The 71,360-nt window shown below is 45.4% G+C and overlaps 3 protein-coding genes and 1 pseudogene across 4 annotated transcripts; 3 read left to right on the top strand and 1 right to left on the bottom strand.

Moving 5' to 3' along the window:
• The first annotated feature begins 27,942 nt into the window (after window positions 1-27,942).
• LOC125520148 (pentatricopeptide repeat-containing protein CRP1, chloroplastic-like) lies at window positions 27,943-32,164 on the top strand. Its single transcript, XM_048684983.1, has 7 exons — window positions 27,943-29,167; window positions 29,993-30,145; window positions 30,255-30,326; window positions 30,629-30,731; window positions 30,810-30,923; window positions 31,390-31,639; window positions 31,730-32,164. The coding sequence occupies exons 1-5, from the start codon at window positions 28,040-28,042 to the stop codon at window positions 30,815-30,817; spliced, it is 1,464 nt and encodes a 487-aa protein (XP_048540940.1). The 5' UTR covers window positions 27,943-28,039; the 3' UTR covers window positions 30,818-30,923; window positions 31,390-31,639; window positions 31,730-32,164.
• A 112-nt stretch (window positions 32,165-32,276) lies between these two features.
• LOC125520149 lies at window positions 32,277-33,748 on the bottom strand (annotated as a pseudogene).
• A 3,626-nt stretch (window positions 33,749-37,374) lies between these two features.
• LOC125520238 (mitochondrial carrier protein MTM1-like) lies at window positions 37,375-43,299 on the top strand. Of its 2 annotated transcripts, none has more exons than XM_048685097.1 (10): window positions 37,375-37,778; window positions 37,856-37,930; window positions 39,087-39,215; window positions 39,312-39,371; window positions 39,982-40,152; window positions 40,638-40,731; window positions 40,928-41,022; window positions 41,112-41,261; window positions 41,459-41,517; window positions 42,783-43,299. In XM_048685097.1, exons 1-10 carry the CDS (start codon window positions 37,551-37,553, stop codon window positions 42,910-42,912), a joined length of 1,191 nt encoding a protein of 396 aa, XP_048541054.1. In that variant the 5' UTR covers window positions 37,375-37,550; the 3' UTR covers window positions 42,913-43,299. The 2 variants fall into 2 exon arrangements, with proteins under 2 accessions (XP_048541054.1, XP_048541055.1); XM_048685098.1 differs by having other exon boundaries at window positions 37,376-37,778; window positions 40,931-41,022.
• Window positions 43,300-49,856: 6,557 nt separating this feature from the next.
• Window positions 49,857-52,820, top strand: LOC125521677. The gene is made up of 6 exons (XM_048686728.1): window positions 49,857-50,402; window positions 50,574-50,765; window positions 50,887-51,039; window positions 51,281-51,418; window positions 51,540-51,671; window positions 52,602-52,820. The coding sequence occupies exons 1-5, from the start codon at window positions 50,165-50,167 to the stop codon at window positions 51,662-51,664; spliced, it is 846 nt and encodes a 281-aa protein (XP_048542685.1). The 5' UTR covers window positions 49,857-50,164; the 3' UTR covers window positions 51,665-51,671; window positions 52,602-52,820.
• Window positions 52,821-71,360: the final 18,540 nt, after the last annotated feature.

Raw genomic sequence — 71,360 nt, 5'->3', positions numbered from 1 at the left:
GTTCGAGACCCCGCCCGTATGTACACATACGTGGCCGTATTTTATTTCTTGCACCCTAGCCGCTGTACGTACATGTAAATGCTACGTGTGCGCCTCTACTACGACACGTGCGCGCCTCTACTACAACACGTGCGCGCCTCTACATCGACCAGTATATACGTACACGTTCGCGGCCAGAATGACAACGCTACGTACGCTTCGACCAGGTGGGTCCCGACTGTCAGGCACTTCCTTGCCTGCGAAGATGTAGCTGGTGGGTCCCAGCAGTCAGGGGGCGAATCATTTTTTTTGCCCGGACGCACTTCCTTGCGTGCGAAGATGTAGCTGATGGGTCCCAGCAGTCAGGGAGAAACGTTTTTTTCGCGAAATACGGTGGCCCGTCCGGTGGGTCCCGCTGTTAGGTGGAGGAATAATTATTTTGCATGTAATAAGGAGGCACTTCCTTGCTGCGGCCGTGGACCCAGCTGTCAGCCTCTCCACGTACAGTCCACGTTTGATGGAAGCCGTTCCTTGACCACGTTGACCACGCCGCGCTGAGAGCACCAGGGCGGTGGACGACGGCGAGGCCTAGGAAGCGGACGACACAGAGCCGGGGAAGACGCGGCAGTGGATGCCCACGCGTAGAGGAGTACGAGGGTTCACTGGTTCGCTGCGGTGTGAGGCTGTCGTCGCCACAGAATAATACGGGGTGTGGGTGAGTAGAGGGATGGCCTGGCCAGCGGTGGGAGTAGTAGGGGCGGTGAGGCCTCCGCCGCATCGCAGCCGGCCACAGGAGGCAGGAGCACAAGGCACGACCGGCGCTGGTTTGGGCGGCTGGAGCAAGAAGACCAGAGGTTGAAGAAGCACTACGGCCGTTGGATGGACACCGTACGGTCACTGGAGCTAGAATCGTGCATATTGACCAAGTTGACAAAGCCCTCCGTCCCCGTCAACTTAGTAGGCCCACAAGTCAGCCTCCCACCAAGGTGGCTCCCAGCTAGCAGGGGGTATTCATTTTTTTGAGCGTAATAAGGAGGCACTTCCTTGCGTGCAAAGATATAGCTGGTGGGTCCGAGCTGCCAGCGGCGGTAACGTTTTTTTCGTGAAATACAGAGGCCCTTTTGGTGGGTCCCTGATGTCAGGTGGAAGAATCATTATTTTGCGCGTAATAAGGAGGCATTTCCTTGCGTGCGGCTGTGGACCCAGCTGTCGGCCTCTCCATGTACAGTCCACTTCAGATGCTTGTCGGTCGTTGACCACGTTGACCAGGCCGCGCCGAGAGCACCAGGGCGGTGGACGACGGCGAGGCCTAGGAAGGGAACGACACGGAGGCAGGGAAGACTCGGCAGTTGTTTCCCACGCAGAGGAGAGTACGACTATACGAGGGTTTACTGGTTCGTCTGCCGTCGACGGAGAATAACAGCAGGTGTGGGTGAGTAGAGGGATGGCTAGGCCAGCGATGGGAGTACGGTGGGGCGGTGAGGCCTGCGCGGCAGCAGAGCCGGGCGCGGGGAGGAGGGAGCAGGCAGTCCCGCCGGCGTCTGTTTGAGCGGCTGGAGCAGGAAGAGAAGAGATTGAAGAAGCATGACGGCCGTTGGATGGCCATCCAGCAGTCACTGCTTGTGCGTCAACCTTTTTTAGAAAAGCCTCAAATCTGTGAAAAATAGCATACAGCCCATCTGCCATTATTTCTAATAATTTACAGCCCATTTGCTAATTATTAAGGTTTTTGGAGCCCATATTCTTTTTGTTAGCATTACAGCCCATATTGTGGCCACGGTTAAAAAAATTATATGAAATTTTGCATATTTCGGTGCGGTCCGAACTGTTTTTAATCCCGAAATTTCGACTCACATTCAAACTTGTTTTAAAAATAAATGCATATCAATATAAAATCCAACAAATTCTCCACGCATAAAAATTAATATAATTTCAAATCTCGAAATGAAGAAAAGATATTTGAAACTAATTGTCGGTTTGATGTGTTTTAAAAATGTACAGCCCATTTCTCATTACTGATGGGCCATTTTCTCGGCCAGCCGAATGAAAGCTCTCCTCGTCTTGAAAGATTTGCAGCCCAACAGGCCTGACAAAGCGACTTACTTGGCAAATCACAAAAAAAACGGGATGTGGCCGTGGACCCAGCTGTCAGCCTCTCCACGTACAGTACTCTTCTGATGGAATGTCGTTGACCACGTTGACCACGCCGCGCCGAGAGCACCAAGGCGGTGGACGACGGCGAAGCCTAGGAAGGGGACGACGTGAAGCCGGGGAAGACGCGGTAGTGGATGCCCATGCGGAGAGGAGTACGAGGGTTCACTGGTTCGGCTGCGGTGTGAGGCTGCCGTCGCCGCAGGGCCTGGCTAGCAGTGGGAGTAGTAGGGGGCGATGAGGCCTCATCGGCAGCACAGCCGGCCACTGGAGGCAGGAGCAGGTGGTCTCCCCGGCACTGGTTTGGGCGGCTGGTGCAAGAAGAGCAACGATTGAAGAAGCAGCATGACCGTTCGATTCAAATCCAACGGTTACTGCTGCTAGAATCGTTTGTTGACTAAGTTGACAAGCCCTGTGTACGCGTCAACTTAGTAGGCCCATAGGTCAGCCTCCCAACCAGTGCGCCCCAGATGTCAGTGGGAGGAATCATTTTTTCGCGTAATAAGGAGGCAGTTGATTGCGTGCGGCCAGGCCAGCGGAGGGAGTAGGGTGGGCCGGGGAAGCCTGCGCGGCATCACAGTGGGCCACAAGAGGAGGGACCAGGCAGTCTGGCCGGCGCTAGTTTAGGTGGCTGGAGCAGGAAGATCAGAGATTGAAGAAGCACGTCGGCCGTTTGATGGACATCCAACACTAACTGCTGCTAGAATCGTGTGTTCACTGATAAAACCTTGCGTAAACAAGTCAGCCTCGAAATCTGTGGCGTGTACAGCCCATTTGCTATTATTTTTATAATTTTTACTCATTTTCTAATTCATATGGAATTTATTGCAGCCCATTTTCCATTTTTAGAATTGCTGGCCATTTTCTGGTCAGTACCAGGGTCAAAAAATTAATTAAATATGTGGGAAATTTTGAAAATTCGCAAATTCTTGCTGGGGAATGAAATATTCTTAATCCAAAAATTAATAGCCATACTAAAACAAATTTAAAAATAAATTAGTACTATGTCATGTTAAATCCAATGAAATACGTATAAGATATCAGTGAAGAACAAAAACAAAAAAAACTTATATCCCATTTGCTATAATTTTTTTTGGAATTTTCAACCCCTTTTGATATTACTTTTAACAGACATTGACCATACTCTTAAGCCAGGCCGGAATGCATCCCTCCTCGTCTTGAAAGATTTGCAGCCCAGTAATTCGGAGAAAACAAACAGGCCTAGCTTGGGTATTCTTCAAAAAGAAATACTAGGCTACCTATTTTCCCAAAGAACTGGTGCATGAGCATTTAGCTTTATTTATTTATTTATTTACTTATTTATGTTTAGGGGACCATGAGCATGTACCTGGGCCGGATTCATGTGAGAGCCTCCCTTCCAGTTAATTATGGGCTTCTCTATTGGGCCTTCATCAGTGGGCTGCAATGTTATCAACAGGTGGAAAATGTGTTCTGAGTTTCAAAAAAATTGTGTTCCGTACGATAAATAGTATGCGCTACGTACGGTACAGGGCACTAAAGGATCGAACCATGCAACGACTTCCAAAACATTGTGTTTGTCGTTCTAACAACACATTTATTCAACCAACAGACGAAATATACTATTGATTGTACATTGAAAACAGCAGCAGCAACCAGGGCTGGGGGTGCAACAGAAGCAGTAAGCAGGCCAGAAGAGTGAAGACGCAGCTCTCTCTTCCAAACCAAACATCAGCCATCATTACAAAAGGGCTACCAAAAAAGAACAAGTGTATGCATCAAACTAAATAAAGATCCTACTACACCAAGTGTACGCATCTAACTAACTGGCTCAGTTAGAGGTTACTATTTATTAAGCTGCGGAGATTGGCTGATGGCTTGAACCAGATGGGTGCCTGACGGGGGAAACTCCAGCCAGCAGGTCGAAGTCTGATACTTGCGACCCCCTCTCCTACTTTGGGCTGCAGAGCGTGGCGGCACATATCAGGGTATGGTGCATGCAGAGACGCATGGTATGCTGTGTACACACAGTTTTGCCTGATGAACGAAACCGCGTTGCCATCATGATCCTTGCCGTCGGTTATCTCCTAGTTAATCGGATAATTCAGTCCGACAAACAGAGAGCATGTACCAAGGCTACTTACCAGCCTCCAGTCAAAAATTTCCGAAGGCCCAGAGAAGCTGGGATCCTGCTCAAAGACCTTGCAGTGACTGTGATTGTATTCCGCGAAACAACACGTCTGGTATGTGTGAACGATCATCAATCTTTCGCCGTCGTCTGATCGAGTCAGGAACCACCTGCAACTGCCATGCCGCTTTTCTTTGAAAGGTTCTGGGATTAGGAAGAGTAGGGACACCAGGCGGCCTACAACATCATATCAAGTTGGAGTCAAATAAAAAAGGGCTGTTGGTTTAGTCAATCTTAAGAACAGCATGTTATGAGCATGAATATTTTTTCAGCAAATGTTGACAGTAATATAAGCAAGCCATCATGATATCATAGGAAAGTAACATACTGCGGTAACAGCCGTTTGTAGCGATGACTGGAGTAGGCCAGCAATACGTCTAGCCATAGAAGGAGTCGACAGCGTAAATGAAGCCCTTGTGTTCAATGGCATCAGAGAACCATGGAGGATGTATGATCCTGTGATGGACGTGCAGATTTATCCACTTACCGCAGTGACCTGTCAGATAGGCGAGACCGCGGTTGAAGAACGCAATTAGCCTGAAGTCTTTATAATTCGCAGATCTTGTGGGCACTTGGCAGATTACAACCTTGAGCAAATCAAACTTGGTATCATGTTGGCTACTGTAAGATTCCGAGTATTCTGGGCCACGGTGCCAAAGCAGTGCAGTGTTAGTCGAAGGAAGGGGGATCAATCCCCGGGTGTAGACCTCCACGAATATCCAGCTGCCGCGACTGTCGACGAGCACCATCCAAGACGTGTTCATGCCGACCTAGTACATACCGTTAATGTAGTTGAGGCTGACGGGGATCGGATCGCAGTCAAGGGGGTTGATGCTCGCCACCCTACGATCGTTATGCTACGTGACACGCCGTTTCTGAAGATTAGGCGGCATCAGCAAGCAAGGAGCTGGCTTAAAAAGCTCCGGCCTAAGGGCTTTGAGTAAACGGTACAGCCCCGACGAGCACACGGTGAGCGGCATGGTACTGAGATTGTCCACACGCGAAACAATGAGCTTTATTACCTCTGTGGGGAGCGAATTCCAGCCACTCTTTCGATGGACGCTGCTCGGTTCTGCCATTGTTAGTGCTTGGGTTTTGGACGAGGGGGGAGGTGCCTTAGCGGGGATGGAAGATTGGACGAGATTATGTGCGGACAAAGATGGAGAAGCGAATATGTGCTGCGGGAAGTGGACAGGTGATGATGACTACAGCACGCCGCTTGACTTACGAGACACATACTAGCAGCGTAGGGTCATGTCGATGCCAGACAACTTGCTTGAGTGATCACAGTACTGGTACTCCCTACAATGCTATGCCCTAACTTGCTTGAGTAGAGTAGTAGAGTAGGACTCTGCTCTACTACTAGCACCGGAGGAGTAGTATATTCTAATCTAAAATAGTTACAAACTTCAATGCCCGAGCGTGGAACGACTACGAACCGTGCTCAAAGACCGTGTCTACGTGGTGTTTGGACATGGGCGACAACCTCAACGCCAACGGTGCAGCTCCCGTTGCACCATATGTGTTTTTGTCCTTCCTGTTCGAAATCATGGTAAAATTCATGTTTCTACTCTGTATCCTACTACTATGCTCGTCCACATGATTAGTTTCGAACGACGACTTCTTCCCCGACCTTGGCAACCTCATCCTCGACGACATGGGCGACAACGTCAACGCCGGCAACCAGTGAGATACAGGGTGTAGGAAGCGGTTTGGGAATTTGCATGCCTTTCCAACCAGTGAGATACTCCGTACAAAGTACGACAGAGAAATGACCACAGAGAAGGAAGCTAAAAGTAAACAATCAAACGAGCATTTTTGCTTTTGTTTTGCATTGAATCGTTTCATAAGCTTGACTAGTGTTGTTTTTCTACTTTTACAAAAACCGCATCGTAATGTTAAAATGTGCATTTGCACGTACATAAGTAATAGTAGTACTCCCTCTGTCTAGGTGTATAAGTCTTCCCTCCTTCTTGGTCACGGTGCACAACCGAAGATGACTTATTGACCTAGACGGAGGGAGTAGCACAGTCTGCAAGCATATATCGAGAGAGACGTGTAGTGCGATAGTGGAAAAAAATTACTCGTATATGAGACCAGGTCCCATGGTTAGCAGGTGAGACCCGTCCTGATGGATGACACGTGGCTTTTAAGTGGGGGTGGGGGATGCTTTGTGATTTGTGAATGCCATGTGTCATCCATCAGGATGGGTCTCACGTGAGACCTGGTCTCATAGAATTCTTTTCCTGTGATAGTATATAGTAAAGTTTGTGCTATATGCACTTACTTGCAAAATGCGTACGAATACACAAGGTTTCCAAACTTTCCCTTTTACATACTTAATTAAGGACGCTAAAAATTCCTGAACGTTCAGGATTTATCATTTGCGTCCCAAAACTAATGAGATCGCCTTATGAAACAAAAATTATACTCCTCCTAAAAGCCACGGCGCTCGCAGGAGCGCTTGCGGCGCGCCACGAGTGCCCTGGTGTGCGGCCGTTTCCCAGCGTGCTAACACAACGCCTCTTCCTCAGCCTCGCAACTCGCGAGGTGCTGATTGGCGGCTTGCCGGCGGGCGAGCGCGATCTCACCGGTGTGGTGATCCGGCGCCAACAGGTACTCCTCCTCGCTGGAAGCGTGCATCCGGTCCACGCACCGCCAAGCGTAGATGAGGCGCTTGGGCCCGATTGCACTCAGGGCGTCGGCACGGGCGTCCTCCGCCACCCTCACGGCCCTCGCACAAGCCTTCTGCCAAAGAGCCAATTGCCTGACTCTCTCGGACGCGACATAGGCCTCCCAGGCAGCTTGTTCCGTGGTGCGCTTCTCTTCCTCGGCCTTCTTCTCCGCCTCTATTTTGGCGCGCTCTGCTGGAGGCAAAGCCTCCCACAAGGCGACATCCATTTCTTTCCAAATCTCCTCAAGGCTAGGGGGCTCGGCGGGCGGCACGGCGTTCTCCTCGTAGCGGGGAGCCGACGCGTCCTCCGGCGCGCGTGCTGGCGAGATTGGGAACGCCGACGCGTCCACCTCGACGCTTCACGGCGAGGAGCGGAACACCGACGCGTCCTCCTCAACTAGTGGCGGCGAGGAATGGAACGGCGACGCGTCGCGTAGCGGCGAGGAGCGGAACACCGACGAGTCCTCCTCGACTAGTGGCGGCGAGGAACGGAACGGCGACGCGTGACCGTCCGCACGGTGCAGCGAGGGGCTCCTAGGGCTTGGGAGGGGCGATGCCATGGTGGTCGACGTGAGAGGGAGGGGGGGAGATAGCGATGAACGTGAACGTGAGGGGAGGAGATAGCGATGTCGTGGGAGGCGCAGTATTTATAGCGAGCAATGGCACACCTACGTAAGATATGGACTGAGCTGCACTGACTTAACTGCCGGTCCAGTTGCGTCACTGACATGTGGGCCAGACCCCTGTTGGGCCCATATGTCAGTGACCGAATGCACCTGCAGTTAAGTAACAGCTACGTGGGCATATTTGTTGGAGTAAATTACGGGGGAGCGAAGGGGTGGAAATATTGCTTGTCACAACGGATTGGACGAGCGTGGGGGAGGAGAGTCATGCATGCAGATTTTTTCACACGGGGTGGAGTGGTGGGACCGCTGGAGGGAGAAGGAGAGTTTGGCAGGCATATTGTTTCACACATGGAGAGGAAAAAATTTGGAGACGAACGGGCTTCCTGCAGGTATGGGGAACGGTGCATAATAAGTCATCTTGCATGCCGGGCTAGGTATAGTCTCAAGTCATTAAAAACAAACACGCCCCACACATGTTCATATTTCAAGGTGCACTAAATTATTGCATGCGATGATTAAGGCTGGCCATAATGGTGGTATCTTAGCTGGTATCATGCACACGGGAATAGCAAACATGCTGATGTGGCAAAGAATTAAAGAAGAGAGGGGGGTTAGAGTAACTAGAGTTCATGCATGCATTGGTAAACACATTTTTTTGTGGAGAACGACAGCACTAGTTGAGTACTTTTGCAGACTTCAAAAACTATTCCACAATGTGTCAACATTCACAATGTCAAATCAATATTTTTACACTCATTATAAAACGTAGTTCTTATACTAGTACTAGTTGAGTACTCATTATAATCAGTACTCCCTCCGTCTAGGTGAGCAAGTCATCTTAGATTGTGCACTATGACCAAGGAGGAGGGGAAAACGAGAGATCTTAATGTTTATAATCAGTACTCCCTCCGTCTAGGTGAGCAAGTCATCTTAGATTGTGCACTGTGACCAAGGAGGAGGGGAAAACAAGAGATCTTAATGTTTATTTGCTAATTAATAGCATTGCATGCAATGAACTAACCACTGCATGTCGTGTTTGGTAGTCTCAGGTCATTAAAAGCATGCACACCCACATCTCCTATTGGTTGATATGTCAAGAAACAATAAATGAGGTAGAAGTTAATGCACCGCGCCTAAGTGTTTTGGGAGTATTATAGATATTGATATTTTTAGTATAAATTTGGTCGTGGGATTTCATTGATGCCTGTCAAAGCGTTGACAGGTCTACTATGCGTGACCTGAAGATGAAAGTGTTGAGCATCTTGAAGTTGATCAACAATCTTCAATTGTCAAAGATTAGCCGTTCAGCCAATAAGGTGGCACACTTAATTGCTAAGTATAGCTTTGACAATAGATTAGATGGTATTCTTGTAAATAACATACCGCCCTGTGTGGTGAATATTGTATCGAATGAGTGTACTGGTGTGGCTGGTTAATTAATATAAGGTGGTGTTCAAAAAAAGTATAAATTTGGTCAAGCACTTTGCAAACGGTTGATGGGAGTAAAAAGGACCAGAGGGAGTATCATGCACGCGGAGTAGGCAAAAAAATTGCTTGTCTAAAAAAAGGCAAAAAAAGTGCTCATTTATAGCCGGTCGAAGTCTCAAAGGGCGCGACCGCGCGAGGGAGGCGAAGGTCGTGGGAGGTGCGATGTTTGACGGAATTAAGTGAAGTTACATCCACGCGCCGGCATGGCGTGCGAACAGGCAGAAGCTATACCGTCAGGCCTACGATATAGGTCTAGTAGACATGACATCTAGTGGGTCCCACATAGTTCTCAAGAACTCTTTGGGGGCTTGCAGCCGTTTATCCACCGGGCAAGCCAGCAACCCCACGTCGTTCGCACGCCCTACACATCCCCGTCTTCTACCTTACAACAGTTCGCTCCCAGTCATCCCGTCCTTTCACATTAGTTCGCTCCCAGTTTTTTTGCGGGGTACAACAGTTCAACTTCTCCTAACCCTCCTCCAAAATCCATGGCCTCCCAAATCTCCATGGTCGCCGCTGAGTACCAGGTTAGAGCCATCACCGGCGATCAGTTCATCGTCATCTACACACGTGGATCCGAGATGGTGAAAGCATGGCTTGCTCGCTTCCTACACATGTTCAACAGTTCAACGGATGAGTGGGTCGCTGGGTAGATGTTGAGTACACCACAGTCCTGGGACGAGAGAAGGATCTAAAGGACGAAGAGAGGAAGAAGCCCGCCGTGATCCAGGTTTGCGTACATAACGTTTGCTTGGTCTACCACATATGCCATGCCGACGTTGAGTGCCAGGATTTTAAGAACTTCCTCAAGGACAAAAGAGTGAAATTCGTTACTGTAGGCTTTAAGAACGACAGTGACGTCCTGCGTCGGATAGGTCTCGTTGTAGGCCAGCCCTTCGATCTCCAGAAGGCAAGCCTGGTGTCCTCCTCTCAACCTTCAATGCTGACCCTGGCAGCAGCCATGATTGATCCTTCATACGCTAAACTGAAGAAACCTCATCACGAGTTTCATCATGCATGGGAGTTGAAGACATTAGATGAAGATCACATCCTGTATGCAGCAATGGATGCCTACCTTTGTTTAAATATCTACAAGGGTTGGATGAAGAAGCAGAGCCCAGTGTCCGGTTCAAGCAAAGAAGCGTCGGCGAAGAGGAAGAGGAAGAGGGACGAGGACGAAGTCGAGGACGTGGACTCGGACTCCAAGTAGGTGGCAGTGCCGTCGCTCATGCTGGTTCTACTGCAGTGTCAAGCGGACTAGTTGCTTATTAGTTTATTTTCAAGCGTGTGTTGTGCTGAGGCCCCAGCAGAACTATGGGGCTGTTTGGATTGTGACTATCTTTGCCATATGTTGCCACATGATTTTTGCCACATTTGTCACACTTGCCTTACTTGAGTTGCTCAAATTATTAGCCATACTTTGGCTCGCCTAAGGGAATCTTGCCACACTTTTTGTGTCTATGACATGTGGGGTTCACTGCTCATAAAAAATTCCTTGTCTCAAGTGTGGCTAGAACCAAATACCTACCTAACTTGGTCAAACTTGCCTAAGGTTAGGTGTGGCAAAGTGTGGCAATGTGTGGCTAGGAACCAAACAGCCCCTATGTTTATGTTCTTTCTCGTTATTTGAACTCTTTAGTACGTACAGTAGTACTAGTACTATGTCTTACTACTATTCTTCTTGCAGTTGGTACTACTGCTCGTATCTTCGTGTTCCTACTATACTTAATACATTCGTACTAGTACTATAATTTGGGTCAGTCGATTTGTGAAAGAAGTTTGACGGAGCGAAGGAAGAAGACGGCAGAAGAGGTGGAAGAAGCCCTTCTAGCCATCCATGTTGCATCAAACGGCTCACATGAGTCGACTGACCCAAATTGCTCCTTTAGATTGCAAGATCCACGTGGCATTCAAGGTCTCGAAGGTAGATTCCGCGTCTGCACCCGGTTTGCGGGCTCGACGCGCGCGCGACTGGCTTCCGCCGCGACAGCCACCATGCGCGCCTCCTCCACACGGGCGGAGACGACAATGACACGCTAGTTCCTCCTCGCCAGCGTGTTGGAGCACGCGCTCGTCCTCCTCTTCGTACGCTGCGTGCATAGACGCGGCTCCACCAGCTGCTCGCGTGCTTGGCAGCGCGGCGGCATCGCGAGGAGGGACTGCAGACGACGTGAGCGGGCAAGCCTTCGGCTTCATGGCATAGGGATGGCGGCGACACGGCAGTGATGGGCGAGAAATTGTTGGCCGGAGCAGGCGGGTGCCGGCATGCGCAACGGCGGCGGCGGCATATTGATGAGTGCGCATGTGGGAGCTTACTTTAGTTTTATATATAAGGTTGGTCAAACTTAAAAGAAAACCGTACTAGTACACGTAAACATTAGACTTAGGCAGCGCTTTTATTAGTTACTAGCTTATGTTCTTGCCCATTGTGACCAGCCTTAGTACCACGGCCACGATACCGAATCCTGTGCAAGCGCGTGAACCGCGGCCGCGCGGTCGATCGAACGGTGCATCACCGTGTCGCGCTCGAAGGACATCCACCGAACCTTTTTGTGTGTGTGAAAACAATCCTCGAATATTACTCAACTTTTTTTCCTGTGAAAGTTCTTGACGCTGTGATATTTCCATATATTTGAATTTAGCTCCAGTTCGTGTTTATTTGGATTTGGACGTTTTTGGTGCGCCCTAGTTTTTTTTATACTGATATTGTGTGTGTGACTGAGAGAGAACGTGTGTGTGTGTGTCCATATGTGTGTTGTGGCGGAAGGGCAATGTGGAGACGGTGTGCGTGTGATACAGACATAGAGAGGTGTGAATGTGCAAATGATCGTGCATGAGTGAGACATAGACAGATGCCGATATGTTGTGTATACATGAGAGAACGGTCTTCTAGTTTACTTGTGTGTGAGAGAGAGAGAGAGGGGGGGAGAGAGAGACAGAGAGAGGAGCATCCGTAACACAACAACCATCTCTCTCGATTTGTCCGTCCCTCGCACGGTCGCATGCAACACATGCATCAACGCGCACATTTTGACACCCTCACCCGGCCCCTGCCCACCTCAAGGCCCGTACAATCTCTTTGTGAATACCCATTTCTCTCATTAGGTTTGTTTTCTCTCAATATCTGACACACACACACGCATGCACACACACACAGAGAGAGACACACACACGCAACACAACACACACACTCCCCCGAGCACACAATTCATCCCCATCCAAGGTTATACGGCGACCACTCTCGCTTGTGCTTCTTTGCACCCCAACATGCACAACACCTCAATCTTCAAAGAGGGCGACGAGCAGATTGAAGACGGCGACCACACCACGCTAGAGAATGCGGGATCATTTGGAAGCAGGGTGATGTGACGACGGCTGACTGACTCCTCCCCCCCACCCTCTCTCTCTCTCTCTTGCACAAAATTACCAATCCATCTCTCCCCCGCACAAAATTTTCAATCCCTCAACCCACGAGATCCTTCCCCTCTCGTCCATGTTTTTCCTGCTCTCTCATCAAACATGTTGTCTCTTCTCCTTCCACGTATACAGAATCCAGATGCACACGCATCTCATGTATATTACATGTATGCATCTTTCTCACAGACCTAACTTCTTCCTCTCTCTTTCTCTCTCTATCTCTCTCTCTCTGTCTCGTTAGGTTTGTCTCCTACTCTCTCGTCCACATACATACAATCTTTCCCTCCCTATCTGCTCCATCTCCAAAAGCTCTCTCTGCACGTTTCATTCACACATTGGGATATGTCAAAATGTTGCTTCTATAATGGCTGATGTAGGGTTATGGTTGTTCTTGTTGCATCCTACAAAGTAATAACTATGAAATGCATTTAGATTCTCATTTGACTCGGATTATGTGAGTTTGAGCATGTTGTGAAGTACTATAGACCTTGTATACATCTTGGATTCGACAATGATTGTAACTATTGAATTGTATAGACCATTACATTCGAAGTCAATAGCCTAATATATTTATTTCACAATTTCAACAAATGATTAGTTCACTACAAACTAAGAAAACAAATGTGTACTCCCTCCGTTTTTATTTAAGTCTGCGTATTATCATTGGTCAAAGTCAAGTTTTGTAAACTCTCAGAAAGCTTATAACAAAAAATATTAACATATACAATAACAAATAAATACCAATAGATTCATTATTGAATGTACTTTCACATCATACATATTTGTTATGGTAAATGTTTATATTTTTCTATAAACTTGGTCAAACTTTAGGAAGTTTGACTTCGGTCAAACCTAATACGCAGAGTTTACTACTACTACTCGCTAGTTGCTTAGCCGAATCACTCAACACGCCACACGGGGAGTCCAGTGTCACAAAATTTTGAGGTTGGCGGGAAAATCTCCCGCGACCCTGATTCGAGCATTGGGAAGTTACCATCATAGCCTTCGAAATAGGCCTATGGATGACGCTTGGTAGGGGGCTGTTTTCGTAACTTCAGGTTCACCCTACCCAGCCAACCCCACCCCAGCACCCAGAGTAGTACACCTGAATAATCCCTAATTTCTATCCCCACCGCAAAATAGACTTCTCCATGGCACCGCAGCCTTCGTGCTCCTCCCCTTTACATCGGCGCACTCGTCCACCGTAGCGCATCTGCCTAATCGACGACCTCGTACGCCGCACTAGAGCCGGTCCACCGTCGTCATTGTACACGGAGCCTCTTCCCCGGCATCGTCTTCCACGGTCTCGTATCTGCTTCCCGGAAGCCGACGCCAAGCGCAGAAGTACCACCGTCGTGGATAATGAACTGACTCCCGTTGCCGACCATGACTCACAGAGGCCGCCGCGACCATCGTTCTCCTCCTCGATTGGTAATGTGTGTATTGAATCACTTAGCAGTACATGTGCAGTTCCAATTTTGTTCATACCTACCCTTCAAATTTCCTGGGTGCTATTGTTCCCGTAAAAGTAATTGGTTATAGCCTCCATTGTCTAACAGAATATCAACTTGTAATTGTGCGTCGCTCCTATAAAGCGTTGTGCTTGGGTAGGTTTTTCATCTGCAACCAGTAGTGTGGCAAATGATGGAAAGGTTTTTAGAACTAGCAAAATGCTCATGCGTTGCACGCATCAAGATGCATTTGTATGAGTAGTTTATCTTGTTGGAGATGCTCTAACATGGCAGACGAGTGCTTTAATGTTGCCCACAAGATGCGCAAGTATTACTAATAGTATATTTTTCTTGCCATGTTGAGATTTTAAAACCACTAGTGCGAACATGCAGAGGAGCAATGAAGATCAAACACGGGATATTCGGGACATCTTCAAGGAGCGTGGCAAGTTAAAGAGGAGTTGCACCGAACCTGTAAAACGAGCTTTGGTAAGTAACACCCTTTCAATTACTTCCGTGTAGCCTCGTGTTCTTCGATGTGTATATGTTGTAGTTTTTATTTCTCTTAAGTGTGGTGTTCTTCGATGTGTAATAAGAAGAGTCTTGATCGTCCTAATGCTTTCGTTTTTTAGTTTGATGTAGGAAGTGGGTGTTCTCACCTTGTAGTCTGTTTTTATTTATTTATTCCTTTTGAATTCACTTCTCTGAGTTTTGTTTATCTGGCTTCTACTAAATGGATCTAGGTTGCTCTGAGTATTAATCTAAAAAAGAAGTAACTTCATGTCAGGATGCAGTTCCTGCGAGGAGGGAAGTATGGTCAACCTCGAGATCATGTTTCCAAAATGAGGCTGGATTACACACAGGGTGCCAATTCCCTAATGATGCTGGATTAGACACAAAGTGCAAATTCCCAGATGATGCTGGATTACACACAAGCCAGGTGGAGTCGTCAGCTGTTCGTGTCCTCGTGGCATTAGTAAAGGCTGAAAGAAAGTGTGCAACATCCCTTGAGAATGTAGCTGAGTTCCTGAAGAAGCGAAAAGAGCAATCAGATGCTCTCTTCACCCAAGCCAAAGAAGAGATGGAAGAAGCCAGAAATAAGCTAGCAGAGGCAGAGCAGGCTAGGCGTCTCCTGCTATCTAAAACTGTTGTCAATACAAAATTTCCTTCATAATAGCTAGGTTCAAATGTTTATCCAGTCGGCATGCCTGATGTGATGTCCATGCATCTACTGATGTGGCACAAAATGTTTTTTTCGGGTCATGTAATAACAACAATTACTTTCCAAACAATAACAGACGAAGCATTGGACATGGTATAGTTCACGCGCAAGCCCGACATTCCAAGTTCAACTTCCACATCAAACTCATGTTCACAGATATCTGCACATTCATACATAATGTCCACAACCATGATTCACTTCAAAGCCAAAAAAATGTGAGGAGAGTTATAAATAAAGAAAATCCTCTACTAGTTCCTGCTACCAGTGCGAGCACAACAAGTCAAGACCATGCGTAAATTAATTATATTGTAGTCATTTTTTGTGTTCTAAAATGCCTGCCGGCTCGCGGAAGTACGTGTTGCCGGCACACGCGTGGATTCAATGAAGGTAGGCGGGGCAGTCTTAAGCTGGTTGCACGCGGCGAGGAGGCGTCCTCGGCCGGGCCTGCAGCGAGTGCGGCCCTCTTGGCCGGCGCGCCGGTTCAATGCCTGCGCTATGAGAGGTCGCGTCCGTGTCAGAGCAATCACTCCCTCCGGTCCTTTTTTGTTTGGGTATAACAAAATCTCGTTTTCCATTCACATTTTAGTGGTAGGAGTTGTGCGTGTGTGTCTGTGAGAGAGAGAGAGAGGAGACGGTAGTCGGGGTTGTCTGATCGGTAAACAAATGAATAATGTCAGTCTGGGATGGAGACGAAAAGGAGACCGCAACAAATTTTGTGTCCACAGGAGAGATAGAGAGAGTAATTTTAGTGGTATGAGTCATATGTAGAGACATATAGGGTGTGTGAGAGAATCCCATAGAGAGAAAGACAAAGTGAAAGACGAGTGGAGACTGTGTGTTTAGCGGTGAAAAAGAAAGCTTAGGTACCGAGTGATACCAGAGAACAGTAGAGACGTGAGAGATAATGAAAACCGTGTAATTTATAATGATAGGGAGAGTGTGACACTTCTCAAGGGAGACGTCGAGAGACCATGTTTGCGAGGATAGGAGCAACATGAAGTGAGCGTGCGGGTGAGCTGGAGAAAAGAGAGTGATAGCTACCTGAAGGAGCATGCATGCGAGAGAGATGGGCGTGAAAGGAGTGAACAAAAAAGGGATTCAAATATTTGAATTCGAGATGATGATACATGTAATCCATACTCGAACCAAAATTGATCTATCAAACATGCATACTCATATGAATTCACGCACACCTATGTTATTTAATATGTAGATATTACTGATCCATACATTTTAGTAGAACATAATTTGGTTAAAAAATTGAATTCAACCTTAAGATTTCGAGATCGTTGTATTTGTAGATCGTATTATACATATAAAGGAGCAGAATTCTTTGTTGTGCTTTTGAAAGTATATATATAAAAAATGATGTATATAGAATGTAATTCCAATTGAAAATGGATCCCGCCCGAAAAAAATAGAATACAAACGGGATTCGAATTGAGTTGGCACGGTAAACGTGCACTCTGCAAAATTTGAACGAAGCAGGGAAAGTCGCAGTAACCGCCCGAAACCAAAATCTGCGAGATGGAAATCACTACTGCCTATCCCTGCCATGCAAAGCCTGTATGCTGGATTTCTATAGGTTTCGATAGGGGTAGGTTTGTAATTTCACCCAAACGTGACGTAACCACCTCTCACCCGGATTCATACACGTGGGCGCCAAAACACAGTGTGTCCTCGGCCGAAATCGACTCCCTCCCCGATTCATATTCATACACGGTGGGCGCCAAAAACAAACTCTCGTCGACAAATATTCGGTGTATGCGAGATTACCATCCTATCCCCGACCGACTAGTGTTGCTGTGATGTAGTAGAAATTTGAAACGGGGGCTAAGTTTGTAAATTTCCTCGCATTTGAGACAAGCGCGCCCTGAATACATGGTTCCCCCCTTCCTCTCTACCTCCCTTTTCCCCATTCGTACTCCGTGGGCGCCAAAACACCCTCTCCACCCCACCCTCCTCCGTCCGCCGCCGTCCGCCACCCCATCCACCGCCGTCCTCCTCCACCATGCCGGAGCTGATACCCCGACGCCGCCGTCCATTACAAGAGATCGACCTCTCTCATCCACGGCTTCGGACCGGGATCCTTGCATCCCGTCCTCTCGCTTCATCCCCGTCGTCGTCCACCTTGTCGGCGCCGCTCCTACGACCGTCTCGTCCACCGCGCCCCGCCGCCATCGTCTACCCTCCTAGATCTGCTTCCACGCCGCTGACAGCCATCGCTACCGCAGCACCGTCAAATTCTCAGCAGATGCGTACATGGCGCTGCACTAGAGGCGGTACTCTTTCGTATCTGCTCAACTTATTTATCGCAGCAAGAAAATAGATCGCCACTGCTTTACTCTGATTTCTTGTCTTGGTTGCGAAGTTGCCTTTGTCTGGTTTGCACCTTCAGATCCTCCATGGCACGCTCAACACCATACTCGCAATGCTTATGGTTTTCCCCTTTTATATTCCACACTAGTTAAATCATAGTAGACTAAATTTCAAAATTGGATTAGTCGATTTTTCAGAGCTCGCCATAGTTCGCCGGTGCGATCGAAGGGGCTCAGGTGGTTGTGGGGCCTCGCCGAACGAAGAAAACTCGACGCGGGTGGGGGTTGGGGTGGGGGTGGCGGAGGAACACAGGCGGTGGGGGCCGGTGGTCCGGCCGGCGGCCCATGCGGTGTTCTGTATGGGAAGAATCAGAGAGGAGGAAGATGGGTTAGGAGACGTAGGATCTTCATCCAACCGCCTGAAATGGTCGAGAGACAGCTAGGAGTTGCATTCTTAATGCGCTCTAGTTCATCATGTGTGGGCACTGCGCAACCAACATTTTATTATCCAAAATCTGCTTGCTCTTCTTTACCATGTTCCTCTTCCATTCTTCTTTAATATGTACTCTCTCCGTTCCTAAATACAAGTCTTTGTATAGATTCCAAATTGGACTACATATGGAGCAAAATGAGTGAATCTACACTCTAAAATGTACCTGGATACATCTGTATGTGATCCATAGTGGAAATCTCTACCAAGATTTATATTTTGGAACAGAGGGAGTATGATAGTAGTACAGTATATTCCTTGTACTGAAGATGAGCAGGGACATTTGCAGTGTAGAGATCTATACGGTCGGTTGTGATGGAAACTTTGAGCCTCTTTGATTCGTAGGATCTTGTAAACATAGGAATAGGATTTGTAGTGGCCTGCCCACTTGAATCCTATAAGAATAGCAAGGAAATGCGGGAGCTGTGTCGCCTTTGAGAGTTACATTGATATTAACAGTACCGCACCTTCACTTGAAGAGAGCTGGTATCCGAAGCCTTTCTAGCCGTACCGGCAATACTAGCACATATATTCCAGTAAGTTCCACTTTGCTGATTTTACTCTGATGCTTAAGGTTTTCCCGTTATATCTACACTATGATCTGTGTAGCTGCTTTGTGTCGCACTAGCAGCAGTCCACTCTTGAAGCTAAACACTGCAATGACTTACAAAATTGGCACCAAGGCATTGAGTGCCATTCTGGATGCAATGAAACTCATACGCTCCCCACCTGTTGATTCTTGTTCAGAATATCATCCTAATGACTATTCTAACCTTGAGGAGTCAAAAGCAGATGGCCTGTCCTGCTCAACCATCAAGGTGCCTGTTCTAATTTGGCAATGTTTTATTGATTGCGGGTATCTTGCATATGTTATCTTGCATTTCTTCTACTTTGTTGCACCGCCATCTGCTTAGTTTACTCATCATATATGTCGAGATGACATGCCCATCCATTATCAATACATATTCCATCTGTCATCATACCATGTTTTTCCACTCAAATGTTGTTCTTGTGCAACAGACATCAAAAAGGAAGAGGGTGATTGCCGAACCTGAAGGAGCACCAGCAAAGTCCTTGAAAAACGTGATGGTGCCGGAGAAATCAGACAGCACCCCACTTATATTGGTTGTACAACCAGTGACACAAAACGTAGGACCGACTCCAGCAGACTGTACCCATACTTCACTAGCCACACCACTAGCCTCACCACACAGGACCTGCACTCCAGCAAAAGGTATACCGATTTCATTTGCCATAGCACCAGCTGTACCACAGAAAAATCCCACTCCAGCAAAAAGTACAGCAAGTCCACCGGCTGAAGACCTATCCCAACTGCAGAGATGGCCAATTCCTGCAGATTGGAACCCCATTCCATTTATTCCCAGTTTAAAAGACAATGCTTTCAATGTTGTTAGGGACTACGTGCATATATTCCCATCATGGGAAGATTATTGTGAAGACAAACACCATTTTCACATCTTCCTGTCCAACTTACGTGTAAGTGCTATTATTCATGGCTATTATTTTCCTATTTTCTGCTGATTGAACACATCAATGATTTACATTACATTGTTGTAACTAGGCGATGGTCAATCTGGATAGTCATGACGAGCAAAGCTTGCTTCTGCTTTTCAAGGAAGCATTGCAACAGTATCGGTGTTACCTGAGGAAATCACACTTTGATGGCAAGTCTATAAACGAATTTCTGGTGAAGTCTCCTGTGCTAAATTTAGAAGACATTGAATGGAAAAACCTTGTTATGCACTGATCTCGTTCCCAGGATGAGGTATTTTCTATGAAATCATATGACAATTTGAACTTCTACTTTTCCGCATGTGCCTTACGGATCTTTTTTGCAGGAAATCTGCTCGAAGAAGAATTCCGGTTTGACAAGAACGACAGGATATCTCAAATATGCTTCCCGCTGCTTTGCTCTTGTTAGTACCTATTGTCCTGTATCATTGTACTTGCATACATACCTGGTTCATTATGTGACAGCAGTATGCATGATAGCTTGCTTATCAATTGTTCGCTCCAAATTATCTGATCTGTATGAATGGTTACATTAGTGTAGAATATATCCAATGCCAATGTTTTTTTAGCTCTGCATTGTTCTTGTAAGTACATGTTGTCCTTTATCAGTGTACTTATAATGACAGGTAGTTGTTCATGTACCATCACTCTGCAGCTTATTTTCCTTTGCCCTCCATTTTCTACACATCAGATCTATATTTACTCTTACCATAAGGTTGGTACTGAAAAACTTTAGTTGTGCATTGCTCTTGGTTGTACCTTTTGCCTGTATCGCTGCACTTACATTTATAGCTACTTGGTTATGTAGCATCACTCTTCATCTTATCTTAAATATTCTCCATTTTTTCATATATTATCACATCTATATTTACTCTTAACAAAATGTAGAATAAAGGCAATGCTTTTGAAGAAGATTCTGTGGTAAACTTCTTGAATTGCCCCCCCCCCATCAGCATGGACAAGGCCTTTATAGAGCCTGTCTTCACCAATAATGTAAGTTTGTCCATCTCAAGCCTTCAAACTTTGTTGTATATATTTGGTTAGGCATGACTACAACAGCTGTTTATTTTTGATGTTTGCATCAAATTGCTTATTTAAATTTTATTATATGTAGTTCATAAACAAAAGTTTATCCTTTCTCAATTTAAGTTTTTAGTTGTACAACCAAGTTCCTTCTTCATACCATGTAAATTAAAATATACAGAGCAAGTGATCTTCTTTTGCACTGCATGTATGCTTCTGTTCTTCATCTGTAATCCAGTGGTGTGGTGAACCTACCCACTACAGCACAATGTCATATTATGCAATGTCTTAACTATGAAAAATGTCATACAATTCTACTATTATTTAAACCATCTCTTTATTTGCCAAACTGAAATGGTATAAATTGACAGCACACTAACATTGATACTTATGAGTTCTTGATCTGTAATCCAGTGGTGTCGTGAAACTGCCAACTCCTTCACAATGTCATTTCCTGCCATGTCTTGACCTGAACAATATCATATTGTGTTAATGCAAATTTAAACTGTGTCACTTTATTCGTCAGTAAGAAATGTGATGAATTGTCGGCACTGATACTTTTATGTGCGAAACCTGTCATCTGTCTGCTTGTTTATCTTTCAGAGTGACGAAGATATAAGTGTTGAACAAGCGCAGTCTCATCATCTTGCTCAGCTGCTTGCGCTGCAGCTCCCCAGCAGGCTAACCTTTCTTGAACTCTATTGAAGTACTGTCGGTTTTGTATATTATTTTGTCGGCGTGTTTATTTGCACTGGTGGCGATCTTTGATGCCCAGTGTATGTAATCTGATGTCTGCTTGTGCTTTATTATCATAGTGGCAAACTTTGATGCCCAGTGGATGTAATATGTCGTAATTTCTTTATTCTATAGTATAGGTTTTTTCTTATTCACGATGCTGCAGTTATTTTACTGTATATATATCCTATCTTCGCAGTAAACCGGCCAAACCGTAAAATTACGGTACATAATCGGGCCGTCATGCGATCACGATGTAGGTTGGGCCTGAAACGTGACGATCAGCTCACGGGCCGGCAGCAGCCCGAAATGAACCCCGACCCATGATTGTGCGAATCAAATCACGGGCTTTTAACAGGCCGAAAAATTGTCTCGGTCCTTGTTTGGCCCAATCAGATATCGGCTGCGAGCAGGCCGGATACAAACCGGGCCGTAGTTAGGCCCAACTATATGACGGACTTTTAACAGGCTGAAATTAATATACGGCCGAAATGTTAAACGGGCCCTTAACAGGCCAAAACTAATATCAGGCCGAATTACTAAGTGGGCCTTTAGCAAGTGGGCCCAAAAGCATAGTGTCTAGTTGACAGGCCGAATCTGATATGGGCCATAATTAGGCCCGAAACCTCTTAAAAGGCCGGACCTGATCTGGGCCGTAATTTGGCCCAGAACGTGGTAGGCTTTTAACGGGCCGGATCTCATATGGGCCACTATTAGGCCCGAAGCGTGGCAGACTATTAATAGACCGTATCAAATATGGGCCGGCATTTGGCCCAAAACATGGCAGCCAGTTAACGGGCCGGCCTACTAGGGTCCTCAAAATCTTGTGGGCCTACAGCTGGGCCGGCCCATTAATGTTGGCGAAATCTCGTGGGCCTTTAGTTGGGCCGGCCCATTATGATCCGCAAGAATTTTGTGGGCCTTTACCTGGGCCGGCCTATTATGGCACACAAAAATCTTGTGGGCCTATACCTGGGCCGGCCCATTATGGCCCGCGAAATCTTGTGGGCCTTTAGCTGGGCCAGCCCATTATGGTCCGCAAAATCTCGTGGGCCTTTAGCTGGGCCGGCCCATTATGGTCCGCAAAATCTTGTGCGCCTTTAGTTGGGCCGTGCCACGTGTCGACGTATCATAGGCGCCTTCTGTCCGGTGAGTGGATGACATCTGTCCCGGACGATGAGCCGACACGTGTTTCCTCTAGCCAATGATGATTTTACACGTGGAAAATCCCCATTGGTCGGGACTGTTAACGGGTTATCGGATCCAAAACCCGACCCAATAGCTTAACGGCGTTCCGTTACGGTGGATGCCACGTGTCGGTCACCCTTGACGAAAGCACTTCTGTGACGCGCGATTTATCGTCATGGAAGTGGACATTTCCGTGATGATAATTTTGGTAATGTCATGGAACACTTCTACGACAGCACAGGTATGACTATCTTGATTCTGTCATAAATTTGTCATGGATGTACATGCATGACAAAAAAAGGGACCTACTGTGATAAACATGTATCATCACGGAAGTGTATTTTTTTGTAGTGCTAGGGGCTGTTTGTGGATTCCTCCATCTTTCCGTCTTGCCATCTAGGTGACAACAGGGGGAGATGTTGTGGTGCTTGGTAGGGCTTATCGTTTATCCTTGTTTATCTGCCTATTTACCGTTGTCGTTGATCCTTGAACCCTTGCTTTTATTTGCCTCCATTTGGATCTGAGCTTGCTATTTGAACCTATTTATGTTTCGTTAATTAATCTATCTATGTGTGAGAAACTTATGGCAAGGAGGTTACATGGCATATTCTATTTGCTCATATTGTAAGAGATATCTATCAGCTATGATTATATCTATATTTGTACCCTCACTATGAAGAACAAAGGTTAGTAAAGTGTGCTATGTCTATATATCATTCTTGTGTGGGTATGCACAGTGATAGGGGGAGAATCCTCTAACCATGTCATTTCATTTCAAATGCAATCTTAAAATAAGGCATGGGTTGTGTGGGAGTACCTTCCTGTCATTAAATTTGCTTAATTATGTATATACTTTATGAGTTTACCCTCTCAAGCATTGTTGTCATCTATGTCAAAAGGGGGAGATTGAAAGTGCAATATTGCACTAAAGTGTTTTTGACATTGATGGCAACTTCATTTGTGTTTCTAACCACATGCTCTAAGTGTTAACAGCCCTGATTAAGCTAAAAGTGAAGCATGGATGGTTATTTCCTCTCTTATTGGAAAAAGGAAAAGAGGTGTGCTCAAGAAAAGAAGAGTACCTTAAAGTTTTCTTATTTCTTGAGTCCTTAGGGCAGCCGCACTATTAAGAGGGGGTGCATCATGAAAACATCCGGGGAATCAACTTACCTTCTCACATTGATCTAAATATCCTAGTGCCAAGTCTCTGTTCAGGCCGGAACCTCCGGGACGGCCGGAACTTCCGGGGACCGGAATGTCCGGGCGGGGTCCGGGAAGCTTCCGGGGTACCCAGAGAAACTGCACTTTTTCGTGCAATCTCTCTGTGTAGCCCGGAACCTCACCGGACCCTGGCCGGAACTTCCATCACCCGGAACTTCCGGGGCGGCCGGAACTTCCGTCCCCTGTGTCAGCAGCTTCTGGGGTACTACTGAGTGGTGCAAATCTTATGTGTAGCCCGGAACCTGTCCGGAACTTGGCCGGAACTTCCGGGGTCCGGAACTTCCGTCTGTAGCCGGAACTTCCGGGCTACGCAGAAATCTGCCTCCAACGGCCAAATTTCATCCCCACCTATAAATAGTCTTCTTCTTCCTCACGAAGGGGTGGACGACTCCATTTCTCTCACCTCCATTTTCAGACCTCGATTTCTTGGAGATCTCCCTCCTTAGCCAACCAAAGCTCTTGATCTTTTGAGAAGCGAAGGAGAAGTGCTCGATCTACACATTCACCAAAGCGAAAGTTGATTCCCCCTTGTTTTTGTGGTGCTTCTTGTTACTCTTGGAGGTTGGAGACTCCTAGGCGGTAGGAGTGCTCCGGCGAGGAATCGACCATTGTGATTTCCCCCGGAAAGTTTGTGAGGGTTTGGAGACCACCCCAAGGTCTACCACTAGTGGTTGAGAAACGCCTTCGTGGTGTTGTCTCAAGGAGAGAATAGGGTGAGCCTTCATGGCGTTGGTGTGCCTTCGTGGTAACATCCACCTCTCTAAACGGTGACGTAGCTTCCCTCCAAGGAAGTGAACATCGGCATACATCCTCGTCTCTCGGAGTTGCGGTTATTCCTAACCCTAACTCTCTACTTGTGGTTACTTGTCTCTTAGCACTTACTTATATCATCTTGTGCTTGCTTACTCATATATATTTGTGTCACTTGTTTATCTTGCTTAGCTCATTAGTATCATACTTGCAATTGTTAGGCTCACTTTCATTTTCCGCATTATTGCCTAAAATTGCTTAGTAACAATTAAAATTTGTAATTGTACCTATTCACCCCCGCCTCTAGGTCCATCTCGATCCTTTCACTTGCAGAGTCGGTTGGTTGTCTCGAAATAGTCCTTCTAGAGAAGCAAATGGCCGCTCTCTCGGTTGCGATTCAACGTCGGAGTGTGTCCCGGGGTCGAGCCCTGGAACAACGATCGTTGCCTACTCAGGTGGTCATGGACGACCAACACAACAACCACCATCTCGTCATCGTCCGATGAAGAATCATCCAAGCCGCAAATGAAATTGTGGAAAAAGAACTCGTCGGCAGAGTCCATTTGTACCTTGCGGGCAAACCGTCGAACAACTTGCGGGCGGCGTTGAAGAAGCAGGTCGGCGAAGAGCCGCACACTTCCCTTGGACTAGGTAGCTGGCGTGTCGTCGTCGTCGAAGGAGCTGGCCGGGGCACGGGGGGCGAGGTGGTGCTGGTGGCGACATCGGAGGAAGCTGCGGTGGTCCGGTGGCGAGAAGGTGGTGACAGCGACATTGGAAGGTGCGTGTTGTGGGGGGATATGTGGGTACAGACGGCTGGCTAGGACACTAGAACGGGGCGACGGCGGCGACGGGGTTGGGTAGCCGGGTGCTTGCTATGGATGGGAGGAAGAGAATGACGTATGTGCCACTGACTGGCGGGCCTGGGGGGTAGGCGGGTGTTGCGCACGTCTGCCTCGTGTCTGCGCCGACGCAAATGAGGCCCGAATTTAGGCTTGGAATGGGTCGTCGAGCGGACGAAAAGTGAACACGTGACCGTTTGAGTTGGCACGTTGGGTCGACTTTTGTCTTCGTTTTGATCCAAACGGACACGCGCGAGCAAAATGGATCGGTGCCTTGGAGTTGCTCTAAGTTTTATGATCAAACATGACTAGATCAGGTAAAATGCTTACCAAGTAAGAAGTCCCATTTCAAATATCATGCTTACCGTGTGAACAGTAAAAATCAAAATAAAAAATAAAAAATTCAAATAAATCTGATTTTTTTTTACATGAAAGATGCTTGAGTGCGCCAGGTGAGTGCAAAAATTCGTTGGCAAACGACATTCGAGGAGTTCATGCCAGAGAAGACAAAATCGGCTATGAGCAGCTAATTTTTTTTCAAACTTTCTCACATGCCTAAAATTTGTCTTTGTAAGTTTCTCGTCATTTTTTTGGAGATATTTTGATGAGACGTGCTACGGTGGGCCATGCGGTCCGACCATACTGGCACGTGCGATAAGGGGGTCATGCCTAAGTTAGGGAGAGCGGAATTTCTTATTTGCCGCTCGTTGCCGCAAGTTGCCGGAGAAACGCACAGGCAAGCGGCCGATCAACGTGACTGGGCCGGCCCATTTGAGTAGATCGCATTGGCACTACCCCTTCGGGTTTTTTTTTCTCTCCGGTTTTTTTATTTTTCTTTGTGGTCGGGTTTTCTTTTTTATAATTTTCATTTTTCTTTTTCCAGAAATGTTCAATATTCTAAAAGAAGTTCAAATTTTGAAAATTGTTTCTGTTTTCAAAAAAAATTCCTAAATCTAAAAATGTTCCTTATTTTGAAAATGTTCTTGTTTTATCATTTCAAAAAATGTTTATCAATTGCAAAAAATATTTGTGGTTTCAAAATTTTGTTCACAATTTCAAAAAATGTTCTCGTTTTCAAAATTTACTTACAAATTCGAAAATTGTTCGGGGAGTTTCAAATAATGTTCGGGCTTACAAAATTTGTTCAGAAATTTAAACATGTTCTGCTTTTTTTTAATTGTTCACAAATTCAAAATACTTTCGTGGTTTCTAATTTTATTCGTCTTTTTTAAAATTGTTTGAAATTCCAAATTTTGTTCGTCTTTTTAGAGATGTTTGGATGTTCAAATATTGTTGTTTATTTTACAAAAAATGTTTCAAAATCTAAAACTAATAGAATTTTAAATTGTAAAAATGTTTGCATGTTATGTTTTTTTTTGCAGATTCAGAAAATGTTTACAATTTTCAAAAAATGTCCCTATGTTGAAAATTTGTCCACAAATTCATAAATGTTCATGTTCTTGAAATTTTGTTTGCAAATTCAAAAACTGTTTGGGAATATGAAAAAAAATCACATTTTTTTAGTTTTGTTCACAAACTCAAAAAAAATGTTCGGGAATTTCAGAAAACGTGCAAGCTTTTCCAAATTGTTCTCATTTCCAAAAAAATCAGGATTTTCCATTGGTTCTCACTTTATAATTTTTGTTCTGAACCTAAAATGTTGTCCCCGTTTTCAAACTTTGTTCACCAATTCAAAAAATGTTCATGTTTTCAGAGCATGTTCTGGAATTTTGAAAAATGTTCACGTTCTCAAAAATGTTTTGAAAATTTTAAAAATGTTAATGTTTTAAATAAATTGTTTATAATTGCAAACTGAGTTCCACTTTTTGAGTTTTGTTTACAAATTCAAAAAACGTTCACATTTACGAAAAATGTTCAGGAAGTTGAAAATTTCATCATAGCTTTCAAAAGATGATGAGAAATTTTTAAATTCGTTCGCGTGTGTTAAAAAATATTCCTAACTTAATTAAAGTGTTCTAAATTTGAAGCATTGTCTGCAAGGTTTTAAGTAATGTTCCGTTTACGCCACTAAATGTAGTACTTTATGGTTCACTCTGCTAGTTTCATCAACAATGGTCAATAGGTGGACTGGTTAGCCTGACCCATATGCTAGCAGCATGTCTCTAGTTTGAATCCGAGCTCGCGCGACGCATTGTTTTTGCGATTTTTTTTCGCCAGACAGCTTGGTTTGTTCAACTCAAAATGGGCCATCCCAGTCGGCGCGCCCTGTGCGAAGGGAGGTCTGTTTGCCGCATAATGCGGTGGCTAGGAGCTCCCAGGGAGCGTAACGCATATGCCTGCCCGAAATGACCCGTGCACCTATTGTCCAAGAGATTTGTGCTAGTAAACTAGATTTTTTGGAGTATAAGAAAAGGTCTCAAGACTTCTTTTTTTTTGCGGGGGAAAGGTCTCAAAACTTTGAGGCTGATAGCATAGCTAAATTTGCTTGGTCTTTACATGTTGGAAGGCATGTGTGGTTTCTTCAATCACATGAAATTGCAACGATTCCTTTGAACTAGCTTGAATGAAGAATCGTTATACAGCCTCAAAAATAAAAAGATGGCGTGCCTGGGTGGGCCGTGCTGTGCCTGGCACGTATAGCCCAGGTCGGGCCGTGCCGGCCCATTTGGCTAGGTTGTGTTTGGAATATTCCCCGGTCCATTACTCTTCTCCCATTTCTCAAGAAAAAACACTCGTCTCCCCGGTCGGCTCCAAGCCTCCAACCCAACCACAGCGGGAGCGAGCACACGCGCGCGCTCCAATATCCATGGATGCCTGCTGCCTCGTCCGCCGGCATCTTCACCCACCGCTGCAGCTTCCGCCCCTCCAGCGTCTGACTCTAGGACGCCGCGGCTTCACCATCGCCGTCGCCTGCTGCTCGACCGCGCCGGACCACCACCGGGAGCGGCCGTGGGAGTCCTACGACCGCTCCATCCAGCCCCACGCGGGCTCCGACCTCGCCCGCTCGCTCCAACTCCTCGCGGACATGCAGGCCGCCGGGATGCGCCCCAGCGCCGCCGCCTACGCGCGCCTCATCCGTGCGCTGGCCCGCGCCGGCCGCGCGCTCGAGGCGGAGGCGCTCCTCCTCGAGATGCGCCACCTCGGGCTCCGCCCGGACGCCGCGCACTACAACGCGCTCCTCGAGGGCCTCCTCGCTCGGGCGCACCTCCGCCTCGCCGACCGCCTCCTCCTCCAGATGGCCGACGACGGGGTCGCGCGGGACCGGCGCACCTACACGCTCCTGCTGGACGCCTACGCCCGCGCCGGCCGCCTCGAGGACTCGTGGTGGGTCCTCGGCGAGATGAAGCGCCGGGGGATCCGGCTGGGCACCGCCGGGTACAGCACGCTGGTGCGGCTTTACAGGGACAGCGGCATGTGGAAGAAGGCCACCGACCTCATCATGGAGATGCAGGAGCTCGGGGTGGAGCTCGACGTCAAGATTTACAACGGCTTGATCGATACGTTAGGCAAGTACGGGCAGCTCGCCGACGCGCGCAGGGTGTTTGAGAAAATGCGTGGGGAGGGGATCAAGCCGGACATCGCTACGTGGAACGCTTTGATTCGATGGCACTGTCGGGTTGGGAACATGAAGCGTGCCCTGCGATTCCTTGCTGCTATGCAGGAGGAAGGGATGTACCCGGACCCGAAGATCTTCATTACGATCATCGGCAGGCTGGGGGAGCAAGGGAAGTGGGATGAGCTCAAAGAGCTGTTTGATAAAATGAGGAATCGAGGGTTCAAGGAGAGTGGTGCAATATATGCAGTTTTGGTTGACATTTACGGTCAGTATGGCCACTCTCGCGATGCCCAGGAATGTGTAGCTGCTCTTAAAGCTGAAAACCTGCAGCTTTCTCCTAGTATCTTCTGCGTCCTGGCGAACGCTTATGCTCAACAGGTTAGTGCCACTGGAAATGGAGCAAACCAATTTCATAGTGGAATGATATGTTCTTTAATATCTCCCAGTGCATGCTAAGATTTCCTGTCAAAACAATGATGTTAAGTCTCCAGAAGAATTAATAACACAAACCGTAGTTCTGGTCCTAGAATAGTGATCGGCTATAAATAATTCACTGGAAGTCCAACTTTTTTCTGCTTAAATCGGTTACATCAAACAATAAGATTGCCATGGCAAATAATTACATCTGTTGGGTAGATTTTGTATTTTGTGTTATACAGAAACATAAGTGAGCCGACTTGCAACTTCTTTTTTGCCATGTGGTACATTAGCTTATCCAAAACAGTATGCCCCAAGAGCGAGTAGTTTGGCATTACTTGCTACTATATGGTTGTAATAGTATAAAAATCTTGAAATATAGCCATTGTAGTTGTTTTCTCCTTCAAAAGAAGCTTAATTAGTACCGTTAACATCAATATATATCTGCCTCTTAGCACTTGAAACTCTGAAAGTTACATCGAGAAATTACAGTACCATTACAGGCAACTATATTTGCTAGGTAGATTTTGCATTTTGTGTTACCTTGAGCTGATTTACATGAACTATTTTCCATCTAATTTAGCGATTTAGCTGATTCAGGGTTGCCTGTGAGTGAGTACTTTGGCATAGCTTGCTACTGTGCATGAATAATTATTTTGACTGAAACTTTGCATGAATATTGAGTTTTGTCAGTTTAGTCGCCTTTTCGCTGATCTCAAAACCATCAGTTCCTGTCTGTCCTTTTCTTCTTGTGCACATCATATTGCTTTGGCTTTCCCATTTCAGGGTTTGTGTGAACAAACTGTAAGTGTTCTTCAATTGATGGAGGAAGAAGGAATTGAACCAAATCTCGTTATGTTGAATTTGTTAATCAATGCTTTTAGTACGGCTGGAAGGCACTTGGAGGCACTAGCTGTATTTCAGCATATCAAGGACAGTGTATGTACTTTCTCCTGAATGAGAATGCTGTTATTTTTTTGGTTCTTGTTTGGGTGCCATGAATTTACTTTCTTCGCACTCTCTCTTACCATTGCTTATTCTTTCTCAGGGTATGAGCCCAGATGTTGTCACTTACACTACTCTAATGAAGGCTTTCATGAGAGTAAAAAGATATGAGAAGGTCCGCCTGCTGTATTTGTAGTTTTGATTACTTCAGTTGCTTAAATATCCATATGCTTTGTTGCCGACAGAAAACCTTGGTAAAAACAATAGGATTTTTTCAGCTATTAACTCTTAACTATAGAAGAGTTCTTTTTGGGTGACATGCAATTGCAACTCTCTCCTTAGCTAATGAAGATTTAATTTTCTTGATACGGTGCCAATTATGATTATATATACTATTGAGATTTTGAACCATTAGAGAAATCTACGTGCCTAGATAATTTGACGAGCTTGAAATAGTTTTCTCATTTTCTTGAACAGGTTTCAGAAGTATATAGTGAAATGGAGCGTGCTGGCTGTACCCCAGATAGAAAAGCTAGGGAAATGTTGCATGATGCGTCTGTTACACTGGAACAAATGGGATGTAAGTGTTTCATTTGCACTTTTGCAGCTGTTTTCTTGTGGTTTTCAAGGATGTATTGGTTGACGCATGCTTTGCCAGATTATTGAAATTGGAACCCCAGCAGCTCTGAAGTGGCTCTTATGTTAATGTCTATAACTACAAGAACCCCTACTTTGCTAGCACATGCTTGATGGATCTCTTGTAAAGTAAAATGTAAGTGCGCTGATTGTATTTACTCTGAAATTTGCATATAAATGGTTCTCCGGCTCTCCTAATCTCGTAACACTTATGATGTCCTTTTGCATGAAGTTGCCCCTTTATATATTTTTTATTTTCTTATATAAGTTTTTTGGGGGAATAGTTTGGATTGCTTACCACATGTGTCACGTGGTTATTTTCTTATCAGTTTTGCTAAAGCACATCTAGATATGCTGAATGAGATGAAAACAACTTAAATAGTACCTTGATTAGGACAAGGAAGGTTAGGCCTCAACTTAATATTATCTTCCAAATTGAGGAGCTCCTGCGCTCCTGATTTCTTTGAATTGAAACAAAAAGTGTTCGAACGGCTTCAACTTCTATGAAGTATAATAAGTGTTGTGCAGATGTTCATTTATCACCTACCCATTTCATATTTGAAGGTATGGTTCTCACACTTTGGCCCTTTTTAAAATGGCAGAACATGAGACAGCAATTACTTTTCACACAGAAAGGTTCTAGTCCACGTGCTGTGTTTCGTGGAATCTGGAGAATCTCCCTCTGGCATTTTCTCCAATGGTGGTCGTTTGTTGTGGAGTAATAATGGGGCCAGCAATCACAAGATTCAGAACAACCGTGATTCTTCCTCAGTTTTAGTTAGACTGGAGCTCTGAGGTCGAGCATAAGTTCAAATCATCCGGCGCCTGCATATTTCTGGCTCCACAATGCAGGTATGCAAACAAACAAACAGCCCATCGCTATTACCTTCATTTACGACGTAGGATCACCTGATATGTGCTTGCCTTTGTACTGGAGTTCAGATTTCATAGTCGAGGAAACAGTTAAAGGAGACTTTCGGGGATCTGGACAGGAAAAAGATGGTGAAGTGTATCATAAGTTTGAAATTCCATTCGTTGCCCTCTTCCTGAACCACACTGCATCGTGGTTTTCAGAATATTAGGTGTACTGAGCTTTGACTTGTATATCATCAGGATAGCTTATGAAAACAATCATCTTTGGAAGTAGACAACTCAGATGATTCTCTGTAACCATTTTCATAGGGCTACTTTTTTTTGTCTTCACTTTACATTCCCTCTGCCTCCGCCAATAGGCTGTGAACTCGAAATAGGATCAAATAATTAGGTTAAGTGTCACTGTCCCTGTGTTTGTCTGTGTGCCGCAATCTCTAGTATTATTCTCTCGCCCAACTTGTATTTGTACTGAATTTACTAATAGGCAGATTATATCTTTGTCAAGTTCTGTACCTTGGTGCATGTAATGGTGGTTATGGTTTGTGATTTTAGACATAACTCGTAGTAAGAATATAAGAAACAAGAACAGAAGATCCAACATTTCCATACACCTCTCTTCGTCTAAAACAGCAGAATTTATATCCCTCTTTCTGTAGTCCAACTCATATATAGCTAGTACTACTATGCATTGCAACCTAAACATCTTCATATATATAGTTTGTGTGTCCAAGCCAGGGAAATTTTCCGAAAAGATGAAGCAGAAGCTTTGGAACACAAGGAAAGCAGAGCAGACATCTCTTCACTTGAGCTCGTCGTCGTCGTCGTCGATGTCGCTGAGCAGGTCGTCAATGGCGTCCGTGTGCGTCATGCGCGCGGAGGCCTGCTTGACCCACCGCGCCATCTTGGCCGTCTCCCTGCTGACCTTGACCTGCTCCTCGAGCGCCTTCTTGAGCTTGCGCTGCTGCTCCTTGAGCTCCGTGACCATCCTCCTGTTCTCGTCGCCCCACTCGCCGGCGTCGATGCCGAGGACGTCGTCGCCCGGCGCTCCTCCGACGCGGTCCTTCCTGCTCCTCGCCGCCGGGGCCCTCTGCGGGGCCTTCTTGGGCGAGAAGGGGAAGCAGCACGCCTGGCGCGGCGGCGGCGGCGACAGGGAGCCGTCCTCGTCCCTGCCCCTGTTCCGCTCCCTCAGCGTCGGCCGGCCGCGCCCTGCCCCGAAGAGCCGCTCCATGTCCTCCTCCTCCTCGCCATCTTCTCGGACCGCGGGGACGCTCTTCTTAGGAGGATCAGACTGCGGCTGCGGCGGAGGGCTCTGCTCCTTTTGCTGGCTCGCCGGGGCGACCGGAGCGGGGGAGAGAGGGTTCCGCGTGCGGTTGCGGGAGCGGGTCGGCGGGAGGATCGTCGCGGCGCTGCGGCGGCGCGGTGGCGCTCCGGCCCAGGGTCTTGGCGGGCGGCGCGGGGGCGGTGGGGAGGGACTTGAGCTTGCGGAAGCGGGACTCGAGGCTGGACGGGAGCGCCGAGTCGTCGAGGCCGGCTAGGTGCGCGGTGTTGAGCCTGGCGATCTGCTCCAGCGCGACCAGGTCGGCCGCCTCCGCGAGGATGGCGTCCACCGCCGACATCCCGCCGCCGCCAGCTCCCTTGGAGTACGCCATGGCCGGACCCGACGGCGCCGCGAGGTGGGGATCAGGAAGTTCAGGACTGAGCTCTCCAGGAGTGTGAAAGAAAAAGAGTGTGGGGTGCGGCCGGTTTGGGCGTGGGCGCGGCCGGTCAGTGTCCGGGCCGGAGAACTTGGTGGGCGAGGGAGGAGGAGGGGGCGCGGAGCCGTTTTGTCACGTCCGGCGCGTGGTGGAGCCCCGGACCTTTCCCCGCTCCGCTCCACCTCGGATGCCTCTGGGGGCTTTTGACCGTTGTGTGCCCCGGGCTGTCTACGCGCTGGCTGCGTGGAAAGGCGCGCCACCGCCTTCTCCGCCACCGGCAGGGCGCGCTGCTCCGGCGGCCGTGGAGACTCGGTCGGTCTCGTCGCGTGACCCGGCGCCAGCACTCCGGCTTATATGGGCACGATCAGAAGGTCCTTTCCTCGTTCCAAAAAAGAAACTGTTCTTTCCTTTTCAGCGAAGATGAAAATTGGCAGGCTCTCGATACATGCATGGACACATTGATCCACCGTTTCCATGCAATGAAGAGCGAATCAGGCTGCAATTCATCGCGAATTACTGCGCAGGGATTCGGGGCTTCGGGCACGTTTTCATGGGGAAAACATACGTGCTGTTTTTTTTTGAGTTGGAACATGATCGACATTTGAGAGGACATTTACAACTTTCATATTCATATAGGCCCCTTTTCAAAGAAGAGAGAAGAGATAATGAGGGGAGAAGGAAAAGTGGGCTTGTGATGAGGTCTAAGCCTCTTTTTTTTGCGAATAATGAGGTCTAAGGCTGAGTTGGCGCCGTAGACACGTCCGGACTCCCCTATTCTCCCATTAATTTCGGACAAACTAGAAAATTTTCGAGGTCCGAGTATATATGTGGACATTTGAGGGTTAACGTTGGAGGTAGCGAATAGCGTTGGAGATGCCCTTACACAACGACTTGGTAAATGTGTTTGTGGTAAGGTGAGAGCGGACCTATGACAATGTCTGACATGCATCAATTCTCTTGTTCAGTCTGTCTGATCTGGACAAATAAGAACAAAGTAGGGGATGTCCTTGAAGATGCCATTAGATTCTACTCATCTTTATAGAACACGTTTCTTCTACTCGACCGAATTTGTCTAGATGGTGCTTGTGGGGAAAAAAGGACATCCGGTTGTATTTTATTTATTTTTATATAAAAGAGCCCTTCTCCCTCCGTTTTCATTTACTTGAAACCTTTTTTCTTTACAAAAGCTAGAGCTAAGACAAAAGAAAAACAGAGTTCAGATGGGAAGGCTAAAGCTCAGCTAAGGGACTACTCCCTCCGTCCGCGAATAAGTGTACTTCTAGTTTTTGTCCTAAGTCAAAGTTTTAAAATTTTGACCAACTATATACAAAAGAGTCATAACATATACTCCCTCCGTCCGGGTTTATTAGGCCTCTCAACATCACAAGCATGTCTCCTTTTATAAGGCCCCGCTTTGGAAAGGTGCATGCATGCAACCATTTCATTGGTTGCATTGAAAGTCATTGTTGTTGGTGCAATGGCTGGAAAATTAATACACTTCATGCATGCTTTTTCATTGGCTGTATGCATGTGAGAGAGTGCATTGGAAGTGGAATGAAAAAATTAATGTGGGCAAATTACTACTATGTATCTTGGTCTAAGAGAAGTTGTCTTTAGGCCTAATAAATCCGGACGGAGGGAGTATGACATCAAATTTTGGTACATTATGAAAGTACATTTCAAAATAGATCTAGTGATATTAATTTAGTGTCATAAATGCTAATACTTTTCTCTATAAAGTTGGTCAAAGTTTTAAAACTTTGACCTAAAACAAAAGATAGAAGTACACTTATTTGCGGACGGAGGGAGTACATCCAAATCGAAGTGTAGACAAGCTTAAATGAACCATATCTTACAAGTTCATAGGACAAGAGGTGAAGTTCTTCGGGAAGGAGGAAAGCAGCATGTGGGAGACTTGTATGAGATCTCACATTAGGTGACATCATGTGATCAACCAAAAAAAACATATTTTGACATTTAAAAAAATCTGAAATTATTTCACAACATTCATGTGGGGGTATGTCTACAACTTTGAAAAAACCAGCTCCAAACTCGATGTACATTTGGAGATTCAAAAAGACAAATTCGAATGTGAATAGTGGCATCTTTGAGTGAATTATTTTGACACTATTCACGTCCAATTTTTTTCTTTTTTGTTTCTATTAATGTAGGTCAAATTAGGAGTTAGGTTGAACATCAACCATTGATGTTTATCTAACATTTTTTTAGAATGTTTGAACATGTAGATTAAAAAAAATCGATCTCATTGATCTCACCTAATGTGAGATTTCCCACAAGTCTCCCCCAAAGCACTCCTGGTGCTAGATTCAAACTGAGGATCGACATAGCCTCAGTACACCTGGTCTTCACCCTTGCATCGCCTTGAACATCTCACTAGCAATTTGCTCTATTAGTCTTGTTCCCCACTTCAATACCATTGGATTTTCCTGCTTTAGCTACAATATTGATCAAGCATTAATCTAGTAACGAAGCATAGCTATCAATGCAGCGGGATCATTAATTATTTTGCATGTGAAGCATATATCATTTCTACTCTTCCAAATTGTCGGAACAACGACAACAATTCCAATAGAAACCAAAGGTGTAGATTTTTCTTTGGAAAGCTCTTGACCATGGGCCCAAGGCATTGTTTCAAATCATGAGATACAATTTTAAAATTAGAAGTATGTTACAGCAAACACCAAAATAATGTAGCTATTGAACAAGTAAATAACATATGATCTACTCATTAATCTTTGCCAGAAAAGGGCAGGCCTTGCTACCAATCCAAACCCTCCTTAACCAATACATGGTCCACTTGGCAGTGGCACGATGAACGATGACAGTGGTGCGACAGTCAGTGGTGCTGCTAAGAGGGCGGGCAGCGTGGGTGGTGGTGTGCGAACGTCGGTGACATGTGGTGGCAGCAGTGGTGGTGCGGCGCGCGATGGTGCACTGAGAGAAGGCCGAGAGAGGACTGGATTTTTGGTGACTACCAATAAGGGAGAATGGGAGCTGCTAGACTTGTTTTTTGACCCAACTTCCCCGATACCATAAACTTATTGGGGAAAGGGGATCTGTTGGAGTATTTACAACAGATGGCCAAAAAATTAGTGTGTCTCAAGCTTCTTCAACGTTGAAGAGGGGTGCGGGGATGTTTCGACCGGCGTCAACGGGTGTCTGGCCTGGGGGCGGCCTACGGAGTGTCGGTGACAACGAAAATTGGTCGGGCGCCGGTGAAGTTTCACTTTGGCGGAAACCGCCGCAATTGAATTAGTTTTGGCCAACAACAAGTGATGTATATTTTAACAGCAATACCAAATTTAATAGTTGTAATTTTATCTTTAAGTAAAGCATCGAATTTTGATGCACACAATCTAGCCAAATACTCTCTCTTGCTTGACCAGGGTCGTCACTTATGGCTTATCTCACCCATGGCCTAACTTGTATCCCTCTAAATCTATTAAATTATATATATATATATATATATATACCAATATAAAAAGACCCAAATGGGCAGATCCAAACCATCTTGACCGTCAAATCATGTTATCTAGCGGTTAAAATCGCTCCAATGTTGAGCACCAAATACGTTTAACGCTCTAATTACCCATCACTGCCATTGATTATAAACACGTTTGACTCAACGCTATCCCTTGAAATCTGCCATGTAATTAATATCCTACCATTCCCGTGAAAATGTAATTGATATCTTATCAAATACCAACGTGCAACAGATATATCTTACCTAATATAACGTGCAACTAATATCCTATCTAATATAAACGTGCATTGCACGTACATTATTACTAGTGTCCAAAAGGATTAAGAAAGTTTTGGCTCCCCCCAAAGAAACTAGAAGTGATGTATATTTGCATCACTTGTAGCAAAAATTTAGGCATATTTTTTTTAAAAAAAATTGAGCACCAGTATAGGGCATGTATCAGAGGCTTTTTTTTTGGTTTCCAATATGACCTAGACGTGGTCTCGGCTATTTTATCTTTGTTACAGTCAACCAAAGGACTCCTCTGGAAAAAAACACCGACCCCTCTCCCCTCCCCTCCTCTCTTCTCGAGCCTCGACTCGTGTCTCCTCTCCTTCCACAGAGAGACAGACCACCACCGCCGCACGGCCCGCGCGACCTCCCCCGCGCTCCCCTCCGCCGCCGTATTGATTCCGCCGCGCTGCTGGGAGCCATGGCAGGCGGCTCTAGGGGCGGCTTCCCCGCCTGGATGACCGCCGCCGCCGCGCGCATCGACCTCTCCGGCGGCGCCGCCGCCACGTCCGGCTCGCAGCCTCCCCAACCCGGCCCTCCGGCCGCGGTGGTGGCCGACCAGGAGCTCGGGATGGCCGAACGCGCCCTCTCCGCCGCAAGCGCCGCCTTCATCTCCGCCATCATCGTTAACCCTCTCGACGTCGCCAAGGTACGGGCTCTTCCCAGTTTGTCCTTTTGTACGATTCGTGATGGCTAATAGGTCGTGGTTTTCGTCTCCCCGTGCAGACGAGGTTGCAGGCGCAGGCGGCGGGGGTGCCTTACTACCAAGCACCCCAGATGGCGGCGCTCGGCCCGGATGCGGTGAGCAATCCGACCCCTTCTGTAGGCTTGTGTTTCGTTTTTGCTGCCTCCAATTTGAAGTGTGGATGATACAACCGATTCTGCAAGAAATTTCTGTTGGTCCCATAATATACCCCTTTGAAGCCAGAAAACAGAAGTACCCATGACAAGAGGCGTCGTGTGTGTAAGCCTCTATCATTTGTAGATTAGGTTTGTGTGCTATCACTGTGGGAGTTGATGTGTCAGTTGGTGCGATCCAGTGTGTGTATTGATAGTTATATTTTCAATGTAGGAGATTGCTTCTTTGGGCCAAAAATAAGCTTACCTCAGAACTTGGTTTTGTTAAATTTCGTCCTTGGCTAGCACTTCTGGTAATATTTCTTGTGTTGCGGATTAAGTTTGCTATCGGAATCGCTTCGCCAACGTAGACCACATGCATTTCATTAGATGTCGGAAATTCTATACATCTACTTATTTCTCTTATTTGTTTGTTCAACAAGCAGTGGTGATAATTTTCATTAGTGCACTCTGTGGTTGCACAACGTGCTATTTGGGGTGGGTAGCCTTAGCCATGTCTCTGTTTGGGAATGAACTACGGGTGACGAGAATACATATAGCATTCACTATATCATTATGCTTGAAAAACGACCGGATAAGCTGTACCACAGGCTGGCAGGAGATGTTATGATAATTTTGACAGGTGATTTAATCCTCCACCGATAAGCAACTGGAGTTGGGATGTGAACAGTGTTGCAGATACTGGGAATGGTAGCCAAGATGATTATTCTCAATAACGGTGCAGATTTGATCCTTCCGTAGGTAGATAAAGCATGTTGGTTTTGTCACCTTGTTGCTGATTTTGTTTGCGGTTGGCAAATTCTATTATTTCTAATTACATGCATTTCAAATCTACTGTAGTGTTTCCTGGAATGTAATCTGGAGCGGGGTTGTGCATAAGAAGAAAATGGGCATTAGAAATCTCTTGAAACTGCGATCATATTCCAGAACCAAAGTTATTCATGTTTACATAATAATAATTTTTCATTAATTTAATGCTTATTCATGTTAATCGTCTGAATGAACTCAACAGTTCCATTGTTCTAGGTTAGCCATCAAACAAATAACCTATTTATTTCTTGTGCTTACTAGAGGAATGCTGCTTATGCCTTCTTTCCAGATACTGTCTGAGTTGCGATGCTCTCCATCATGCACACGTGGTATTGTTTTGGGAAGTGAACCTATTTGCCCACCTGATTGCTTTCAGTACAAGGGAACAGTTGATGTATTCTTGAAAGTTGTTAGACAGGTAATGCAGCGCAAATGCCGTTTGCTAGTTTCTTATGTTAGTATTAACATCCTGTGGATACTGATACTTGATATATTTGCTCATCGGTTGTTTCAGGAAGGATTTGGTAGATTATGGAGAGGTACAAATGCTGGCTTGGCATTAGCTATACCAACTGTGAGTCTCTTGCTCTGTCACACTGCATTCTGTTGTGCTTTTTGTTGCGTTATTATTAAAAAAAACTTCTTCTGTGAAATCTGTATAATCATGTTAGTACCTCCAACCTCTCAGGTATGTGTGGAGTAGGCAATATAGCTTGCGCTTCTCCATGCCATTTGCACCTGTTTTCAAGAACAAATTCGGTGTTTTTACAGATCTGCTGATACATGTAAAACTCATCTTAATAGAAGAAGCCATATATGAAACTGTTATTAATCTGCATATGTAAATAATAGTTTGTATGAGCAAATAATTCTGTAACCTAAACAATGTAAACACTTTCATTTTTGTCTTCTGTCCTCAGACATTCTGTCTGTTAAGTAAGGCAGATATCATCTAGCCTGCACATATTTGTTGATCGTTTTCAAGGCGTCCATAAGGCGGTGCTTGAGTGGTAAGGCGCCCTGAAACTTTTTCCGCCTTAGGCGCTGAAGTATACATTAGGCGGTAAGGCGGGGGTTGACCGCCTTTGGACGCCTTGATTTACTCTCAGTTTATCATATCTTAGTGAATGTATAACACACCCTAAACTAATGTTGTCCATGATCATGTTTTTGATCTCAAACAGGTTGGAATATATTTGCCTTGCTATGACATATTCCGCAACAAGATTGAAGATTTTACAAGAAGCAATGCTCCTGGGTTGACACCATATGCCCCACTAGTAGCAGGATCAGTTGCACGTTCACTCGCATGCATTGCTTGTTCCCCAATTGAATTGGCAAGGACACGGATGCAGGTAAATATCCAGTTAGTATATTTCATTTCATGTCAGATAAATAATCTTGAGGACAGTTTTGTTTGCACAATTTTAGGGGCCTATGTAATACTCCCTCCGTTCCTAAATATAAGTCTTTGTAGAGATTCCACTATGGACTACATACGGAGTAAAATAAGTGTTACACTCTAAAATGCATCTATATACATCCGTATGTGGTTCATAATGAAATCTCTACAAAGTCTTATATTTAGGAACGGAGGGAGTACATATTTTTTCTCGTTTTATAGAAAGTAGTATCAAATAGGAAGATGGTGTTTTGGTGAGCAGTAATAAACTAAAAAAAGTAAAACAGTTCAAAAGTCATACTCCTATATTTTTTTTACAACAAACATGTTTGTGTCTTCTAACCGCGTGCAAATTTTTGTGAAGAGACGACATGTTTTGATCTGGGCAAAAGAACATCTGTTTTGAATATCCAATCAAGTAACTATTTATGTTAACAGGCGTATAAGGAATTTCAGCCTGGAGTAAAGCCTCCTGGAATGTGGAAAACATTGCTTGGTGTTCTTTCACCACATGCAAGTTCAAGTCAGAATGGTATGTTGGTATAATTCGTTCTCATTTTGTATTAGCATATTGGTTTATGTTTTCACATCATAATATCAATCATGTTTTTCATTTTTAAATTTGTTATTTTCCAGTAGTCTGTTTTGTTTTCCTCATTCCAACAACCTGAACTCTTTATTTTTGAGGCAAGAAATTGTTCTGATTGATGAATTAATTAATGCTGAAGCAGTGCAAAACTATCGTGTTCTATGGACGGGTGTGGGGGCACAGCTTGCTCGGGATGTTCCATTCTCTGCTATATGCTGGTCAACGCTGGAGCCGGCAAGTCCATGTTGTTCATGTTTTAGATATGCTAAACCATTTAACAGTTGCTTTGGTATCCATCTAATCTTGTTGAGGTTACCATGCAGATTCGAAGAAAGCTGCTTGGTCTTGTTGCAGAGGACGGTGACGCAGCTAGTGTGTTGGGAGCGAACTTTGCTGCTGGCTTTGTAGCAGGTAGTCTTGCTGCTGGTGTTACATGCCCTCTTGATGTTGCCAAGACAAGGAGACAGATAGAGGTTTGTGTATTTCATATTTTCTGTAGTCTGTTTTCTGTGCTATTCTGGAAATAGTCATGAGAGCATTATTTTCAGGTTTGCTCCACACACCATGACCCCCATGAAGCACCATCTCATTTTTACCTGCCATCAATTTCATATGTTCTATTTTTTTTCATTGCCTTGCTTTAAAATTTGCGTATGTTTTTCCATTTCAGAAGGATGCCCAGAAGGCAATGAGAATGACCACGAGGCAAACGTTAGTTGATATATTGAGGTATGTCTTCCACATACTGTGAAGTTTTAAGAAGCATTTCGTTCCAAACCAGTAAAAATTTACATTTCTGCTTGGTAGCCGACACGCAACCTACAATTGTCAACTGGGCTTGTATGTTAATTAGAGCCATGATTTAGTCAGCTGTTTGAGTTGGGCTTGGGCTAGCTTGCTGGGTCGGGCAATATGGGTCAGTCAGAGCATAATATAAAAGCATCCCTGTATTTCTACTGAACTTTGACAGAGAAGCAATAACAATTTCCACTTGAAAAACCAACCAGGTCTCATAAACTTAACAGTCGTCAGTGCCCTCTAGTTCACATAAGGAGCTGTTCTGGACACCGCTTTCCCCGAAAAGCTACATGAAAGTATGAAACACTAATTATTGGAATATATTTACAAAACCTAACAAATTTATATTGTGAAAATAATTTTCTAGATTTTTTTACATATCATGATATGTATCTAGTGTAAATAATCAAATAAATATCCATAGCCGTGGTCCGTGGACATATGCACTGCATTGGGCACATCATATTTACTAATGCACTAGCTTGCCAAAATACACATCTGGAAGTCTTGAAAATATTTGGAAGAAGAAAGAGGCATACACAATGCACTTCAATCATGCTGCATAGCTTTTAATCCAAATCCATCATAGCATGATGTGGGGAAAAAGACAATTCAAACTGTTAACAGCAATGAATAGTACCATGCTCGTATAATTGATTGTTAGATTTGCCCTTTTTGCTTGAGCTGTAGATGGAATTCGGATTCAACATTTTGAGACATGACGGATGTATATTGTGCTAATGTCGTCAAATTTTGTTTAGAATTTTTCTTTACATACAAGTGATCAATCCACACCCTCTGGCCACCTCTTAATTTTTGTGGAAGCTCCTCTTGTGGGAGACCCATAGCCTTGCAAAGGGTTTAGGATCAGTTAGCTAGTTATGTTCATGATCCAATTTGCCTAGTACAAAATCATGGCTTGCTTATTTATGATATATCCCTTGAATCCTTGAACGAAGATGAAGTGGATTGGATCAGGTTTCATGATTGCTCTTGTTTTCTATTTCTCCAAAATTTTGGTGCAATGTCCTGTTGGAGCCTTTTCTTGTGTTGCCTTTCCAAGTCATTAACCTAGAGAGGTCATGACTGGGGAAGTTATGTTCATTCAAACTTTGTAGCTGTAGTCATAGAATCATCCTTCACATATTGTAATCCGCTCGCTGTCCTTTCCACTCTGATCTATTTTATCCTGCTAGGTCTGAAGGTCCAAAAGGCTTGTTCACTGGTGTTGGTCCACGCGTCGCTCGTGCTGGACCATCAGTTGGTATTGTCATTTCCTTTTACGAGGTCGTCAAGTATGCTCTTCACCAAAGGAACATGTCATGACCAGGATTTTGTCCGGAAGATAAAACCACCACCTTCTTTTGTAGTAACATGACATTCCCCAGATCTGTCTAGTTTATGCCAGCCACTCGAGCTTTGGGCAGGGTAGGGTGTGGTAAAGGCTCAAATTAGAGGATCAAAGTGAGCAGCAATCAGGCATTATTTTTCCTGGACGAGGTCCAGTTGTCTCCTGGTAATAATGTTTAAAGGCTTTCAGTTTTGCTGCGGAGCGAGCTCCAGTTTTGTCAGAGGGGAATGGACCATATAACTTTGATTAACTTACGTAGGAAGATGAATGTAGTGTAAGATGTAGCATTGATGATGATCAATAATACCTTGCGCTTTGTACGCTTAAAACTACAGAATAATTTTGTTTTGCCTTGTCTCAAATGCTGATGGATTGCCCTGAACCGGTTGCAAGGAAAATGTTCACTGGTTTCCTAGTTTCAGCAGCAGTTAAAATCCAGGACATCAATCTTGATACTAAGAGATGGGATGGGCTGCATGCTCACCTTGAATTGCCGTCACGATCAAGATTGTTAAGAAGAAAAAATGTTCAGGATCTAGAGCTTTGGTGGCTGCTATCAATTCACTTCAGGTTCTCTATGCCTCCTTCCATTCTATACTTGGTATGGATGCAGGCGGATGCGTCTGCATTGGGGCCGGAAATGTATTACTACTTTAAAGCTTGTGCTATAATTAGAGCGAAGTGTTGTTACTTAAAGTTTGTGCTAGCTTTACTTAAAATTCCTAATATTTGGTCACCTCTTGAAAGAGAGAATGGTCCAGTAGAGTAGATGGAAAATAGCGCAAGTCTCGTGTTGGAGCATGTTTTCTTTTGCACTTTATATGTTGGCGCATGTGGCTTTATGGGCCGGAAGCCCAGAACAGGGTTGGGAATCCTCTTGCTAACTCTGTGCATTCGATTTACTGGTTCGATTTACATGTTTTTTTCGGTTTGTATGGTACTAATACTTTGCTAAATACGGCATGATATTAAAGATGGTTTGGTTCCAGTATATACCAAATTATTTTGGTACGGTTTAGGTATATTATATACCATAAAACCAAATTGATGCAAATTTGAAAATGATGTGTAGTAATGTACAAAATTATGACTCAAAACACATACCTATTTATACAAAGAGTATAATATAACTATATACAAGTATGTATGCATGCATGGATTCGATGGTTATGTACGTACTTAGCATTCTTTTGAAGATAAATATGACTACGTTACAAGAAAAATGGATGTGTTTAACAGGAATCTGGTTGATGTGTAAAAATTGGCTACTTATATGGTTGGTTGACTCGAGAAATATAAATATATTTTTTGCTTTCATTTATTTATTCGCTTAATTGTTCGGCTTCTTGGTATATGCCATGAAAACCAAAACTCGAAACTATATGGAAAGTTCATACCATACCGAAATCATAAATCATAATAAACGTAAAATTGGTTTCGTTTGGTTCATTTTCGGTATGTTTTCTTGGTTCTGTTTTGAAATGCAGAGTGACCTCTTGCGAGTAGTAGAGTAGTTAGGTGGCGTTTGGTGTGGACCGTGGAAACACATGTGCACAGAAGCTCATTTTAAAGAACAAAATCAATGTGTGCGTGTGTGTGTGGGCGACCGAATCAAATCAAGTGTCCTCTTTCTTGTCCCGCTCATCGAATCAAATCAAAACAATAGACAACCAGCTGCTCCACACGGACCATTCCGAGTTCCTTTTGCACGCGATCTTTGAACCAGAGACACAAGTTACACGGACGCAGCCGTGCGACCGTGCATAAAGCGGTTCGGTGTGCTAGTAGTACACGTACTACTACCTGGTCTTTTATTAATTCCACTTTTACCGGTAACCTACCAGACCCCGGTTGTTAGGGCTGATCGAACGGCTTACGGTCTCGGACGGGGGGTCGTACCAGTTCGACCGTTTCGTCCAGACGGGGTCGTGGTGCCACCGACGGCTGTGATCGATCGATCGGTCGGTCGGTCCGTAACGGGAAAAGGATCCCCACAACGTACAACGGGGATGTCAGAGCGCATGTCAGCTGCGTCATCGAGTGCGTGCAGGCAGGTCAGGGTGGGGGCGGGCGACGGACGGAAAGGGCGCAGATTGAAGATCGCACTCGCTCGCTCGCTCGCTCGCGCCATGCGACTGCAAGCCACCAACGCAGCGCGGGATTGAGGGACGAAAGCGTGCAGAGGAAGGGAAGCTTCAGCTGTTTCGGCGAAGAATTATAGGTTGCTTAATTCCGGATTACGTAGGTGCCACCGGTCATGGCGGTGGTCTCGATGGTGATGATGATACCCTCGTCATTGTTTTTTTTTCTGAAATCTCTATCTTTGGAAGCATCTCTAGCATATCCCGCAAAAAAGGCCATCAGACGAGCTCGTTTATTCCGCCTGAGTATATCCTGCAAAATCGGCCGTCCGCTAATTTTAATTTTTTTTACAGAGTCCTGCAAAGTCTATGTTGTTTCCGCTATATCTATGGGATCCCTCTTTTTTACAAAGACCCCTAAAATAAGAAACGGTTGGCGGGAGAGAACTTTTAGCTCCCGCCATGGTCTCCTGTCACGTGAACTGTCGTAGTTAGTGCACAAGGAATTAACTCAGAATGCAAATCAGATATCAATGGGGATCATAGCCCTCATATCCAATTTTGTAAATGCATCATCTCAGGTAGGTTTATTGCAGGAGGAAATGGAAAAATTGACTAATGTGCGGATGTTCTGATGGCTGAAGTTTTAGCACTCAAATTTGACCTAACACTGGCGCAAAGGGCGGGGTGGAATCGCATAATCATCAATTCAGACAACCTGGAGGTGATAGAGACTATGCAGGATGGAGGACAATCAGCGGGTGCGGCGGCGGCAGTTTTCAAGGACTACTTTCACTATGCATGTGATCTTGTCATGACTAGATTCGAACATTGTTATAGAGAGGCAAATAAAGTAGCTCATGAACTTGCTAGATTAGCTGGAATTTCTTTGACTTCAGACTATTTTGAGGAGCCTCTAAATGAAATTGTAATGATCCTCACAAACGATGTAACGGTTATCTCTAATGAATAAAGTTCAGTTTTATTTTAAAAAGGGCAATTTTCTGATTAATTTAATCCAGGAATAAAACACTAGCATGACATTGACAAAATTAATAACATACTGATATTGGATTACACAAGCACATACTACGCTAATGGCAGACACATCTACGTATAACGCTAGCATGGCTATAACAGAAAACAGTAGGAGCGGGATAAACGAGCTATACCCTCCAGTAGGCCAGGCAGAAGCTGCGGCGACGGCAACAGCGGCATCCTCGGCGGACTTGATGGGGTGAAGGGATAAAAGAGTGGATTTGTACGTTAGTTGTTTTCTTAAAATCTATTATTTCTTTCCTAAAGCAAATTGCATCGATGGGATGAATGGATTGGTTGATTTGGGTAAATTAGAAAAGTTATATCATTGATCTTTTGTATATTAGGAAAGTGCTGATTTGCAAGGAAAGATAACCAATGAGAGTTGGTGATGGGAAGTGAGGCAAAATAAACCAGACGAAATGGTTGATAGTAGGAGGTGAGGTGAAAAAAACCATGAAGAAGAAACTAAAGCCCCCTTTAGGAATAGAGATTGTTTTCTATGGTGTACGATGCATCATGATTTACATGTTAGTTTACGTCAAATCCGTTATTCTTTTTCTTGATATCCATTATTTGTTTTCTAAAGCAAATTGCATTGATGGGATGAACCGATTGATTTGAATAAGTTAAGAAAGTTACATCCGTGATCTTTTGTACGTCAAGAAAATGTTGATTTGCTAAGAAAGAGTGAATTTGTACGTTATTTGTTTCCTAAAGCAAATTGCATTGATAGAGGTTTGGTTGATTTGGGTAAATTACGAAAGTTAGATGCATGATTTTTTGTATGTTAGGAAAATGCTGATTTGCAAGCAAAGAGTGGATTTGTACATTATTGTTTCCTTAAAATCCATTAGGATGGGTTAGTGGGAGGTGAAACAAATATAAACCAGTGGGAGCGGTGGTGGGATGTGAGGCAAAAATAAACCGGTGAGAGGGGGTGATGGAAAATGAGGTAAAAATAAACCAAACAAAATGGGTGGTGGTGGGAGGTGAGGCGACAAAAACCGTGGAGAGAAAGCTATCAAGTCGCATCATGATTTACATGTCAGTTTCATTCAAATTTGTTATTTATTTTCTTAATATCTATTATTTGTTTCTAAAGCAAATTGCACTGTTGATTTGGATAAGTTAAAAAAGTTAGTATACATTAGGAAAATGCTGATTTGCTAGGAAAGAGAAGATTTGTATGTTATTCATTTTCTTAAAATCCGTTATTTGTTTCCTGAAGTAAATTGCAAATTGCATTGAGGAGGGTCTGACAATTGATTTGGGTAAATTAGTAAAGTTAGATATGTGATTTTTTATACGTTAGAAAAGTGCTGATTTGCAAGAAAGAGTGGATTTGTACGTTATCTCTACTTTTAATGTCTCAGTTGGTAGTCTCCGCGGTTAATTTTCGTTTCACCTCCCTGGTTTTTTTCGTCCTCCCTCCCACCTCCCAATTCCCCCGCAGTAACGATCCCACCTCCCAGTTTCGTCGTTTTTTTCGTCGGGCTTTTATTCGCCCCCCTCCCACTGGCCGGTCAAACACAACATTTATTTGGTAACACAATGAATTCACATATGGTGATTGATTTCTTCTTTGGTAACCCAACTAACGAATGGTAATCAATCTTTAAATACCAAAACCAAACGTACAAGGCAACAATCAATTCACGTATCACAATCAGATTTTTCTTTAGTACTCAGCTTAACTCACGGATGGTAATCAATCTCCAAACAAAGGAAACAATTAACTTCTACATCTCGTACCCAATAAGATGGATATGTGTGTGTGTTAGAGAGAGAGAAGGGGGGGGAGGGGGGGGGGGAGTGAGGAAGAGGGAGGGAGAGTGTGTGTGTGTGTGAGGATTTGATGGTAAAAAAGGTCGCCAATGTCACTTGATATGAATGAGAACATTAAATGTAGTATTAACTTGATTAATATTGAACTCTTAAAGTTAATGTGGCCCCGCTGCAACGCACAGGCGTTCTTCTAGTTGTTCACTAAAAATCCAGTGTGATGGGTAGTGGGAGGTGAGACGAAAATAACCAGTGGGGGAGGGTAGTGGGAGGTAAGGCGAAGATAAACCAGTAAGAAGGGGTGGTGGAAGGTGAGACGAAAATAAATCAGACGAAATGAATGATGATGGGAAGTGAGGCGAAAATAAGCCGTGATGGGAAGCTACCGGTCCTCTTTAGGAGTAGAGATTGATATTTTTGGTAACTCCAATCAATGTCGTACAAAAAAAAGACCAACATAAATATATTAATTTAGAATAATCTAAACTAAATCAATAGTTTTTCAAAATCACGTCCTGCATTAACTCAATGAAATCAAAACAATTTTATCATATCTCAACTAAATCAAAACTTCTTTGTCTTCCTTACCCATATTTCTGTCAAATTAAATGTTAGCAAATTTGATATAAGGCATATATGGGACAAGATTGATGCTGAACCACTAAAGTAAGTGTCGTTACAACAAACTGGCAATTAACTACTATGATTAAAACTAGTACAAAATCTGACTTTTGGCCAGTCGTGATGTTGTTACACCTCACCACGCTTTCATTCCTTAAGGATGCAACTGTATGATCCTATAGTACAAATACTGTTCAAGTAAGATCGTACAACGTTTTCATTCAATAGTGCTCGATCGGCAAAAGCTACCAACGGCCGCATTAAAAAATCTGAAAAAACAGTCTTTTTTTTTGAAATTCTGAAAAAACATTCTTAAAAGTACCCGTAAGCTCTAAATTTGTTTTTTTAATCAAATCCAGTTTTGTTTCCATTTGTACATTTAGATGAAAGACGCACATTTACAATGTCTCATGAAGAAATATTCCAATAGTTAGGCTACAAAAATGTGGATCGGTAACATGAGATCCACATATTTGTATTTTATGTACCTAGAAATGAAAACATTCATTAATACTCCCTCCGTTCCAAAATAGATGACTCAACTTTGTACTAAAATTAGTATAAAGTTGAGTCATCTATTTTGGAATGGAGGGAGTACAAAATATGGACATGCATGTAGAGCACATCATTTACATGTGAGTTATATTTTTGTTTTTCGATTATAATTCTTGATAGTGGAATTCGGTCAATCTAGAACCACGTGGATAGAAAAGAAAAACATTCAAGACTCTTTTCCAAGACTTTCAAATATAATTTCAAAATTTGAAAAATATCAGGCAACTCCATGGAGCTTGTCCACACACCCCAACTTGTCGTCGTCATTACTCTACAACAGATAAGGACATGCAGTGACCTGTCGAGAATTGTAATTTTCCTGGAAAGTTTTGTGCGGATTGAGATGATGAAGATGATTTGTTCATGTCATTCTCACACCGTGACTTTCGAATAGTAGGGTTAGTGTGATTTTATCGCACATTACACGTGATGTAGTTGGTTATAATAATAACATAACATGTGACTCTTCATTGGATCACATGTTTTTAGCCACTATACTCTACCAATTCTTCTAAAAATTCTTGATTTTTATTCTGATGAAATTTTAAACTAGTAGATATGGCATTTTAGGTAGCCACCACAGTACTGAACTGAGGTTGGTATTGCCAAGTCTTTGAGAAGGCAAAATCCATGCAAAATCCCTAGATCACACATTCACACATCAACCAGGGCAGTTGGTCCACCGTGAGGTCAGATGAGGTGGTTCCTTTTCTTTTCTTCTTGTTTTGTAGCCAAGCTTGACAGTGGTAACACGATGACAAAGCTAAGCAGAAAAGAAAAGGGAACACCACGACGACGACGAGGAAGAAGGAGCAGGAACCGGGAAGAAAGAGACGTGGAAACGGACCATCAGGTTGGACCGCAGCTACCACTACCACACCAGATTGGACCCCTTCGGCCTCCTAATCCACCCCCCCTCCGTCCGTTTAATCTTCCCTCGTCTCCGGTCCAAGTTCCAGCACAAAAGGAAGCCAAGCCGCTCGAGTCCTCCTCCTCCCCCTCGCCGCGGTTCCGGCCTCAAACCCCGCCCTTTAGATTACCTGCGGCGTCTTCTTGGGTACGCGTCAAGAATCCTGCTGCTCTAGCGGAGGCGGAGGAGGTTCTTGCCGGAGGAGGTTGTGGGTGGGCTGCCGCTGGCCGGTTTAGGATGACCGAGGACGCCAGAGGGCGGGCGGTCAACCCGGCCTGCCCCAACGCCGCCAACCCCTTCCACCGCTGCGCCGAGTACTGCCCCGTCGCGCCCCCGGCGGTGAAGTCGCCCCCGGTGCCGCCGGGCCTCGGGGGCCAGAACGGGAGGACGCACAGCGACGGCGACCTGCAGCCCAGGACGCGCCGCCGCGACAGGGCCGGCGGCTCCGCCGGCGGCCTCCCCCTCTATGTCTTCCGTGAGCAACCAACCCCTCTCTCCCCTTCCCTGTCCGTCCCCAAATTCTTAATCATAGATAGTTGTCGTAGAAGCAGTACTGTTCATATCTAGTAGGAGTAGTAGTAGTATGAAATTGACCAATTGCGAACGATAAAAAACTGATTTTTTTGTTCTCATGCTACCGCTGCAGTGCGTGAAGGCTCCTCGGACGGGGAAGGCAAGAAGGTGGATCCCCGGTGCCCCAACGCGGCCAACCCGTTCCACGTCTGCACCAACCACTGCCTCGCCAAGATGGTCGAGGGCGGCCGCTCGTCGGAGGGTGGCAAATCCCCCATTTCCCTCTTCTCCCGCCACTCCGGCCGCTCCACCTCCTCCTCGGAAGGTTGTTCCTTTGCTTCACTTGCTCCTGCCCTCCTTGCATCTACGTATGTGCTAGTTGTCATCTCGAGTTGATGCACTTCGGTGCTCATATTTACCATGATCTCTCGGTTGATTGCGTGCAGATGGCAGCGTCAAGTCCGGGGGCAGCAAGAAGGCGGATCCAAAGTGCCCGAATGCCGGCAACCCTTTTCATGAATGTGGAGAGCATTGTACCGTCAAGATGAAGGAACTGGAGAAGCAGAAGAAAGCCGATAAGAAGTCGCCGCGCAAGAAAGGTAGAACAAATATACTACTAGTACCGGGCTTCCTCTACTCATATGGATTTGCTTTGTCTTAATTTGTGGGATCAGTGGGATTGCAATGGCATGCTGAATTATAATGTCTATATTTCAATAACAGTTCTGGTGATTCTCGTATGAGATTTCATTCTCTCTAGCTGCAGATGCTCAATTAAGTTCTGTTTAATCGTCACATTTTGGGGCTTTATTGTTGTAACTGACACCAGTGCCCTTGCAGGTGGAAAGGATGGCGCCGTGGTGCAAAATTGGAAGGTCGATCCGAGGTGCCCAAATGCGGGCAACCCATTCCATATATGCGCCCAGTACTGTTTCGATCATTTGAACGAAGCGCCATCAACACCTACAAGCAAGCCAGGTGCGTTCTTTTAGTTACCTGAACCTGCTAGCAGTGTATGTATGCATGGATGTGAGGCTTTGGTTTAAGGTCCACCTTGACAACCATATTTATGGTTTTCTGTATATCTGTTTATCTTCAGACTCAAGAAAGGGAAAGGCTGTCATGAAAGCAGAGCCAACGGGAGAAATCAATCCTGATTGTGTCAATGCATCCAATCCGTATCATAAATGTGGAGAATATTGCAAAAGAAATGGCAACAGATAGAGACAAGGTAATGCACATTCGTATGTTCATTCTTTATTGTGAAAGAATAATTAATCTTTTGCGTGAATTGAAGTTATCTTACTAGTACTCCGTATTTTTTTTATCAAGCCATGGTTTCCTAGTTGCATTCTCAACACGCTTAGTCATTTTGACAGAGTTCACCCTTTAGTTTGAATACCTGGTGGGTTAAAATTTGGTGGTTGTAGAATGTCCACTGCCCAAATTCCTTTTGACATGGTCCACCCTTTATGGGGTTGAAGAAATGGTTTGAGGAGATCAATAGACATATCTCTTCTTGTTATGAATCCAGATTTCCTTTACTCCACATTGAATGTGGCTTAGTAGCAGAACTTCGTTCGATCATCTACACCCACTTTATCTGATTTTCCTGTAGAACTTAGTTAGTTCACCCACTTTATCTGATTTTTCTTTGGTCCAGCTTTGAAGTTTCTTATGAATTACTCATACTGAGTCGATCGTCTGTATCTTTTGTGTAGCAACCCCCAAAACAGCCCTACTTTTCTTTGTGAAGTCAATTCAATCAATCTCAGTGTGTTATCTGATTTTTCTTCTTCTAATGTATCATCATAGTTAGGCATGAAAACATACATCAAAGTGCAATAAATATTATTTTGAATAATCTCAACGACTATAAACATTAGTAGCGCATGCATCGTGGTAGTTGGATAAGAAAACAAACTCTGAGAACAATAAACATTATTTCATATGATGCAGACGGCAATAAGCATAAGTAGCCCAGGCATTGTGGTGGTTGCATGTAGGGACAAACTTCTGATGAAATTATACATATTTCATACATTAATGTCAACAGCAATAAGAACATACATATCACACGCCTTGTTTTATTATCTGCTTCGATCAACGTTTGGTTGAGACGTCCTTTTTTTGGTGACACCTCCTCCTTTCATGCTTCCAGGCTGTCGAGATATCGTCTCTCGAGATGAATAGATGATGATGGTGCAAAATAAGTGATGCTCGCGACATTAGCCCTTTTTAAGTTGCAGTAAGTAGTAGCTGTGCCTTGTCCGGCTCATTTTGTAGTTTGGCTGCAGCGGCCCCGTCTTCCCGGTGCCTGCGCGTATATTTTTCTACACCCATACTATATATATATATATTCTTCATGGTGTTCATACCAGATTAACGAGTTTGCATATGTAGGCCAGTGTAAGGTATTGCCCGAATACGTATAGTAGTCATATTCTTTTGTAATATATCGGCATTAAGCATGTTTTGCCCCTTGCGGATGTTTGTTGGCACTGTGTGTGGGCACTTATGTGTAGTGTCCACATCAATTTTGGGCCGTCGCTGTCGTCGCTGATGATGAACCGACGAGGGGCGGCTCATTATGTGATCAGCTGTTTGACAAGTGTAGTATGAATGAGCCGCTCTTCCTGGTTGGGAAAGCCGGTTGCGCCAATGGAGTCGTCTTCGCTTCTGGAAGGTGTCATGCTGATGGAGCCATCAGGGTCAGCGACTCAGCGGCCATTGTCCTGGCACTGAGATGAGAAAATTGGTGGGGTGCAGGGAGCCTGGAGGAATTCTGAGGCGTGCTGCGTGGGGTGGGAGACTCGGAGGAGCTCCCGTTTCTTTTGATTTGACCGTGAAGAGTTTCTTGATGCGCGCGTTGCTGATGATGTGATCGCGTGTTCGTTTATGGTTCATTCACATGTACTCTCTCTGTTCCAAATTACTCGTCGTGGTTTTAGTTCGAGAGAGTATCATGCAGCGGCGTGAGGACGAAAGGTAGGTCGCCGTAGGAGGGCTGGTGGCTGCTTTTGATCCCCCCGTCCTTTCCTTTCTGGAAGCTTTTGTGCCCGTGCTGCGTTGACGTCTCGACGACGACGGCACGAGCCGTTTCCGCAGCACGCACGGGCGTCGACCAGGGCAGCGTATAGTTGGGACATCGTTGGTTGTATGCGTGATCCCCGGCGTCGCCGGAAGGCTGGTCGCGTTTTCTCTTGCGGCTGCTTGTGGGAAACGGATTCTCCCTCGGTCTAGGATAGGAAACGGGCGGCAGAGATCAACGACTTACATAAAGGGCACCTCCTCTATGAAAACACGCGCGGCGTCATATATATAGCACCCAAAAGGACAGAGGAAAGAATAATAAAGCATGACGAGCTGGCCAACGCTAGGCCCAAATTCCGGCTGGTCGCCACGTGGCCGTCAGATTCAAGCGCCCCCGCGCCATTGGATTGCCTCTAGAATCGTTTCCCAATTGTCATGCAGCGAACACACCAACATGCACCAGCAATCTCTAAGGCTGGTCATAGTGGGGAGTAACTTAGACTAGTGTCATATGTATGACACTAGTCTAAGTTACTCCCTCCATAGTGCAAAGTATCTTAGTAGTAGTGTCATAGTTTGTTTCATTTATTGCCTTATAGACTCATTTTACCTCGGGAATCGCTATGTTACAGTAACATATTATGTTACTCCAAGCACCTCTCTCCTCATTAAATAATTGTCACATAAGCAAAATTATCTTGGGATGTGTTAAGTTACTATCTAAGTTACCCCCACTATAGCTAGCCTAACTCCAACCTTCCGGTTTTCACCAACAACCCGGGTGTGTTCGTTTGGTCTTCAAACAACGGCTCCACCAGCTTCTAGGGGCTGTTTGGTTGGCTTCCATAAAAACTTGTCACTCGGGCACCAATCCCAGGCGTTGGATTTTGTAGGCCCGAGGCCAGGATCGTTGCCAGAGTAAGGACCTGCCTATTAGGGCTCCATCCAGACAATCCCTAAAAGCCGGAGCCCAAACAAACCGGCTCCAAACAGCCATGATTCGGAGCGCTCCACGAAATAGGCCCAGAAGCCACAACTGCCATTTCGGGCTTCTCGCAGCGGGAGCTGGCTCCAAATTGGCGAATGATGATTTTACCCTCCCACTAAATTACTATATACACACCAAATGCCACTACTAGTTCATTCTATTCCCTTCTCCTCCACGCCTTAGAGCATCTCTCGCAGATCCCTTAAACGCCGGCGAACTACGCTTTTCTGGTCGATTTACGGGACAACCCAAAAATCCGGCCAGAGCAGATCCCGCAAAAACGGTCCGACCCATATACCGCCTTCGCATCTGGTATATATGCCGGCGCCCGGCCGATTTAGGGCATCTGTCCCCTTTCTCCCCTTTCCATCTCCGCCGCAAATCCTTCCCCTCCGGCAGCGTTTTGCCGTGGTTTGCTCGACCGGATCTTCGTGGCCATGGCGACAACGGGTGCGGGGCGTGGTGGCAATAGGGGTTTCGACGCCCGTGGGGGCTTCGGGTACCGCAGTGGGTTCGACACTCGCAGCGGCTTCATCGCCCACAAGAGTAGAAACGATGACAAGGCAGGCGGCTCCGACCTCCACCCTCCCGTGCCAGACAGGCAGAGGGAGGCGGAACAATGCTACATCTACGAACGAGTTAACGAAAGGCTACGTAATTAGCCACATGGTAGATTGTGATTAGGATGGGGGGAGGACGGGCACACCCCACTTAAAATCAGGGGGCCGAAGAGAACTATCGAAGGGAAGTTTACGTAGCCTTTCGTAACTTGTTTCGTAGGTGTAGGATTATTGGAGGGAGGCGGTATGCAAGCGCGACGCCAAGACCTGCAGCGCCGGTGCTTCGGCTTGGGCCAACTTCTGCCGCCTCGGCGACATCTTCGATCCGGCGCTGCAGCGCTGTAGGGAGGCGAAGCTCGCTTGGTTCCACGCGAAGGAGGCCACCGCAGCGGAAGATGTAGTTGCGGCCGCACGCGTGTCGACGCTCCTGGAGGAGTTCCAGCTACATGCCATCCTCTGCTCCACGTTGATCTACAACACTCTCCATGGCAACGAGCCCCTGCCCAGCGACAGCGGCTTCGACAAGAACTCCAGCGATGAGTAGATCTACGCTATGATTTTTAAATTTCGGTTATGTTTAATTACAATTTGTACTAAAAAATCCCCTAAGCTATGCGTGTGATGATGAACTCCCCTATGCTATGCTATGTTATGCTTGTTGATAACCCACAAGTATAGGGGATAACAACAGTTTTCGAGGATAGAGTATTCAACCCAAATTTATAGATTCGACATAAGGGGAGCCAAAAAAATATATTTTCAAGTATTAGCAGCTGAGTTGTCAATTCAACCACACCTGTAGATTAATTATCTGCAAAAAAGTGATCAGTAGCAAAGTACTATGGTAGTTTTGATAATAGTAGTAACAGCAATAGTAACGGTAACAGTGGTAGCAATGATTTTGTAATAGTTGAAATAGTAACAACAGCAATAGTAACTTAGCAAGAACAATATGTAGAAAATTCGTAGGCATTGGATCGATGGATTCGTTGGATGATATTCATCATATAATAGTCATAACCTAGGGCGATACAAAACTAGCTCCAGTTCATAAATATAATGTAGGCATAAATTCCGTAAATAGTTATACGTGCTTATGGAAAGAACTTGTATGACATCTTTTGTCCTACCCTCCCGTGGCAGCGGGGTCCATAAGAAAACTAAGGGATATTAAGGCCTCCTTTTAATAGAGAATCGGAACAAATCATTAACACATGGTGAATACATGAACTACTGTCACTCCGGGGTTTACGGATCATAACACGTAATAGGTGAACATGACTTGCAAGATCAGATCTAGAACATAGATATAACGGTGAAAACATAAATGGTTCAGATCTAAAATCATGGCACCCAGGCCCAAAGTGACAAGCATTAAGCATGGCAAAGTCATAACAACATAAATCTCAGAACATAATGGATACTAGGGATCAAGCCCTAACAAAACTAACTCGATTACATGATGAATCTCATCCAACTCCTCACTGACCAGCGAGCCTACGAAGGAATTACTCACTCCCTGTGGGGAGCATCATGGAATTGGCGATGAAGGAGGGTTGGTGATGACGAAGATCGAAGATCCTCCTCTCTGGAGCCCCAAACATACTAGATCTGGCCTCCCGATGAAGAACAGGAGGTGACGGCGGCTCTGTATCGTGATACGTGATAATTCTTCCTCCCTGATTTTTCTCTCCAAATATAGGTATTTATGGAGTCGGAGTCAGGGTCTGCAGGGCCACCAAGTGGGCACAACCCACCTGGGCGCGCCTGGAGGGGGCGCGCCCTGGTGGGTTGTGCTCACTCAGGGCCCCCCTCCGAGGGTTCTTGGCTCTAGTATTTTTTATTATAAAATAAATCTCCAAAAAGATTCGTTCCTTTCCGAGAACTTTTATTTCTGCACAAAAAAACACCATGGTAGTTCTGCTGAAAACAGCGTCAGTCCGGGTTAGTCTCATTCAAATCATGGAAATTAGAGTCCAAAATAAGGGGAAAAGCGTTAGAAAAAGTAGATACGACGAAGACGTATCAACTCCCCCAAGTTTAAACCTTTGCTTGTCCTCAAGCAATTCAGTTGACAAACTTTTACGAACTCTTTTGCTCTTGTTTACATAAATAAGCTTAAGTAGCACCCAGGTTTTCAGCAAAGATCATGACTAACCATATCAGCAATAACTCTTAAAAATATATTGACTCATATCAATGGCATAATCAACTAGCGAGCAATAATAAGATATCTCAAACCCCAACACTTTGTCAAAACAATCATGATATAATATGACAACAGTGGTATCTTGCTAGCCCTTTCTGGGACTGCAAAACATAAATGCAGAGCATCTCCACAGTTCAAGCAGCGATTAATAAACATTGTAATTCATGGTAGAGAAGATCCAGTCATGATGCATCCAACATTAACTATACAGAATGCATGAGGATGGCAGTAGTGCTCTCAGATCTAGCGCTTATTTGAGAAGGTGATGACTCAACATAAAGGTAAATAGATAGTCCCTTCGCAGAGGGAAGCAGGGATTTGCAGTGGTTCCAGAGCTCATAGTTTTAAAGACAGAGATAAATGCAATTTTGAGAAATGCACCCTTCCTGTTTACATCACGACCGAAAGTTACCAATATCTTCCATGCTAAACACATCAGTGACGGTTCCCAAGCAATAAAAGTAAATGTTTACTCCCCCTCCACCAACAAACACACTCCACGGCTAGCCGAATCCATGGGTACTGTTGGGGATATAACTATTGAGTATAAACTGCCCTGGAGGGGCCGGGTTATGCTCATAGTGACTCACCCGTATTGAAGCCTAAGAAGACATGAAGGATGGCGCTTTACAAGGGAAACTTAATAGCAAGGCCCAAGGCCCAGAGACGGGTTAAGACCCATAGATGTAAACCGCCATGAAGTATATAACTTGTATTGTACGTTAGGAAAGAGTGGATACCGAGCCGGACACGTTTATGAGCCGGCCGGGATTCTGTAAACCGACTGGGCGTCAACCTGTGTATATAAGGGGACGACTCGGCGGCGATTTAGGGACAAGAAACAACACATCGAGAGCCAGGTCAAGCGTATTCGCTCCCTGGTCATCGAAACCCTAGCAATACCACCTCAAACTGGATTAGGCCTTTACCTTCACAGCAAGGGGCTGAACCAGTATAAACTCCTCGTGTCCTTTGTCCCGATTAACCCCTTTAAGCTAACCTCATTGCGATGGCTCCACGACTAAGTCATCAACTAGGACATCTGTCGTGACAATTCCACGACAGTTGGCGCCCACCGTGGGGCCAGCGCACAGTGGTTTCGAGTTCTTAAAGGGCAGCTTTGAAGGGATCAAGGGGTACGCTGTGGGCCGGATGACTAAGAGTTGTCGTGGCAAGCTCTACATCGACGACGCAGGCTGGGGCCCCGAGGCCGGCTCCATTGAGTACGGGTACCGGGTCCCCTTTGGTGGAATTCACGTCTTCATCGGCAAGATCGGCGAACCGGGCCCTGAGCCGGACATCTGCACCGACATCATCGAGACGGCTCAGCGTGCGAGACCCGCCCGGTTCAGCCTGCCATGAAGCGTGCCTTCGTGGGATTCATCCACGAGGCGAAATCTGAGGATAGATCGGTATCTGGTGGTGAGACCGTCGTTTACTCCGATGGCGAGTCATCTACTGGAGAAATCGAGTCGTTGTATCAACTGCAAGATGGCCAGCTTGGGGGCTATTCCGATGGTGACAGTATTCCGGATCCCTACGAGCCGCCGAACCGAGTCACAATCTTCATGGCCGGTACACAGCCAAGGCAGAATTCCTCAACTGCGGCGGCGTTGATTTCCGCATCAGCAGCGGCAACGACGGCCGGGGCAGGTGGCCCTGCGGGCCCGCCAGCTCAAGTCTTGTCCGGTTTACTTGACGCTTTAGCAACGCTGATGACGGCCAAGGTTAGTGCGGCAAACCGGGACGAGCATAATGCGGAAGTCGCCAAGGTGAGAGACCAGATAACTCAAGCCAAGGAAGACCTGGTAGCCGAGGACGTGAGGATGGCCATGATGCGAGCCGAGTTAGAGGCTCAGGTGCAGCAGATTCAATCAGAGTCTTTCTGGCTTATGCTAGATCAGAACACGTTGAATGATGTCATGAGGAGAAGGCATCAGACCCGCCTACCTTTGGTTTACGAGGCGAGAAACCTCTTCAACACGCCCGGAGCAGGGACCAGTAACCAGGCAGTGGTAAACCGGACTGAAACACCAGGAACGGGGGCGCCGGTTCAACCGTGCACGATGGATCCGCCTCGTCAAGACAATAACCCGCCGCAGCATGTGCCGACGCCGCCGGGTCATTATTCTAACCCCTTGGATAACATGGTCGCTGCCGCTTCACGATTAGCGGCTCTCCCAGTCGAAGGCGAGTCCCCAATAGCGGTTGAGACGCGGCAGGCTAGAGAGCTCCTTCAGACAGCCTTGGCTCAACAACAGGCTTATTCGTACATTCGTGAGAGGATTCATTCCACCCCGTCCCAAGCCGGACTTACAACAGACATATTGATGAGCCGGCCGTGTTGATCTATTGTCAGTACAGTGGGATATTTTGCCCGGACTCCGAGTGTCGTGTTCTCCATAGGGACTAGGCGACAGCAACTATGCTCGGCTAAAGCTAGGTGATAGAATTTAGATGATGATAGCAAGGAAATATAGACCTAAACTAACCAAAGTTGATGACAAACAAAATGAGAATAAGCAATGGAAGGTTCAGATTATCTTCACTGTATTTTTGGTATTTTTGTTTTACTAGAGACAATAAAACACCAACACATGCATACATAGACTACAAAAGGAAATCTACAATAAAAGAACACATATATTACTAGAAAGTATGTAAAAGGGGCAAAAGTAAGATTACGGAACAAGGAAAGAAATTTCACATCACAATCACACTCACATATGTATACATCACAGGTACTTGATATTACAACACAAACATATATAACTAACATACAATGTAACAAAGGGAAGAAGCAATAATGTGACAGGGACAGAAATATATCACCATACAAATATATATTTATATCACAGGTACAAAGCTACCACATGTACTACAAGATGAACTCCTTTATTCAAGAAGTACAGAACACAAGTGACGGGTTTAACTAATTACCACACATAAGAACAGAGGGTCATATGCCACAATTCAATTTTCAGATCAACAATTTAAAACCACACAAGCTTGAGTCTGAAACTAAACATATCATAGCACTAGAAAAATCTGAATATTACATTCAATCTCAAATCTACAGAAATTTAGAGAGAGGGAGATAGCAGCAGCAGGAGGTTGAGGAAGAAGAAGTAGCAGCAGGTTGGTGGGTGAGGAGCAGCAGAGAGGGAGAGAGAAACAGCAGGGGGCGCAAGAAGCAGTAGGAGGGGGCGCAAGAAGCAGTAGCAGGGGGTGTTTGAGACGAAGAAGCAGCAGCAGTAGGTTCAGATAGTAGCAACAGGAACGAGGGAAGGAGCGGAAGGAGTCGGAGAAGAACAACAGCAAGGGGACGCAAGGAGAGAGTAACAACAACAGGTTCATGGGAGAGGGAGCAGCAACAAGAGGTGGAGGAGAGAAGGAGCAGCAGGGGTTCAGGAAGAGCAACAACAAGATTAGGAGAAGAGGAGCAGCAGCAAAGGGAAGAAGGGCTTCAAGTCCTTGGTCAGTCGATGGGTATGGAGTAGCAGCAAGGTTCACAGGGAATGGCAGAAGAATTCAGATCGGAGGAGAGGAGCATCAGAGGTTTGGGAAGACGACAACATGGGTGCAACAAGGGGAGAGGTCGTGATGGTGCTGGTGGTGGGTGGATGGCGATGAGGTGTGGATAGATGGCGCTGGTGATGGATGTCAATGAGGTGTGGATAGATGGCGCTGGTGATGGATGGCGATGGTGGTGTCTTGCGGGGCTGATGGATGGGAGGCGCACCACCACGCCGGCCTGGCCGTGGCGGCGGCCAGAGCTGGAGAAGGAGGGGTGAGGGAGAGACAGAGGTGTGGCCAGGCCCAAAGGGGATCGGTGGTTAGCGCTAGGGATTTGATCCCACGATCAGATTTGCCACTTTTTGATTTGGCCCTCTTGCTCCCTTCTTTCTTCGCAAGCACATCCCTTCCCTTCTCTAGTTTGGCCCTCAGTTTCTTCTTTCCTTCATGCTCAGGTCCCCCTTCTTTCTTTCCCGTCCTTGTCTTGTATTCTTCGGCCTCTTAGTCAGAATCTTGAGGTTTATAGTGCCTTTGCGCACTTTTTTGCAGAAGAAACAAATGGCGAGTAAATGATCTTTTATATGATTTTCATCCAAATATATCACAGTTCATAGTAAGAATGGATGAACATATATCAATAAATGGTGTATATATGTGCCAAAATTATGTATATGAAATGTGCTTATCAAGTCCCCCGACACTTAAATCTTTACTTGTCCTCAAGTAAAGGCATATGCCAAGAGCAAGATAGTGAATAGTGAGCTGACTAGAGAATGCCAAGTGAAGTAGATCTCTAAACAATGCATGCTTCAGACTTAGTGAAAATTAATGGTTAGAGTGCTACAAAGCAGTAGGATACTAGTAGACTTGACCATTTTAAACTTTTACAATGATAAAAGAAGATTAGAAAGTTCAAATGCTGATTGTGCCAAAAGGTTCCTAAAGAGAGCATGATCCCGAGAACAAAATGAACTGGAATTAAATCTTGAGATCAAATCACTTATTTACAGAGATAAAGCAATGATTATATTATTATTAGTCTCACCATAGGAACGTACCACCGATCCCGAGAACATGGTATACACCCGGCTCGACCAATTATTAGTTTTTTTGTTTGTCTCCCCAAAGGAACATACCACCGATCCCGAGAACATGGTATACACCTGGTTCGACAATTACATATTTATTTATTAATAGTTACTGCCCAAGCTAACCCGATTTCACATGCCACCGATCCAGGGAACATGGCATGCTACCGTAGGTAGTCAGACTTATCATTCATTATAAGATTTACTTTTTAAAAAAAATGAACAACGCATAAGCATAAAAACAGGAATCCTCACTTCTCCATGTCTGGTTGACATGCTACCGATCGAGGGAACATAGCATGCTAATCCATAGTGGTTAGGTGATTGCTCTCAATGGGAACACACTTAGCACAAATTCAGCATCTAAACATGGTGATCTAGGTGTATCATAGTAAATGCAGAAAATGATGAAATTTTCTAGTGTACTAGGGATTTGAGCACTCAAAACTAATAGTTCTCACTAATTTCAGCCAAGCACGCATGGTGTAGATCACTAGTTTACAAGGCATTTAGAAATCAAGGTCACAAATTCACATCAAGCACGATGCCAAAGGTGAATTTCAGCTTGACAACAAGTAATAACTGGCTCAAGCAACCGAACTAGCAACTGATTTTAGCTTGTATCAATAGATGATATATTCAGATTGGGGTCATGAAACAGCTCACCGGGCTTTATGAAGTAGAACTCGCTCGATCATCTCACATCCTCTTGCATCGTGACTCCTCTCCTTTTGCTTCTCTATCCTCATGCTCTCTATCCTCGTGCACGCTCCAGCTTTTCTCTTCCTTGTATGTGCCCATTGCTTCTCCTCTTCACCATGCTCTAAATCCACTGGGGTCCCAAGGAATGTCATCTCGAACCTGGTCAGCATGTAGTGAACGGTGCAGTAGCAAAAACCTGAAAGAGCACTCGACAAAAGAGACCATACAAGTGAAAGGGGTAATGCCCTCTAAATCATCAATAGAGTACCCAATTACATAAGCATAGCTATAAAGAACATGGCGAGTATGATAGGAATCAACAAGCTCAATACTAACATGAGGATGATATTTATCATTAAGTATAGGTTTGGCATGAGGAAAATAAGTGTGATCATCATTAATATGAGCAATGCCACCAACAGTATATGTATCATCATATCCAAGCAAACACTTCTTAAAATCTAATTTAACAGATAACATCATGCAATGCAAGGTAGTAGCAAACAATTCATATGGACGCATGTCATTGAGAGGATTAGATAAACCTGCTATATCACGCTCTTGTATGACGATGGGCAAATGAATTTCTGGTTCTTCATCTTCAACTACAGGAGCTTCTTTTACTTCTTCAGGAGTGATAGGTAACAGATCTTCGTCTTGATCACTTGGGCATTCAAGCTCTTGGTCATCTTGTTCCTTGTCTTCTAGTTCATCTTCTTCAATCTGAGATATCTCTTCCTCAAGGCACTTGCTATCTTCCTTAGCTGGATATGAAGGTGTTGGAACCTCACATGTATCAAGGGGAATCCCAGAAACACTCAGCTCAAGCTGTGAAGAAATAGTGCTGCCAGCGTTGATGTTCTTCTCAATCTTCCTTACTTCTTCAACTAGCTCTTTTCCACTCTTGATCTTCTTCATTTCCTCTAGTATAACCTTCCTAATAGGATCATCCTCGGCACTCCAAGTGAACTCGAGACTAAGCAATGTGAGCTTGTCTATATCATCAAATTCATCTTGTGTGGGCACTTGCACATGAGATTGCTCGGCGGTTGCTGGAGTTGTTGGTTGACCAAATGGAGGACCATTTAACTCCATTGGCAACATCTCCTGGTGTTGAGGTATATGAGTAGGAGCTGAATAAATCTATTGTGGAGCATAGTTGTGGCTCTCCTCATTGTACCTAAATCCCTGCATATGATTACTAGAAGCAAACGGTGAGATCTCGGGGTTGTTGCTCCTATATGACATATTCTGGTTCTCAGGCCACCCATATGAGTAATTGTTTTGGTATGAGCTAGGCTGTGGGGCGAAGCTCATGCCATAAAAATCGGGAGAGTGAGAGTAACCACGCTGACATTCAGCGGGTGAATGGCCCTGAAATCCACAAATATGGCATGTAGGAGCAACATAAGGATGACCTCTAGAATAAGGATCATAAGAGCTAGGCCTATCCTCAAAAACTACTTCTCGCTGCTGAGCTAAATCATCTAATCGATGGGAAATCTTACTTATCAGTTCTTGAATAGTTTCCGTGCTGTTTGTAGTGTTCCTCGCATCTCCGAGACAATCTGAATAATATGCCATAACCGAGTAGATAGCTCTAACCTGCAAAAGGAAAAGAAAACAAAAAGATACTAGCTAGAACAGGGGTTAGTGGTTAGAGATATATCACAAATATATGGCACAAACTAGAAAAAGAAGAAAAACCTAGTCTATAGCCTAACACAATCGCATGACGCTAATCCCCGGCAACGGCGCCAAAATGATCTATTGTAAGTACAGTGGGATATTTTTCCCGGACTGCGAGTGTCGTGTTCTCCACAGGGACTAGGCGACAACAACTATGCTCGGCTAAACCTAGGTGATAGAATTTAGATGATGATAGCAAGGAAATATAGACCTAAACTAACCAAAGTTGATGGCAAACAAAATGAGAATAAGCAATGGAAGGTTCAGATTATCTTCACTGTATTTTTTGGTATTTTTGTTTTACTAGAGACAATAAAACACCAACACATGCATACATAGACTACAAAAGGAAATCTACAATAAAAGAACACATATATTACTAGAAAGTATGTAAAAGGGGCAAAAGTAAGATTAGGAACAAGGAAAGAAATTTCACATCACAATCACACTCACATATGTATACATCACAGGTACTTGATATTACAACACAAACATATATAACTAACATACAATGTAACCGAGGGAAGAAGCAATGATGTGGCAGGGACATAAATATATCACCATACAAATATATATTTATATCACAGGTACAAAGCTACCACATGTACTACAAGATGAACTCCTTTATTCAAGAAGTACAGAACACAAGTGACGGGTTTAACTAATTACCACACATAAGAACAGAGGGTCATATGCCACAATTCAGTTTTCAGATCAACAATTTAAAACCACACAAGCTTGAGTCTGAAACTAAACATATTATAGCACTAGACAAATCTGTATATGACATTCAATCTCAAATCTACAGAAATTTAGAGAGAGGCAGATAGCAGCAGCAGGAGGTTGAGGGAGAAGAAGTAGCAGCAGGTTGGTGGGTGAGGAGCAGCAGAGAGGGAGAGAGCAACAGCAGGGGGCGCAAGAAGCAGTAGCAGGGGGCGCAAGAAGCAGTAGCAGGGGGCGTTTGAGACGAAGAAGCAACATCAGTAGGTTCAGATAGCAGCAGCAGGAACGAGGGTAGGAGCGGAAGGAGTCGGAGAAGAACAACAGCAAGGGGGCGCAAGGAGAGAGGAACAGCAGCAGGTTCATGGGAGAGGGAGCAGCAGCAAGAGGTGGAGGAGAGAAGGAGCAACAGCAGGGGTTCAGGAAGAGCAACAACAAGATTAGGAGAAGAGGAGCAGCAACAAAGGGAAGAAGGGCTTCAGGTCCTTGGTCAGTCGATGGGTATGGAGCAGCAGCAAGGTTCACAGGGAATGGCAGAAGAATTGAGATCGGAGGAGAGGAGCAGCAGAGGTTCGGGAAGACGACAGCAGGGGTGCAGCGAGGGGAGAGGTGGTGATGGTGCTGGTGGTGGGTGGATGGCGATGAGGTGTGGATAGATGGCGCTGGTGGTGTCTTGCGGGGCTGATGGATGGGAGGCGCACCACCACGCCGGCCTGGCCGTGGCGGCGGCCGGAGCTGGAGAAGGAGAGGTGAGGGAGAGACAGAGGTGTGGCCAGGCCCAAAGGGCATCGGTGGTTAGCGCTAGGGATTTGATCCCACGATCAGATTTGCCACTTTTTGATTTGGCCCTCCTGCTCCCTTCTTTCTTCACAAGCACATCCCTTCCCTTCTCTAGTTTGGCCCTCGGTTTCTTCTTTCCTTCATGCTCAGGTCCCCCTCCTTTATTTCCCGTCCTTGTCTTGTATTCTTCGGCCTCTTAGTCAGAATCTTGAGGTTTATAGTGCCTTTGTGCACTTTTCTGCAGAAGAAACAAATGACGAGTAAATGATCTTTTATATGATTTTCATCCAAATATATCACAGTTCATAGTAAGAATGGATGAACATATATCAATAAATGGTGTATATATGTGCCAAAATTATGTATATGAAATGTGCTTATCACGTGTCAAGTAGTGCGCAGAATCGCAATCCGCCTCGTGGCCATAACCCGGCAGGCGGTGGTGCCGATGCTCAGAACATGGTGGACCAAGGTAGAGCACGATGAGAGGCCGAGCTGGCGGTGTAGTACGCGGCCCGTCAACCTTCTCCGGTTCGTCCGACGACTTCGGTCGAGACAGGTGTAACTTTCAGGACTTCGGGTGTGCCGTGTTTGGCCCCGGCTTTGCGTAACGTACGGTTGCCTAAGGATTTCAAAGGTCCCCGTAAGGTACCCAACTACACTGCCGATTTACCTCCTGAAGCATGGATTGAGAGTTACGAGATGGCGGTGGAACTGTTGGATGCTGATGAGGCTGCATGCGCTAAATACTTCACCATGATGTTGGAAGGGACGACTCGTACTTGGTTAAAGGGATTACCGGCTAACTCCGTTGGGTCATGGCCCGAGTTAAAAACCCGGTTTATCCAGAATTTCAAGGACACATGCAAGCAACCCATGTCAATTGTGGATTTGGCCTCCTGTGTCCAGGAAGAAGGTGAGTCGACAACCCATTGGGTGCGCCGGGTTTCAACGATCCTGCACTCATCGGACCGGATCAATACCGATTCAGCAGTCTTGACGTTGGAGAAAAATTGCCATTTTACGCCCCTCAATCAGAAATTAGGGCGGCTAAAACGCCACTGCAATGACATGGGGACGCTCATGGCGGCTCTGGTAAAATACGCTGACTCTGATGGTACCAAGGACCCCGTGTCTGACGATGAAAAGACATGAAAGGGAAAGAAGAGCAGCAGCACCAGAGGGCAGCAGCATAACCCGGCGGCGAATCAAGGAGGTAATGGTAAGCGCAAAGCTGGTAATAGTTTGGACTTTTTGGCAAATACCAATGCACAGAATAATGGCCAGGGTCATAAGGGTAGACCACCCCCACAGACCGAGGATCGGGCATTAATCTTGAGCCTCTATTGAATCAGCCCTGCCCAAGGCATGGTACGCGACAAAGACCGTCTACTCATCTCTGGAAGAATTGTTTCATTATGAAGGAGTTCAAAAATTCAAATCTTTTTCAAGGTAACCATGGACCGGGTGGCGGTTCAGGATCTGGTTCTTAGGGTCCGAGTTACGGTGGTGGCGGTTCAAGCTCTAGGTTCCAAGGTCAACAAGGTCATCAAGGCAATCAAGGCAATCAAGGTGGCTACCATCAACAGTCAGGTCAGGGGAATCAACAGCAGCAGTCTGGGTATCAGAGTAACCCAAAACAGTTGAATAGTGGGCAGTACCACGTCTTCACCACGAGTTTGTGCAAGCAGGATCAGAAGCTTCATAAAGGGCAGTAAACTCCATTGACCCGGTTGTGCCCCGTTACTTGCGCTGGTATGAGCAGCCCATTGTGTGGAGTCGAGAGGATCATCCGCCCCGGGTTGATAATCCGGGTCATCTGGCATTGGTGGTTGCACCTCAGGTTGGAGGGTATAAGTTCATCAAGGTGCTCATGTACGGAGGGAGCAACATTAATATCCTTTGTTATGAAACCTTCCGTCGCATGGGGTTGATAGATAAGAATCTTAAACTGCCGAACACTATTTTCCATGGTGTGGTGCCTGGTAAGTCGGCGTATCTGGTTGGTAAGATAACTCTAGAAGTTGCTTTTGGAGATGATCATGATTCTAGATCAGACACATTGACCTTTGAGGTGGTGAAAATCAAGAGCCCTTATCATGCCCTGTTTGGACGGCCGACTTATGCTAAGTTCATGGCAAGGCCCTGTTATGTTTATCTGCAGCTCAAAATGCCGGGTCATAAGGGGACCGTCACGGTGCATGGGAGCCGGAAAATAGCTTTGGAGTGTGAAGAAGGTGACGCGACTTATGCTGAGTCGGTTTGTGCAACGGAGGAGTTGAAGTTTTATAAGGATAATGTTGATCCCACGGACATGACTTCTTTGAAAAAGCCAACTACAGAGCATGATCCGGCCCTGAAGTTTAAATCGGATGATGAGACTAAGCTAGTTGTCTTCGTTCCCGGCGATTCATCCAAGCAGTTCAGCATTAGCGCTAATTTGGATCCAAAATAGGAAAGCGCACTCATCGAGTTCATTCGTGAGAACCGAGATATCTTTGCATGGAAACCTTCTGACATGCCAGGTGTACCGAGGGAACTCGCTGAGCACACTCTCAATATTGATCCCAAGTTTAAATTGGTCAAGCAGTTTCTTCGGCGTTTGAATGAAGAAAGGCGCAAGGCCATTGGTGAGGAGGTAGCCCGACTCTTGGCGACTGGGTTTCTTGTCGAAGTTTTTATCCTGAGTGGTTGGCTAACCCGGTGTTGCTACTTAAGAAAAATGGCACTTGGCGCATGTGTGTGGACTACATAGATTTAAACAAGGCTTGTCCAACGGATCCTTTTGCTCTCCCTCGTATTGATCAGATTATTGATGCTACGACGGGTTGTGAGCGGTTGAGTTTTTTGGATGCTTACTCTGGTTATCATCAGATCAAGATGGAAGTTAAGGACCAGGAGAAGACATCTTTTATAACTCTCTTTGGAGCCTTCTGCTACGTGTCTATGCCGTTTGGGCTCAAGAGTGCCCAGGCGACGTACCAGCGATGTGTGCAGAATTGTCTTCATACTTAGATTGGGCGCAATGTTCATGATTATGTGGATGATATTGTGGTGAAGTCCAGAAAGAAGGAGACGTTGATAGATGATTTGAAGAAAACCTTTGATAATCTCCGGGTTTATAAGATGATGCTTAACCCGGCCATGTGTGTCTTTGGTGTACCAGCAGGCAAGCTCTTAGGTTTTCTGGTGTCTAACACGGGCATCGAGGCTAATCCGGAGAAGATCAAGGCCATCACTTCTCTGGCTAAACCGGTGTGTATCAACGATGTTCAACGTCTGGTGGGTCGTATTGCGGCGCTAAGCCGGTTGGGAGAGAAGGCTATCCCTCTGTATCAGATGATGAAAAAGACAGATAATTTTGTCTGGAGTGATGCCGCTAATGCGGCGATTGAGGATTTGAAAAAACAGTTGGCCGAGCCACCGATTCTTGCTGCCCCCGTTGATAAAGAGCCATTGTTGTTATACGTGGCTGCCAATGCCCGGGCTGTCAGTGTAGCTATTGTGGTGGAACGGAAGGAGACATGCAAAGAATATCCGGTTCAACGGGCGGTTTACTACATCAGTGAGGTGCTTATTGAATCCAAGCAGAGATATCCGCACTGGCAGAAGCTTGTATATGGGGTTTTTATGGCCGGCTGAAAGCTTAAGCAATATTTTCAGGGTCATCCCATCACCGTGGTTAGCTCCGCTCCTTTGGGAGATATCATCCAAAACAGGGAAGCAACTGGCCGGGTTGCTAAGTGGGCTATTGAGCTTGGACCTCACGGTTTAAAGTATGTGCCTCGTACGGCTGTCAAGTCCCAAGCATTGGTGGATTTCATCAATGATTGGAGTTACAGGCACCGGAGGAAAAGCAAGATAATACATATTGGACTATTTACTTTGATGGGTCCATGCAATTAGAGGGCCCGGAGGCTGGAGTTGTGCTTGCTTCCCCTCGAGGTGATAAATTTTGTTATGTTCTCCATTTGATGTTCCCTTGCACTAACAATGCAGCTGAATACGAGGCCTTGCTCCATGATCTTCGGATGGCTAAGGAGATGAACCTAAGCCGGGTAAGGTGCTTTGGTGACTCAGATTTGGTGGCTCAACAGGTCTCTGGTACTTGGGATTCCAAGGATCCACTCATGGCGGCTTATCGACGAGAGGTGGATGTTATCGCTGGTTACTTCAAGGGTTATCAAGTTGAGCATGTTGACCGGAGAAAGAATGAAGCGGCTGATGCCTTAAGCCGTTTGGATTCTCAATGTAAACCGGTGCCCCCTAATGGTTTTCTTGACGTTCTTCATAACCCGTCGGTCAAGTTACCCACAGAGGAGGATTTGACTATTCCTGACCCGGAGGCTCAGTTGGTAGTGGCTCTTCATGTTATCCCTGATTGGACATGTCGTGGTTTTGTCACGGCAGATGTCCTCGTGAAAGGACTTAGTCGTGGAGCCATCGCTACGGGTTAGCTTAAAGGGGTTAAACCGGACAAGGGACACGAGAGTTTTTATACTAGTTTGGCCCCTTCGATGAAGGTAAAAGCCTACGTCTAGTTGTGTTGGTATTGCTAGGGTTTCGATGACCAGGGAGCGAATCCGCTTTGCCTGGCTATCGAGTTGTTGTGTGTTTCCCCTAAACCGCTGCTGGGTTGTCCCTTTATATACACAGGTTGATGCCCGCCGGTTTACAGAGTCCCGAGGCCGGATCATAAACGTGTCCGGCTCGGTCTCTATCCTTCCTATTTTACAATACAAGTTACATGAGAAAGTTGGTTTATATCTATAGGCCTTAACCCGCCTTTGGGCCTTGGGCCTTCATAAAGCGCCACCATCCTTACGTCTTCATGGGCTTCTAATCTTCATAGAGTTAACCCGGCTACTCCTGGCCGGTTTACATCCAGTAGTAATATCCCCAACATTAGGCCCCAGATTGATTTGAACTTGTTCATGTCAATCTTCATCACTTAGAAAAATTCTTTCCCTGGCACCTTCGCATGGATCTTGTAAACCGTCATAACGTCATCCTCCAGGATCATGATAAATCGCCATGACATCACTTGCTATATAAAAAATTATACCTCTCACCTTCAGTTAATGAGCCTTCGACAATCGAGGCGACCACTTCGTTATCCATCCAATTTTCGGGCTCCTTGATTCTCGCGCCTGTCACCTCTCCATTTACCTTATAAATAGATGTTGGAAATATGCCCTAGAGGCAATAATAAATAAGTTATTATTATATTTCCTTGTTCATGATAATCGTTTATTATCCATGCTAGAATTGTATTGATAGGAAACTCAGATACATGTGTGGATACATAGACAACACCATGTCCCTAGTAAGCCTCTAGTTGACTAGCTCGTTGATCAATAGATGGTTACGGTTTCCTGACCATGGACATTGGATGTCGTTGATAATGGGATCACATCATTAGGAGAATGATGTGATGGACAAGACCCAATCCTAAGCCTAGCACAAAGATCGTGTAGTTCGTATGCTAAAGCTTTTCTAATGTCAAGTATCATTTCCTTAGACCATGAGATTGTGCAACTCCCGGATACCGTAGGAATGCTTTGGGTGTACCAAACGTCACAACGTAACTGGGTGACTATAAAGGTGCACTACAGGTATCTCCGAAAGTGTCTGT

This window comes from Triticum urartu, chromosome 7, assembly GCF_003073215.2.
Source record: "Triticum urartu cultivar G1812 chromosome 7, Tu2.1, whole genome shotgun sequence".
Taxonomy (NCBI): domain Eukaryota; kingdom Viridiplantae; phylum Streptophyta; class Magnoliopsida; order Poales; family Poaceae; genus Triticum; species Triticum urartu.
This window is presented reverse-complemented; position numbering and strand designations above follow the sequence as displayed.

Bases quoted from the DNA above. Each gene is read 5' to 3' on its own strand.
- LOC125520148 (XM_048684983.1), top strand. From the start codon at position 28,040: ATGGATGCCTGCTGCCTCGTCCGCCGGCATCTTCACCCACCGCTGCAG. The intron at 29,168-29,992 runs GTTAGTGCCACT...TTCCCATTTCAG, and splicing joins CGAACGCTTATGCTCAACAG to GGTTTGTGTGAACAAACTGT. The intron at 30,146-30,254 runs GTATGTACTTTC...ATTCTTTCTCAG, and splicing joins TTCAGCATATCAAGGACAGT to GGTATGAGCCCAGATGTTGT.
- LOC125520238 (XM_048685097.1), top strand. From the start codon at position 37,551: ATGGCAGGCGGCTCTAGGGGCGGCTTCCCCGCCTGGATGACCGCCGCC. The intron at 37,931-39,086 runs GTGAGCAATCCG...CCTTCTTTCCAG, and splicing joins CGGCGCTCGGCCCGGATGCG to ATACTGTCTGAGTTGCGATG. The intron at 40,153-40,637 runs GTAAATATCCAG...TTATGTTAACAG, and splicing joins TGGCAAGGACACGGATGCAG to GCGTATAAGGAATTTCAGCC.
- LOC125521677 (XM_048686728.1), top strand. From the start codon at position 50,165: ATGACCGAGGACGCCAGAGGGCGGGCGGTCAACCCGGCCTGCCCCAAC. The intron at 50,403-50,573 runs GTGAGCAACCAA...CTACCGCTGCAG, and splicing joins CCTCCCCCTCTATGTCTTCC to TGCGTGAAGGCTCCTCGGAC. The intron at 51,040-51,280 runs GTAGAACAAATA...GTGCCCTTGCAG, and splicing joins GAAGTCGCCGCGCAAGAAAG to GTGGAAAGGATGGCGCCGTG.